Source organism: Pseudophryne corroboree, chromosome 1, assembly GCF_028390025.1.
Source record: "Pseudophryne corroboree isolate aPseCor3 chromosome 1, aPseCor3.hap2, whole genome shotgun sequence".
Classification (NCBI taxonomy): domain Eukaryota; kingdom Metazoa; phylum Chordata; class Amphibia; order Anura; family Myobatrachidae; genus Pseudophryne; species Pseudophryne corroboree.
Genome location: NC_086444.1, coordinates 448,857,474 through 448,929,562, shown reverse-complemented (window position 1 = coordinate 448,929,562; position 72,089 = coordinate 448,857,474). Strand labels below are relative to the sequence as shown.

Genomic DNA, 72,089 nt, shown 5'->3' with positions numbered 1-72,089 from the left:
ACTGTTGAAAACTCGACTATCTACCCTACCCCACAAGCTCGCTGCCTAGGTGTCATCCTTGACTCTGATCTGTCCTTTGTTCCCCACATTCAATCTGTCTCAAGATCATGTTACATGCATCTAAAAAACATATCCAAAATATGACCATACCTTACACAAGACACTGCTAAAACTCTAATCCACGCTCTCATTATCTCCCGCATTGATTATTGCAATAGTCTCCTAACTGGTCTTCCCAAAACGAGACTCTCACCACTACAATCCATTCTGAATGCAGCGACGAGGCTTATCTTCCTCGCTAGACGTTCATCGTCTGCAGATCCACTCTGTCAGTCCCTCCATTGGTTACCTGTACTCTACCGCATTCAATATAAAATACTTTTACTCACACACAAGGCCATTAACCAAACTACACCAACGTACATCACTTCGCTTATCACAAAATATCTCCCAACCCGACCTCTTCGCTCTTCACAAGACCTGCGTCTCTCATCCACACTCATTACTCGCTCCCACTCACGACTGCAGGACTTTCATCGGGCTGCACCCACTCTGTGGAATGCCCTACCACGCACAATAAGACTCTCCTCTAGTCTCCAAACCTTCAAGCGTTCCCTCAAAACTCACCTCTTTAGGCAAGCTTATCAAATTCCTGAACCGCCCACATAACTTTCATAAACCTTCCTATCAAATTACATCCACTCTGTACAGTCCACACATATCCTCACATGTCTTTTCATTCTATGCAATAGATGGCACCTTTCCTTATGTACACATGCCTATTTCCCTATAGATTGTAAGCTTGCGAGCAGGGCCTTCCTACCTCTATGACTGTTTGTTATCACCCAGTTTGTTATTGTTATTTCAAATTGTAAAGCGCAACGGAATTTGCTGCGCTATATAAGAAACTGTTAATAAATAAATAAATATTATGGATTGACAAAGGCAACAGATGGCTTGACACCTGTTGTCCGGATTTGTGGAGAAATAATTCCACATCGAAGAGGTGGCCTTTTTGGTATTTTTCCCAGGCATGACAATGGGATTTTTCATCACATGGACAACAACTGTCTCCACTGGTGCCTTTTCACTGCACCCCTGAATTTTTACAGCATACAAGACAGGACCAGCACCCCTGTATTTTCACAGCATACAGAAGGGCAGTGCCCCTGCCCCCTGTACAACAGTGACAGTGACAGCCAGGACAGCACTCCTAACATCACAAGGACACCACAGTAACAGGAACAGCACCCCTAGAGAGCACACACTGACCACACCCGACGCCACCACCCACAGAGAGAGACAGAGGTCTCACTCTCCAAATCCGGAGTGAAAATGGTGGCGATGCGTGGCTGTTTATATGGAATCCAAAACCTGCGAGAATCTGACAGCGGGAAGACGGTTTACCTCGTTCTGGTTTCTGAGTCTGCCGGGAAAATGAAGTTCGGGGGGTTCGGATCTCTGAGATACGAACCCGCTCATCTAATATATATATATATATATATATATACACACACACATACACCCATTGTGTCACATCCAGCTGTGTGTTTTGTAGTATAATAGTGAAGTGTCAATTACAAATATTACTAGTCTCATACTGATACTATTGGTATTGTATGATACATTGTGGCTACCTACATCTGTATTGTATTTTTTGGTGCTGGGTTGTCACATGATATGTTGTCTCCCCACGTTGCTAGGCAATGGGATGCTGGCCGGCTGGGACACGCAGAGGTGATGTCATCGGGAGTCATCTGGTTCCTGGGGCTCAGCAGCGGGAAGAGATATACGCACAGAGGGTGAGTTATAAAAGTCTGTAATGTTGATGTGTTTTAATGTTTGATCCTGAAGACGATTTTTAATAAATTGAAACATTGATCTGCTTTTTGCTGCAATTATAAAGTCCTGTGAGTGCTGCCCGCCTTCTCCTCTCTCTGGGCCTAATTCAGACCTGATCGCTAGCCTGCATTTTCGTTCAGCTGCACCGCAATGTGCAAAAGCGTCAGTCTGCAGCGATGGGGATAGGCAGGCAGCGATGGGATGTGTGAGAAATGCGATCGCTAGCGTCTTTGTTTATACTAATGAAGGATGGAACATGATCGTTCTGACCTTCATTAACATTGCTGCAGTGTGTATGGGCAATCTGAGTTGACAGGCATTCGTTCCGGTGTCAGAACGAATGGCCGTCGACCAAATGTGTACCCAGCTTTATATAAACAGTGAGAGTGCAACCTCAGGGAGCCTCGCAGAGTCTGTGACTCCTCCTCCGGCAGTCCTTTCAGTGTGTGGTTCACAATGGACAGGTGACCCGTACCCCAGACGGGTGTGTATGTGTGCGTGTGTGCGTGTGTGTGTGTGTGTGGGGGGGGGGGGGTTCTAACAGAGGAAACAGTAACTTACAAAAAAAGAAAGAAAAAAAACACCTAAAACTAACACAACCAGCCTGCCTACTGCTGCAGCAGCTCAGCCCCTGGCCCCTAGCAGTCCCTCCCCGCTCGCTGGCCAGTACTTTCTGCACAGAGAGAAGATTGGTGGGTGTCGCAGACGCGCAATCTGCAGCACATATGCTTAAAACGCTAATGGTAGAAACCATCAATGGTATGATATAACATACTTTCACACCATCAATGAATCATCTTACATAGGGATGGCCATCGACCATTGAGATGGTCTTTGGTAGAATATTATCATTATTACTACCAGTTATTTATATAGTGCACACATAGGGGGTTATTCAGAGTTGTCTACAAACCAAAAAAGTTAGCAATTGAGCAAAACCTTGGGGGTCATTCTGAGTTGTTCGCTCGTTGCTGATTTTCGCTATGCTGCGATTTGTTGCTAACTGCGCATGCGCATGGTACGCAGAGCGCATGCGCTTAGCAATTTAACACAAAACGTAGCTGTTTTGCTGTGGCTTCTGCGGCGCTTTTCATTCGCACTGGTGTTCGGTAAATGATTGACAGGAAAGGGGCGTTTCTGGGTGGCAACTGAGCGTTTTCCCAGCATTTGCAAAAAACGCAGGCGTGTCAGGGAAGAATGCGGGAGTGTCTGGAGAAACGGGGGAGTGGCTGGCCGAACGCAGGGCCTGTTTGTGACGTCAAACCAGGAACTAAACGGACTGAGCTGATCGCAATTCGTGAGTAGGTCTGGAGCTACTCAGAAACTGCAAGAAAATATTTAGTAGCAGTTCTGCTAATCTTTCGTTCGCAATTCTGCTAAACTAATACACTCCCAGAGGGCGGCGGCCTAGCGTGTGCAATGCTGCTAAAAGCAGCTAGCGAACAACTCGCAATGAGGGCCCATGTTATACTGCAGGTGGGGCAGATGTAACATGTACACAAAGAGTTAGATTTGGGTGGGGTGTGTTCAACCTGAATTGCAGTGTAAATTGCAGTGTAAAAATGAAGCAGCCAGTATTTACCCTGCACAGAAACAGAATAACCCACCCAAATCTCTCTGCACGTTACATCTGCCCCACCTGCAGTGCAACATAGTTTTGCACAATTGCTAACCTTCTTGGTATGCTAAAATCTCTGAATACCACCCATATTCTGCAGTGCTTTACAGATAATGGGCCTAATTCAGACCTGATCGCTGGACTGCTAATTTTGTTGTCCTGCGATCAGATAGTCGCTGCCCAAGGGGGAGTGTAAATTTGCCCCGTTCAAGTGTGCGATCGCATGTATATGCCATGCGAAAATGTCCCTCAGCCAGTGGACAGCTGCAAATCCGTTCGCACCTCACTCACCATTGTATGGTTTTTCCAGTCTGTGCAGTCTGTGTGCAGCCCAGGACTTCCTCCTAGAGTATGAAAAAACAGTCTGATCGGGTCCGGAGCTGACGTCACATACCCTCCCAGAAAACGCTTTCGCACGCCTGCATTTTACCTGACACTCCCAGAAAGCTTGCGAATGGTTGTGCGATTGAAATTTTTGCACCAACTTGTTGCTGTTTGGCAACGCGCATGCACATTGTGGTGCATACGCATGCGCAGTCAATCGGTAATCGCCCGCTGCGCGAAAACTCACAGCAGCGATCAGGTCTGAATCGGGCCCAATATTTGGCCATTCACATCAGTTCTTGCCCCAGTGGAGTTAACAATCTGTGGGGCAGATGTATTAAGGCTGGACAAGTGATAAAGTTGTGATAAAAAAGCGTTACTGTAAGGTGATAACGCACCAGCCAATCAGCTCCTGTCATTTTTCAAACCCATAATGATTGGCTGGCGCTTTATCACCTTCCACTTATCACTGCTTTATCACTTCTCCAGGCTTATTACATCTGCCCCTAAATTACCTACCACATTTACACACACACATATTTACGCTAGCGTTAATTCTATCAGGAGCCACTTAACCTACCAGTATATACAGTATTTTGAGTATGGAAGGAATTGAACCCATGACCTCAGTGCTGTGAGGCAGTAATACTAACCATTACACCATCCATACCGAATAGTTTTTCCATCGATGGGGGAGAACCAAATGGTTCCCCGCCATTGATGATACACAAGCAGCAATTTTTTTTCCCTCAGGGTGCCAGGACATGGAGCTCAGCTCTGCCCCCTGACACCCACTTGAAGCTCTGCCCCTGTGCTCTCATTGGCCCACAGCCTAATGCATTTTAAAGCATGGGTGACCATTGGTGAAGCAATCGATGGTTCCATTGCAGATGAAGTGCAGCCCATACTGGGGGTCATTCCGAGTTGATCGCTCGCTAGCAACTTTTTGCAGTGCTGCGATCAGGTTAAAACTCTGCTAAACTGTGCATGCGTATGCACCGCAATGCGCAGGCACGTCGTACGGGTAAAAAGAGGATCGGTGCTGGGCGATTGATTTAACGAACAATCCATTCGCACAGACGAACGCAAGGTGATTGACAGAAAGGGGGCTTTTATGGGTGTCCACTGACAGTTTTCTGGGAGTGTTTGGGAAAACACATGCGTGTCCAAGCGTTTGCAGGGCGGGTGTCTGACGTCAATTCCGGGACCAAAAAGACTGGAGTGATCGCAGCAACTGAGTAAGTCCAGAGCTACTCAGAAACTGCACAAACTGTTTTTGTACCGCTCGGCTGCACACGCGTTCGCACACTTCCAAAGCGAAAATACACTCAGGGCCGGATTAACAATGGGGCGGATGGAGCTGCAGCTCCAGGCCTCCCATTGAAAATAGGCCCACAGCCTGCTGCAGTTAAGAGGGCCATAATCGCCGGCATTACAATGAGTCACTCTGACTCATTGTATGCTGCCACAGTGCCGCCAGACAGTGTCCCGGCCCCCAGTCTGTAAATCCCGGCTGGAGCAGAAGGCGGGGTCGCTCTCCTCTCGAGCGTCTCCTTCCTACAGATTATTGATTTTGAACTTCCTGCCTGGCCACTGTGGAGGAGGAGCCGCGATCTCTTCTACTCTCAGCTCCTCCCCCCTAGACTTTGGTGCTGCAGCTGCTGATGAGGCCGCACCACACACAGCGGTTGCCGGCACAACCCCCCATCGGCCGCCTTCCACACCACACACCACCCCCCGCCCGCCTCCATCACTACACACCGCGCTGGCCGCCGCCCCCCCCCCCCCTCCCCCAGTGGCTTGCACCACACACCGCACTGGCCGGCACAATCCTCCATCGGCTTCCTTCCGCACCGCGCTGGCCGCCACCCCCGACCCGCCCGCCTCCGTAACTACACACCGCGCTGGCTGCCGCCCGCCTCCGTCACCGCACACCGCGCTGGACATTTTTTTTGTTTTGTTTTTAAAAGGAGAAGATTGACACTTCCTGGTGGACTGGCCTGAGATGGGGCCGCGGAAAGGATGGGGACTGGTCACAAGAGCAGCGCCAGTGCTCAGCCACTTGCTGGAGCTCCTCGCTTTTACACCCTGCCTAATGAGGTACTGTAATAAGACAGCTCCACATCATGTACATTGTGCATGTGTGTAAATATTATATGTGTTATATATTACACAACTGTTATTCTCTATAACTCGTGTTATTTTGTATAAGTATCTACTTTATCCTGTTTTCTTTCTCTTTCCACCAATCTCCCCCTGTGTTCCTCTTGTCACCCCCCGTTATTCCCCCTGTGTTCCTCTTGTCACCCCCCGTTATTCCCCCAGTGTTCCTCTTGTCACCCCCCGTTATTCCCCTAGTGTTCCTCTGGTCTCCCCCCATTATTCCCCCTGTGTTTCTCTTGTCACCCCACGTTATTCCCCCTGTGTTCCTCTTGTCACCCCCCGTTATTCCCCCTGTGTTCCTCTAGTCACCCCCCGTTATTCCCCCAGTGTTCCTCTGGTTTCCCCCCATTATTCCTCCTGTGTTCTTCTTGTCTCCCCCAGTTATTCCCCCTGTGTTTCTCTTGTCTCACCCCGTTATTCCCCCTGTGTTTATCTTGTCTCCCCCCGTTATTCCCCCTGTGTTTCTCTTGTCTCCCCCCGTTATTCCCCCAGTGTTCCTCTGGTTTCCCCCCATTATTCCTCCTGTGTTCTTGTCTCCCCCAGTTATTCCCCCTGTGTTTCTCTTGTCTCCCCCAGTTATTCCCCCTGTGTTTCTCTTGTCTCCCTCCGTTATTCCCCCTGTGTTTCTCTTGTCTCCCTCCGTTATTCCCCCTGTGTTTCTCTTGTCTCCCCCCGTTATTCCCCCTGTGTTTCTCTTGTCTCCCCCCGTTATTCCCCCTGTGTTTCTCTTGTCTCCCCCCGTTATTCTCCCTGTGTTCCTCTTGTCTCCCCCCGTTATTCCCCCTGTGTTCCTCTTGTCTCCCCCCGTTATTCCCCATGTGTTTCTCTTGTCTCCCCCCATTTTTCCCCCTGTGTTCCTCTTGTCATCCCCCGTTATTCCCCTTGTGTTTCTCTGGTCTCCTCCTGTTATTCCCCCTGTATTCCTCTTGTCTCCCCCCGTTATTCCCCCTGTGTTCCTCTTGTCACCCCCCGTTATTCCCCCAGTGTTTCTCTTGTCTCCCCCCGTTATTCCCCCCTGTGTTTCTCTTGTCACCCCCCGTTATTCCCCCAGTGTTCCTCTGGTCTCCCGCCATTATTCCTCCTGTGTTCTTCTTGTCTCCCCCAGTTATTCCTCCTGTGTTTCTCTTGTCTCCCCCAGTTATTCCCCCTGTGTTTCTCTTGTCTCCCTCCGTTATTCCCCCTGTGTTTCTCTTGTCTCCCTCCGTTATTCCCCCTGTGTTTCTCTTGTCTCCCCCCGTTATTCCCCCTGTGTTTCTCTTGTCTCCCCCCATTATTCCCCCTGTGTTTCTCTTGTCTCCCCCCGTTATTCTCCCTGTGTTCCTCTTGTCTCCCCCCGTTATTCCCCCTGTGTTCCTCTTGTCTCCCCCCGTTATTCCCCATGTGTTTCTCTTGTCTCCCCCCATTTTTCCCCCTGTGTTCCTCTTGTCATCCCCCGTTATTCCCCTTGTGTTTCTCTGGTCTCCTCCTGTTATTCCCCCTGTATTCCTCTTGTCTCCCCCCGTTATTCCCCCTGTGTTCCTCTTGTCACCCCCCGTTATTCCCCCAGTGTTTCTCTTGTCTCCCCCCGTTATTCCCCCCGTTATTCCCCCAGTGTTCCTCTGGTCTCCCGCCATTATTCCTCCTGTGTTCTTCTTGTCTCCCCCAGTTATTCCTCCTGTGTTTCTCTTGTCTCCCCCCGTTATTCCCCCCTGTGTTTCTCTTGTCACCCCCCGTTATTCCCCCAGTGTTCCTCTGGTCTCCCCCCATTATTCCTCCTGTGTTCTTCTTGTCTCCCCCAGTTATTCCCCCTGTGTTCCTCTTGTCTCCCCCCGTTATTCCCCCTGTGTTCCTCTTGTCTCCCCCCGTTATTCCCCATGTGTTTCTCTTGTCTCCCCCCGTTTTTCCCCCTGTGTTCCTCTTGTCATCCCCCGTTATTCCCCTTGTGTTTCTCTGGTCTCCTCCTGTTATTCCCCCTGTATTCCTCTTGTCTCCCCCCGTTATTCCCCCTGTGTTCCTCTTGTCACCCCCCGTTATTCCCCCAGTGTTTCTCTTGTCTCCCCCCGTTATTCCCCCCTGTGTTTCTCTTGTCACCCCCCGTTATTCCCCCAGTGTTCCTCTGGTCTCCCCCCATTATTCCTCCTGTGTTCTTCTTGTCTCCCCCAGTTATTCCCCCTGTGTTTCTCTTGTCTCCCCCCGTTATTCCCCCCTGTGTTTCTCTTGTCTCCCCCCGTTATTCCCCCTGTGTTTCTCTTGTCTCCCCCCGTTTTTCCCCCTGTGTTCCTCTTGTGATCCCCCGTTATTCCCCCTGTGTTTCTCTGGTCTCCTCCTGTTATTCCACCTGTATTCCTCTTGTCTCCCCCCGTTATTCCCCCTGTGTTCCTCTTGTCACCCCCCGTTATTCCCCCAGTGTTTCTCTTGTCTCCCCCCGTTATTCCCCCTGTGTTTCTCTTGTCACCCCCCGTTATTCCCCCACTGTTCCTCTGGTCTCCCCCCATTATTCCTCTTGTGTTCTTCTTGTCTCCCCCAGTTATTACCCCTGTGTTTCTCTCGTCTCCCCCCGTTATTCCCCCTGTGTTTCTCTTGTCTCCCCCCGTTATTCCCCCTGTGTCTCTCTTGTCTCCCCCCGTTTTTCCCCCTGTGTTCCTCTTGTCATCCCCAGTTATTCCCTGTGTTCCTCTTGTCTCCCCCCATTATTTCCCCTGTGTTCCTCTTGTTTTCCCCCGTTATTCCCCCTGTGATTCTCAAATTCCTCCCATCTCCTCCTGTTCTTTCCTGTTCCTGCTGGCTCTCCCTATTAATCTGAGCTAAACAACCACAGCTTTTTTTCATGTGACAATTACCAGCCCATGCTGTTTAGGAGCCTCCCATTTTCCCTTGTTCTCCTTGTCTTACTCCCATCTCCTCTGTTCTTCCTGCTGTTCCTACCATCTCCCCATCTTCTTTCAATGTCTTCCTCCTGTCTACTTTCAATCTACCCTGGTTCTTCCCCTGGTGTTCATATTTCCTCCCCTGTCCTGCACCCCGTGGGGTAAATTTACTAAGATGGGAGTTCTATTTAAGATGGGATGTTGCCCATAGCAACCAGTCAGCTTCTACTTTTCATTTATCTAACACCTTCTAGAAGATAATAAGTGGAGTCTGATTGGTTGCTATGGGCAACATCCCATCTTAAATAGAACTCCCATCTTAGTAAATTTACCCCCGTGTGTCTCCCTCCCTCCATGTACCTGCCATCGATGTGAGGTCAAATGTGTGGCCAGAGCTGTCCTTTTTGTATGTGGCGGTTACCAGCCAGTGTTGTAGAGGAGCCTCTGTGCAGGCCTAGGGCAAGATGTACTAAGCATCCGCGATGTGGTACAGTACATCCCACCTCTTATCAGGTACATACCGGCATTGATAATGTTGGTATGTACCTAGAAAATCACAAAGCACAGCTCTTTCAATAAGAGCTTTCCTTTTCGCATGCAGAGAGTCAAGCTGCGGCCGTCAGGGGTGCTGGGAAGGATCCAATTGGATCAGAGGGAATTACAAAGAGAAATGCGGACAAAACTCAGAAAATGTGATTTTCTAAGTTTTGGCTGCATTTTCATCTGTAGTACATCCCACCCTTAAAGGCTCATTCCGAATTGATCGCTCACTAGCTACTTTCAGCAGCCGTGCAAACGCATAGTCGCCGCCCACAGGGGAGTGTATTTTCGCTTTGCAGAAGTGCGAACGCTTGTGCAGCCAAGCGCCTGCAAAAACATTTTGTGCAAAACAAGACCAGCCCTGTAGTCACTCTTCGTGTGCGTTGATTCTAACGTTGGAGGGTTGGCTTTTGACGTCACACACCCGCCCAGCGTTCGCCCAGCCACGCCTGCGTTTTCTCTGGCAAGCCTGCGTTTTTCCAAACACTCCCAGAAAACGGTCAGTTGACACCCAGAAATGCCCCCTTCCTGTCAATCTTCCTGCGTTGTGCCGTGCGACTGAAAGCGTCGCTAGAACCTGTGCAAAACCACAAAGGACTTTGTACCTGTACGTCGCACGTGCGCTTTACGGTGCATACGCATGCGCAGAAATGCAGAGTTTCAGCCTGATCGCTGCGCTGCGAACAACGACAGCTAGCGATCAACTCGGAATGACCCCCTTAGTGAGAGAATTGGTGAGTAGAAGTATGTTTGTGGGTGATTGGGAGCAGCCAGAGAAATATGTCCTAATTAATGTTGTCGCTGCATGCACACCTTACTGTAACAGCAGTGAAGGTTGCTGCAAATTATATAGAATATCTTTTTTTTTTTTATGTGGGGTGGGTGTGCAGGGGGCCCCAAAACATATTGATGCACATGGGCCCACCACTCACTAGTTCTGTCACTGGTGTGTCCGTCCCTTTATGTGCTATTGGAATCGCATATGTCTGCTGATGTAGTAATGGGATGGAGTCTTTTCCTATACCATGCATCCACAAATAAAGTTCTGTGTACAGCGCTGGCGCTATACATATAATGGTAATAATAATCTGTGCTCTGTGCATAGATATCAGTTATTAATGTATAACCCTGTTCCATATTTGTCACATAAAACCTCTTCTAACAGTACTATGCTGCATTCCAGGGGCTACCTGGTGCATCATGTAAAAGGGGCTACCTGGTGCATCATGTAAAAGGGGCTACCTGGCGCAACATGTATAAGGGGCTACCTGGCACAATGTGTATAAGGGGCTCTGCCTGGCACAATGTGTATAAGGGGCTCTGCCTGGCACAATGTGTATAAGGGGCTCTGGCTGGCGCAATATATATAAGGGGCTCTTCCTGGCATGTATATGGGGTACTACTGTGTGGTGTAATGTGAATTGGTACTATTATGTGGCCAAGCCCCTTCCTGTAAAGCCACACCACAATTTTTTTACACGTGCGCGGAGTGTCCCTGTTTTCAATGGGGAGAGGGGGTATCAACAAAGGAAATGTTCACCGTGGGCACCACAAGGTCTAGAACCAGCCCTCACTACAGCATATACAGACTATGTAAATTCCTGCTAGCTAAAAATACACTCAAATTTATTCCTACGAGCAGCAAAAAAAGGAATAAAAATCATAAACCGATGTGGCTTAACAAAAAGATAAAGGAACTTATGGGCAAGAAAAGGCGAGCACTTAAAAAATACAAATCTGACGGGGAAGCAGAGTCATTTCAGCAGTATAAGGAATGTAACAAAATATGCAAAAAGGAAATAAGAGCGGCTAAAGTAGAAACTGAAAAACTAGTAGCAAAGGAAAGCAAAGTGAATCCCCAAAAAATCTTTAAATACATTAATAGCAAGAGATTAAAGAAGGAGAGTATAGGCCCTTTAAAAGACAAGTTGGGAGTCTTAAGCAAAAATGATAATGACATAGCGGACACACTAAATGATTTTTTTCCAACAGTATTTACTAGAGAGGACCCAATTCATGGACTAACACATAATCTCAATAATGAGAATATCCCACTGATAGGTACTTATTTAAGCGAGGAAGTAGTCTGTGACCGATTAAAACATTTAAAGATTAATAAGTCACCAGGTCCCGATGGTATACTATTCACCCAAGGGTTCTAATGGAGCTTCACTCTGAACTTGCAAAACCGCTATTTTTGATCTTTAAGGATTCAGTAATATCAGGTATGGTTCCCAAAGACATTGCGTATAGCAGAAGTAGTGCCTATATTCAAAAAGGGAAGTAAAGCTGAACCAGGTAATTATAAACCAGTTAGTCTAACATCTATAGTGGGGAAAGTATTGGAAGGTATTCTAAGGGATAGTATTCAGAAGTTCCTTGAAGCCAATAAAGTCATTAAAAGGAATCAACATGGATTTTTGAAGGAAAGATCCTGTCAAACCAACTTACTTGGTTTTTATGAAACAGTAAGTGCAAACCTCGATCAGGGTAAAGAGGTGGATGTAATCTTTTTAGACTTTGCCAAAGCTTTCGACACAGTACCACACATGTGACTTATCTACAAGCTACAAGAAATAGGGCTAGGAAGCACAATATGCACTTTGGTCAAAAATTGGTTAGATAATAGGGAGCAGCACGTTGTGGTTAATGGATCTCTTTTAAATTGGACTGAAGTGTTAAGTGGTGTGCCACAAGGCTCGGTATTAGGACCGCTATTGTTCAATATTTTCATTAACGACCTAACAGAAGGTCTAGAGAGCATGGTGTCAATTTTTGCAGATGATACCAAATTGTGTAAAGTTATAAATGCGGAGGGGGATGCTGAGTCACGTCAGAACGACTTAGTTAAATTAGAAGCTTGGGCAGCCAAATGGAGAATGCGCTTCAATACAGACAAGTGTACGGTAATGCACTATGGTAACAAGAACAAAAATAACACCTATCTACTAAATGGGGTAAAATTAGGGGATTCTGTACTGGAAAAGGACTTAGGTGTCCTCATAGATAGCAAACTAAGCAGTAGTACCCAAAGTAGGACTGCAGCAAAGAAGGCTAATAAGATATTAGCATGCATAAAACGGGGAATTGATGCTAGGGACGAGAGTATTATACTCCCGTTATATAAATCACTTGTGAGGCCACACCTTGAATACTGTGTACAATTCTGGGCACCTTACTACATAAAGGATATCCTGGAGCTAGAAAAGGTTCAAAGGCGGGCGACCAAACTAATTAAGGGTATGGAGACGCTGGAATACGAGGAAAGGCTTGCAAGACTAGGCATGTTTACACTGGAAAAGAGGAGATTAAGAGGGGACATGATCAACATTTACAAATATATAAGGGGACAATATACTGATCTTGCGCAGGACCTGTTTTTGGTTAGACCAACACAGAGAGCTCGTGGAAACTCGCTCAGGTTAGAGGAGATTCCGCACAATACGGCGTAAAGGCTTTTTTACTGCAAGGACGATACGTGTTTGGAATTGTCTGCCTGAGGGCGTTGTAATGGCCGACTCAGTCAACACCTTTAAGAATGGGTTAGATAAATTCCTAATGGATAAGGATATCCAGGGTTACGGGGCATAGTCACGCACTATGGTTATTATAAAAAAGAGGGGTTAATCGGAACGGCAGTCAGCAACTTCAGTCAAAATTTTATACAAAATAATCGTGCATAGGAGACCACAAATAGGTTGAACCCGATGGACAATTGTCTTTTTTCAACCTTAGATACTATGTTACTATGTAATGCCGCAGGGGTGGGTTTAGTGATGTTGATGGTGTTATCTATAGACATAAACTAGGTTATTAGACCCAGTTTATGCTGGGTCACTTCAGTCTATGCCCCCCCACTTTACCCCATGCTGCTCTCTACTCTGTCTGCCTCCTCCCCATCTCTATGTGACCCAGTATTGTACTGCAGCTGTCTACATGAGATCAGTAGGTGAATACAGCAGCCAGGATCCCGACCGTCACCGACAGCGGGATCCCAGCCTCCGGTATGTCAGCTTGTGGGCTCGCTGTGCTTGCCACGCTGCAGACACGGTGGCTCACCACAGGATTTATTCTCCCTTTATGGGTGTCGTGTCTGCAATTCGCAACAAATTGGATACTTTATCGGTGGGGAACGGCCCCCAATAATGAAAAGGGCCCCTGAGGGCGTGTCCACCAGACCTCTCAAAACACTCTTTCAATACCCTTTATTTTATATGAAATACTCTTTTCCAATATATAAAAATGTAGTACAAAGAACAAAGAAACAAATGCATCTCCCACAGAGAATAAGACACTTGGGAAAAGCGGAGACATGAGGGGACAAGCATGATAAGAAATCAGCGAGTTAGTAGTTACGGCGTCATGCAGAGTGACAGCTAGCAGAGCCAGCAGCAGGGGGCGCCAGGGAGACGGAAGAGCCCCGTGTTGGGGAAGGAGGAAGTGCAGCGGAGAATAACAAGGAACAGGAAGGGGAGAGAGAGGGGCAGCAGCGGTGAACGCAAGAATATCCCCACAAAGTTACAGAGTAGCAGCCCAGAGTGCCCGGCATGACACGCCACTGATGTGACTCTCCCCGCAGCAGCATGTCTCTCCGGCTCACACTCCTCCTGTTCGGTAAGAGTTCTAGGCAACCCTTCCCCACTTGGCACAACCTGTGTGTGGATGGTGTTACACAGGGTTCCCCAGCAACTGTGGCCCCAGTACTCCTGTCTGTCCGTGGTGTGTGCTTGTGGCGAGCAACCTGTGGCTTTCTCATGTCTTGTAGAACCACAACCCCTAGCATGTCTGGCTGCTCTTGCGGTTACACAACAACTGTTGAGCCACAGGTTGCCTTTTCTGGTTCTACAGGATACACCTCTGTGCCTGTGCTGATCACTCATAGGATTTGCATAATACTCAGGCATAAACCCATTAAGTTGCTACTGGCTAATGATGCATAAGAAATGCACCTCTCATATCCATCAAATGTTTTCCATAAGGACAGTGTTAAAGGGATAATGAATAGTTGTGAGCGGCCTGTAATTTTAAGCAATCTGAGATGTTTAATTATGGTCAGTGGAGCTTTTGCTTTTAATATTGACTAATTAGCTAATACTGCTTTCCTTGTTTTGGGGTTTAGATACACTGTTCTGTGTTTGTTGATATTTTTGTGTGTTATCATGTTAAATATAGCTATGTTATAATAATAATTCATGTCAGTTCGTTGGGCTTTAGCAAGACTGGGAGTGTGCTCAAGCAGTGGGCAGAATTTAGGGACACAATATTAAGTGCAGTACAGATATATTTTTTCTTGAAGACTGAGGTGCGTGGCCTCAGTCACCCAGTGCAAACTGTGCTGGGGGCATGGTACTTTAGATCCTCTCCAAAAGGAAAGGGCCCCGTTACTCCGTCCTCATCCCCACAGAGCCAAAAGTCCCAATGAGCGGAACAGAGGATCTTCAGGTTCCTCCTTGCCAGAGGGGCCCTTTGAATCTCCAACACCTGGAGACGAAAGGCCCCTTGGGGGGCAGGAGTCTTCAGTGTTACCTCCACCTCACGGCTCTGGGTTGCCCCTCCCCAGGGTTCGCCTAATACCCCTTTCACACAGCCATAAATTTCCCGGGTTAAAACACATGAACGCGCATCAACCCGGGAAATTTCTTGGTGTGAAAGGGTACAGGGACAAAAACCCGGGATTTCTGTCCCTGCATTTCAACCCTGCAATCGACCAGGGTTGGTCCCGGGATCGTCCCTGGACAGTGTGAATGGTGAAAGGACATGTCCCACCTTCCCGGGTTGCCTCTGCTGATGCTGATTGGCTATTCAGGGCACTTCCTGGTCTTGTGGTTTTTCTGAGACGCCCATTTTCAGAAAATGCAGGGCCATCCAGGGTTCAGTATGAAAGGTGCAGACCCGGGATGTCTCGGCAAAAAATGCTGGTGTGAAAGGTGCCAACCCGGGAATGTCCCTGCATGAGCCCGTGGCAGAATTCCCGGGTTTTGTCCCTGCATTTCTGGTGTGAAAGGGGTATAAGCTTCCTCTTAGGGAATGGAATCTTTTGTTCTCCCCAAAAGGAGACAGCCTCAGGAGACTAGGGAAGAAGATTGCCCATAAGGGTCTCGCTCATAAAAACGTGGCATAGTCACAAAAAGGTGAGGTGAACGTGCAGTTAAATATAGAATAAATAAGCCCCAGCCAGAAGGCCAGGAGAAAGTGCCTTGCTAGTGCAAGGTGAAATCCTGCCTCCATCACCAGTGCGTTTTCAGGTACCCCTGGCACAGTTGGTACCAGGGGTACATAGCACCTCAGGCTTCAGGCTGCTGGTCCTTTAGCCAGAGGATCAAGTGGATGACCTATCTCATACTGGGAGCTTCCTCAAACCCCCAGTGTACATGGACATCTACACTAGATCTTAGCCAAAAGGATTCTGACTTATATCATGGAAAGGAAAATCAAGGGAAGTTTAACATAAATTATTATTCGGTGGCCAAGAAAATGATTTACGAAGTAACAGATACAAGCACAAACTTCCAAAAGGACAAATCTCAAAAGTCAGAAGAAGATGCTGGGTTTTCTGTCTTTGAATCGTGTGCGCATCCACAAAGTGATATGCATCTCAGCCATTCTCTGTGCATGCTAATGGGGCACTCATGCAAGAGATCCATTTTGTGGGTTCACTGGGGTGTGTCGAATATTTCCAGCTAGGTGGCATCAAGAAGTATCCGAGTGGGGCCTTCGCCGTAATGAAATGTGGGAATCCTGCTCTTATTTTGATTAAAACTCAAGATTAACATTTCTGCTGCAGGGTACACTGGGCTCCACAAGGATAGACATTGGGGTGTAGAGTAGGATCTTGATCCGAAGCACCAACAGGCTCAAAAGCTTTGACTTTCTTCCCAAGATGCATAGCACCGCCTCCTATATCACCCCGCCTCCGTGCACAGGAGCTCAGTTTGTAGTTGGTGCTTGCAGTGCAAGCATGTAACAGGAAGAGCTGCTCACAGCAGCTCCAGAAAAAGCTTTTTCTGAGGAAAAAAGAAGACTACAAGGGCTGCAGCAGAGGAACAGATTGTGCTGGATGTCAGTAGACATTGCCTGCTGCAGCTCCATCTCTCCCCCAGCGGCGCTGTGCACTCCCGTGCCCTGGTTGCCGGGTACCTACAGCAGGAGGCTTCGGTTTTCTTCCAAGTTAGTCACACACGGATGGGGCTCTCCGGGATCGCGTGGCCGCACTTCGGGAGGAGGTAAGTGGGTCCCGCACTTTATCGTGATCCGGCGCGGCCGGTGGGAGGTGAGCCGCGCGCGCTGGCAGTGGACACTGTGGCAGTACAGGCGATCCCACTAGATCACCAGGGCATGGGACAGGTCAGGTTTTCTCTATAAACTGTTTTATTAGAGCCCAGTACCCGGTGGTTTTGCCAGCAGGGGGATAGAGCTTGGACCTGAAGCCCCTCCCCCAGCCCCAGGGTGCCATTTTCTGCAAATGTTCCCGCCCTGGAGCTGCATATCTGTCTCTCCCTCACTCCCTGGCAGTGTCTGCGGCGCCATTATCCCTCAGCTCACTGTTCCAGGGAATGCTTGGGCAAATCCTTCTATGTAAAGCCGCCTGGTTGTCAGTGCTGTGACTTTACAAGACACTTAAGTATTCTACCTGCCTTTTTTAGTCAGTGTTAGTTAAGAAAGTGCACTTAGGGGGTAATTCTGAGTTGATCGCAGCAAGAACTTTTTTTTAGCAGTTGGGCAAAACCATGTGCACTGCAGGGGAGGCAGATATAACATGTGCAGAGAGAGTTAGATTTGGGTGGGTTATTTTGTTTCTGTGCAGGGTAAATACTGGCTGCTTTATTTTTACACTGCAATTTAGATTGCAGATTGAACACACCACACCCAAATCTAACTCTCTGCACATGTTATATCTGCCTCCCCTGCAGTGCACATGGTTTTGCCCAACTGCTAAAAAAAGTTCTTGCTGCGATCAACTCAGAATTACCTCCTTAGTCAGGGTTTCCTAGTACAATTACCCTGTGATATACATCCAGTTCTTACCTTGTACTGTTATATCTATTGTTATACTGTAGCTGTGTAAGCTAGTCCAGTGCAGAATTATTGTTAGTAATAACCTCTGCATTGTACAGGCTGTGACTATTTGTGTGTGCATTGATAGCTGAGTAGTGTCCATCTCGTGTCTTTCACTCAACCTGCTATCCCTATATTCTATAACCTGAGGGGGCTTGGTGCGTCAGGTTTTATCTAATATAGGATTTTCACAAAGATATACTGTATTACGTATTTTTCTCTGTGATTTAGTCACCATATCTTTCCTTTATCTCTGCTGGTGCTGACTACACTGCGCAGGGGTTTGGGCTAGAGGTATTGTGCTGCTGACAAATTGTACTGTGTTACCTGATACTGCTTCTGAGGGTAACGGTTCTGGGGCTGAACACACTGCCGGTGTTGCTGAAGCCGCAGATACCTATGAGGAGAATCTAGCAGCTTTGGGATCTGGTTCTGGGGGCTCCTTGCCCCCCCCCCCGTGGGACGGTGGCAACGGGGGCAAATAATGACCCTCCGTGGGCCGCTTTTTCCACGCTTCTGCATATGCTAGTTCATAAACTAACACCCCCTATGGGACCCCCAATGCTGGGGCAACCGTTGTGGTCCCTGCAGCTAACCCGCCGTGGGCGGACGATTTATCTGCTCAAATAATGAAGTTGAACCAGTCCCTGACTACTAAAAAGTCTGACCGTCGCTCGCCTACGTCCAAGGGGTCCTCTAAGCGAGCGCTTGTCTCCTCACAATCCACTACTGTCACTGACACCTCGTCGGATGAAGACGGTACTTACACTGACCCCACAGGTTCTGACTCGGATACGGCGGATGGGGAGGGTGGTTCACATGTGGATGTTCCTGATCTTTTGGAGGCTATTAAGTTAATTTTCTCTATCGTCCTAGTGGATGCTGGGGTTCCTGAAAGGACCATGGGGAATAGCGGCTCCGCAGGAGACAGGGCACAAAAAGTAAAGCTTTAGGATCAGGTGGTGTGCACCGGCTCCTCCCCCTATGACCCTCCTCCAAGCCAGTTAGATTTTGTGCCCGGCCGAGAAGGGTGCAATTCTAGGTGGCTCTCATAAAGAGCTGCTTAGAGAGTTTAGCTTAGGTTTTTTATTTTACAGTGATTCCTGCTGGCAACAGGATCACTGCAACGAGGGACAGAGGGGAGAAGAAGTGAACTCACCTGCGTGCAGGATGGATTGGCTTCTTGGCTACTGGACATGAAGCTCCAGAGGGACGATCACAGGTACAGCCTGGATGGTCACCGGAGCCACGCCGCCGGCCCCCTCACAGATGCTGAAGCAAGAAGAGGTCCAGAATCGGCGGCTGAAGACTCCTGCAGTCTTCTTAAGGTAGCGCACAGCACTGCAGCTGTGCGCCATTTTCCTCTCAGCACACTTCACACGGCAGTCACTGAGGGTGCAGGGCGCTGGGGGGGGGGGCGCCCTGGGAGGCAAATGAAAACCTTTAAAAAGGCTAAAAATACCTCACATATAGCCCCAGAGGCTATATGGAGATATTTACCCCTGCCTAAATGTACTAAATAGCGGGAGACGAGCCCGCCGGAAAAGGGGCGGGGCCTATCTCCTCAGCACACGGCGCCATTTTCTGTCACAGCTCCGCTGGTCAGGAAGGCTCCCAGGTCTCTCCCCTGCACTGCACTACAGAAACAGGGTATAACAGAGAGGGGGGGCAAAATAAATGGCTATATATATATATATATATTAATATAAAAGCAGCTATAAGGGAGCACTTAATCATAAGGCTATCCCTGTCATATATAGCGCTTTTTGGTGTGTGCTGGCAGACTCTCCCTCTGTCTCCCCAAAGGGCTAGTGGGTCCTGTCTTCGTATAGAGCATTCCCTGTGTGTCTGCTGTGTGTCGGTACGTGTGTGTCGACATGTATGAGGACGATATTGGCGTGGAGGCGGAGCAATTGCCTGTAATGGTGATGTCACTCTCTAGGGAGTCGACACCGGAATGGATGGCTTATTTAGGAAATTACGTGATAATGTCAACACGCTGCAAAGTCGGTTGACGACATGAGACGGCCGACAAACAATTAGTACGGTCCAGACGTCTCAAAAACACCGTCAAGGGTTTTAAAACGCCCGTTTACTTTAGTCGGTCGACACAGACACAGACAGGGACACTGAATCCAGTGTCGACGGTGAATAAACAAACGTATTCCTTATTAGGGCCACACGTTAAAGGCAATGAAGGAGGTGTTACGTATTTCTGATACTACAAGTACCACAAAAGAGGGTATTATGTGGGATGTGAAAAAACTACCATAGTTTTTCCTGAATCAGATAAATTAAATAAAGTGTGTGATGATGCGTGGGTTCCCCCCGATAGAAAATTATGGGCGGTATACCCTTTCCCGCCAGAAGTTAGGGCGCGTTGGGAAACACCCCTTAAGGTGGATAAGGCGCTCACACGCTTATCAAAACAAGTGGCGGTACCGTCTATAGATAGGGCCGTCCTCAAGGACCAGCTGACAAGGCTGGAAAATATAATAAAAAGTATTTACACACATACTGGTGTTATACTGCGGCCAGCGATCGCCTCAGCCTGGATGTGCAGAGCTAGGGTGGCTTGGTCGGATTCCCTGACTAAAAATATTGATACCCTTGACAGGGACAGTATTTTATTGACTATAGAGCATTTCTATATATGCGAGATGCACAGAGGGATATTTGCACTCTGGCATCATGAATAAACGCGATGTCCATAACTGCCAGAAGATGTTATGGACACGACAGTGGTCAGGTGATGCAGATTCCAAACGGCACAGTATGGCCGTATAAAGGAAGAGGACTTGTTTGGGGTCGGTCCATCGGACCTGGTGGTCACGGCAACTGCTGGAAAATCCACCGTTTTTTACCCTAAGTCACATCTCTGCAGAAAAAGACACCGTCTTTTCAGCCTCAGTCCTCTCGTCCCTATAAGATCATATCTGCCCAGGGATAGAGGAAAGGGAAGAAGACTGCAGCAGGCAGCCCATTCCCAGGAACAGAAGCGTTCCACCGCGTCTGACAAGTTCTCAGCATGGCGCTGAGACCGTACAGGACCCCTGGATCCTACAAGTAGTATCCCGGGGGTACAGATGGGAATGTCGAGACGTTTCCCCTTCGCAGGCTCCTGAAGTCTGCTTTACCAAGTCTCCCTCCGACAAGGAGGTAGTATGGGAAAAAAATTCACAAGCTGTATTCCCAGCAGGTGATAATTAAATTACCCCTCCTACTACAGAAAAGGGGTATTATTCCACACTATATTGTGGTACTGAAGCCAGAAGGCTAGATGAGACTTATTCTAAAAAATTTTTTTTTGAACACTTACAAAGGTTCAAATTAAGATGAAGTCACTCAGAGCAGTGATAACGAACCAGGAAGAAGGGGACTATATAGTGTCCCGGGACATCAGGGATGCTTACCTCTATGTCCCAAAATTGCCCTTCTCACTAAGGGTACCTCAGGTTCGTGGTGCAGAACTGTCACTATCAGTTTCAGACGCTGCCGTTTGGATTGTCCACGGCACCCCGGGGTCTTTACCAAGGTAGTGGCCGAATTGATGATTCTTCTTCGAAGAAAAGGCGTCTTAATTATCCCTTACTTGGACGATCTCCTGATAGGGGCATAGTCCAGGGAACAGTTGGAGGTCGGAGTAGCACTATCTCGGATACTGCTACAATCAGCACGGGTGGATTCTAAATATTCCAAAATCGCAGCTGATCCCGACGACACGTCTGCTGTGCCTAGGGATGATTCTGGACACAGTCCAGAAAAAGGTGTTTCTCCCGGAAGAGAAAGCCAGGGAGTTATCCGAGCAAGTCAGGAACCTCCTAAAAACAGTGCATCATTGCACAAGGGTCCTGGTAAAAATGGTGGCTTCCTACGAAGCAATTCCATTCGGCAGATTTCACGTAAGAACTTTTCAGTGAGATCTGCTGGACAAATGGTCCGGATCGCATCTTCAGATGCATCAGCGGATAACCCAATATCCAAGGACAAGGGTGTCTCTCCTGTGGTGGTTATAGAGTGCTCATCTTCTAGAGGGCCGCAGATTCGGCATTCAGGATTGGATGCTGGTAACCACGGAGCCCAGCCTGAGAGGCTGGGGAGCAGTCGCACAAGGGAAAAATTTCCAGGGAGTGTGATCAAGTATGGAGACTTTTCTCCACATAAATATACTGGAGCTAAGGGTAAATTTATAATGCTCTAAGCTTAGCAAGACCTCTGCTTCAAGGTCAGCCGGTATTGATCCAGTGGGAAAAACCTCACGGCAGTCGCCCACGTAAACAGACAGGGCGACACAAGAAGCAGGAGGGCAATGGCAGAAACTGCAAGGACTTTTCGCTGGGCGGAAAATCATGTGATAACACTGTCAGCAGTTTTTCATCCCGGGAATGGAAACTGGGAAGCAGACTTCCTCAGCACGACCTCCACCCGGGAGAGTGGAAACTTCATTGAGAAGTTTTTTCCACATGATTGTAAACCGTTGGGAAATACCAAAGGTGGACATGATGGCGTCCCGTCTGAACAAAAAACGGGACAGGTATTGCGCCAGGTCAAGAGACTCTCAGGCAATAGATGTGGACGTTCTGGTAACACCGTGGGTGTACCAGTCGGTGTATGTGTTCCCTCCTCTGCTTCTCATACCTAAGGTGCTGAGAATTATAAGACGTAGAGGAGTAAGAACTATACTCATGGCTCCGGATTGGCCAAGAAGGACTTGGTACCCGGAACTTCAAGAAATGCTTACAGAGGTCTTATGGCCTCTGCCGCTAAGAAGGGACTTGCTTCAGCAAGTACCATGTCTGTTCCAAGACTTACCGCAGCGGCGTTTGTCGGCATGGCGATGGAAAGCCGGATCCTAAGGGAAAAAAGGCATTCCGGAAGAGGTCATTCCTACCCTGGTCAAAGCCAGAAAGGAGGTGACCGCACAACATTATCACCACGTGTGGCGAAAATATGTTGCGTGGTGTGAGGCCAGGAAGGCCCCACAAAGAAATTTCAACTCGGTCGTTTCCTGCATTTCCTGCAAACAGGAGTGTCTATGGGCCTCAAATTGGGGTCCATTAAGGTTCAAATTCGGCCCTGTAAATTTTCTTCCAGAAAGAATTGGCTTCAGTTCCTGAAGTCCAGAAGTTTGTCAAGGGAGTATTGCATATACAAACCCCTTTTTTGTGCCTCCAGTGGCACTGTGGGATCTCAACGTAGTTCTGGGATTCCTCAAATCACATTGGTTTAAAACCAGTCAAATATGTGGATTTGAAGCATCTCACATAAAAAGTGACCATGCTCTTGGCCCTGGCCTGGACCAGGCGAGTGTCAAATTGGTGGTTTTTTCTCAAAAACGCCCATATCTGTTTGTCCATTCGGACAGGGCAGAGCTGCGGACTCGTCCCCAGTTCTCTCCCTAAGGTGGTGTCAGTGTTTCACCTGAACCAGCTTATTGTGGTGCCTTGCACCTACTAGGGACTTGGAGGACTCCAAGTTGCTAGAAGTTGTCAGGGCCCTGAAAATATGTTCCAGGACAGCTGGAGTCAGAAAATCTGACTCGCTGTTTATACTGTATGCACCCAACAAGTTGGGTGCGCCTGCTTCTAAGCAGTCGATTGCTCGTTGGATTTGTAACACAATTCAACTTGCACATTCTGAGGCAGGCCTGCCACAGTCTAAATCGGTTAAGGCCCATTCCACAAGGAAGGTGGGCTCATCTTGGGCGGCTGCCCGAGAGGTCTCGGCATTACAACTCTGCCGAGCAGCTACGTGGTCAGGGGAGAACACGTTTGTAAAATTCTACAAATTTGATATCCTGGCAAAAGAGGACCTGGAGTTCTCTCATTCGGTGCTGCAGAGTCATCCGCACTCTCCCGCCCGTTTGGGAGCTTTGGTATAATCCCCATGGTCCTTTCAGGAACCCCAGCATCCACTAGGACGATAGAGAAAATAAGAATTTACTTACCGATAATTCTATTTCTCGGAGTCCGTAGTGGATGCTGGGCGCCCATCCCAAGTGCGGATTATCTGCAATACTTGTACATAGTTACAAAAATCGGGTTATTATTGTTGTGAGCCATCTTTTCAGAGGCTCCGCTGTTATCATACTGTTAACTGGGTTTAGATCACAAGTTGTACGGTGTGATTGGTGTGGCTGGTATGAGTCTTACCCGGGATTCAAAATTCCTCCCTTATTGTGTACGCTCGTCCGGGCACAGTACCTAACTGGCTTGGAGGAGGGTCATAGGGGGAGGAGCCAGTGCACACCACCTGATCCTAAAGCTTTACTTTTTGTGCCCTGTCTCCTGCGGAGCCGCTATTCCCCATGGTCCTTTCAGGAACCCCAGCATCCACTACGGACTCCGAGAAATAGAATTATCGGTAAGTAAATTCTTATTTTACAGATTATGGATGATCCCGAGCCATCCGTTCCTCCTAAGAAACCAGATAGGTTCAAGCGTCAGAAGGTGATTAAACAAGTTTTACCTCACTCTGACCACGTAATTGATATACGTCAGGAACCCTGGGAAAACCCGGGTACGAAGTTTGTGCCTCAAAAGAAGATGCTGGCTCGCTATCCCCTCGCGCCGGAGCTGTCTAAGAATTGGGAAACGCCTCCTCCAGTGGACTCACATGTGGCTAGGATGGTGGTTTCCTCAGCTCTACCGGTCACCACCGTCACGTCTCTAAAAGAGCCTACGGATAAACGTGTGGAGGGTTGTCTGAAAGCGATTTACACCCTCACGGGTGCTGCACAAAGGCCCACTATTGCAGCTACTTGAGCTGCAGAGGCCATTGAAGCATGGGCCTTGGAGTTAGATGCTGAAATCTCCTCTGACCATGCTAGGCAATGCTTGTCTTATATTGTCACAGCTTTTCGTTATATTAAAGAGGCGGCTTCTGATGCCGGTATCCTGGCAGCCAAGGCCTCTACTACGTCAGTCCTGGCTCGCCGGATATTGTGGCTGAGATCCTGGTCTGTGGATCTGGACTCTAGAAAAACCCTGGAGGTACTCCCTTTTAAGGGAGATATTCTGTTTGGGGAGGATTTACATAAGATTGTGGCTGACTTGGCTACTGCCAAAACTGCCTGTCTGCCAAGTACTGCTCCTTCTGTGTCGAAGGCTAAAGGTACTTCCTTTCACCCCTTTCGTCCTTCAGGTAAAGCAAAAGGTCAGGCGTACAACAAGCAGGCCCGCTTTTCCAAACCTGGTAAGCCTGAGCCCAAAAGAGCCTCGGCGGCCCGTCAGCCAGCTTCTAAGACAGATAAGCCTGCCGCATGACGGGGCGGGCGTCCCTCTGGGGGATCCCAGGGTGGGGGGCCGGCTTCTAGGGTATACCCAGGAATGGTTGAAGACCACTTCAGATGCCTGGGTATGGGAAGTCGTCACTCGAGGTTATGCCATAGCCTTCAAAAACCGACCCCCTCATCGATTTTGCCAGACAGATGTCCCGTTGGACAAGACAAAGGCAAACACTCTACATTCGGTGGTACAGACCCTCCTGGATACAGGAGTCGTAGTACAGGTGCCTCTTGCGCAGAGGGGCCGGGGGTACTATTCTCTGCTGTTTCTAGTCCCGAAACCGAATGTGTCCTCCCGGCCCATTCTCAACCTCAAGGCATTGAACAGGTTTGTGAAGGTTTCCAAGTTCCGGATGGAAACCCTTCGCTCTATAGCTCTGGCCTTGGAACCTGGGGACTTCATGGTCTCCCTGGATATACAGGATGCTTACCTGCATATTCCTATAGCAGTGTCTCATCAGCAATACCTGAGATTTGCGATTGGCAACCTCCATTACCAGTTTCGGGCGTTACCTTTTGGTTTAACAACGGCTCCGCGAGTGTTTACAAAAGTCATGGCGGTGATGACGGTGGTACTCCGCCGTCAAGGGGTCAGGATACTGCCGTATTTGGACGACTTGTTAATCCTGGCAAATTCCCCAGAACTTCTCCTGCGTCATCTAGATGTGACGGTCCGGTTTCTGCAAGCCCACGGGTGGCTCATCAACTGGAAGAAGTCATCCCTGATCCCTGCTCAGAGCATGGTGCATCTGGGAGCACTATTGGACACTCACAACCAGCGGTTGTTCCTGTCTCAGGAGAAAGTCCTGAAACTTAGGACATGATTCGTTGCTTCCTATCTCGTCCGCAAGTGTCAATACATTCGGCGATGCAGGTACTGGGCCTCATGGTGTCAGCATTCGACATGGTGGAGTACGCTCCATTTCACTCTCGCCCTCTCCAGAGGCTGATTCTAGCCAAATGGGACGGCCTGCCTCACCGGATCAGGTCTCAAATGATCTAATTGACTCCGGAGGTCCGTGTGTCACTGCTCTGGTAGCTCCGGGACCAACAACTGTGCAGGGGCCGTCGTTCTGGATATCCGACTGGGTCCTGTTGACGACAGATGCCAGTCTAAGAGGTTGGGGCTGGGTGCTCGAGCAACACTCCCTTCAGGGGCGGTGGACCAAGGAGGAGTCCCTCCTCTCGATCAATATTCTGGATTTGCGGGCGGTCTTCAATGCCTTAACCTAGCCCAGCATTTAATTCAGAACCGTCCAGTTCAAGTACAGTCGGACAACGCCACCACAGTGGCTTACATAAATCATCAAGGCGGCACTCGAAGCCGCCTAGCAATGAAGGAAGTCTCACGGATTCTACAGTGGGCAGAACGCCATCTACCGGCCATATCGGCAATATTCATTCCGGGAGTCCTGAATTGGGAAGCAGACTTTCTCAGTCGTCAGGACGTGCATGCCGGCGAGTGGGGCCTCCATCCAGAAGTGTTTCAACTCCTAGTGTTAAGGTGGGGCCTTCCAGACGTAGATCTGATGGCGTCTCGACACAATCACAAGGTTCCGGTCTTCGGAGCAAGGACAAGGGATCCTCAAGCAGCATTCGTGGATGTGCTGGCGGTACCGTGGAGGTTTCGGCTGCCGTACGTGTTCCCTCCGGTGTCACTCCTGCCCAGGGTAATTCGGAAGTTCAAGCAAGAAAAAGGAATTCTGCTTCTCATAGCTCCAGCATGGCCCAGATGGCACTGGTTCTCAGACCTGCAAGGTCTATCGTCAGAGTGTCCAATTCTACTTCCACAATGCCCAGACCTCCTCGTTCAGGGCCCCTGTGTCTACCAGGACCTAGCCCGGCTGTTTTTGACGGCGTGGCTCTTGAAGCTTCTGTCTTAAGCGCTAGAGGGTTTTCTGAGGCGGTCATTCAAACTATGTTGTGGGCCCGGAAACCGGCTTCGGCTTGGATTTACTATAGGGTCTGGCATTCTTACTTTGTTTGGTGCGCATCTAACGATTATGACGCTTCCAAGTTTAGTATAGCCAAGTTGTTGGCTTTTCTTCAGCAGGGCCTGGACTTAGGCCTGCGTCTGGCCTCCCTCAAGGTTCAAATATCTGCCTTTTCGGTGTGGTTTCAGAGAAAAATTGCGACCTTACCTGATGTGCATACCTTTACTCAGGGCGTGTTGCGTATCCAACCTCCCTATGTCCCGCCTGTGGCTCCTTGGGACTTGGTGGTTTTGGAGGCGTTACAAGAGTCTTGGTTCAGCTGACCTTAAGTGGCTTTCCCTTAAGGTGGTGTTTCTGCTGGCTATTGCTTCGGCTAGAAGAGTGTCTGATTTGGGTGCCTTGTCCTGTAGTACCCCATATCTGATATTTCACCGTGACCGGGCGGTTCTTAGGACTCGTCCCGGCTATCTACCTAAGGTGGTTTCTTTGTGCCACCTTAATCAGGAGATTGTAGTTCCGGCACTTGTTTCTCCTGATCTGTCTCCCAAAGAGCGGTCTTTGGATGTGGTACGGGCTCTCCGTATCTATGTGAAGAGAACTGCTCCTATTAGGAAATCTGTTTCTCTTTTTGTTGTGTTTTGGGTTTCACAAACGGGGCTGGCCTGCTCACAAGCAAACTCTGGCCAGATGGATTAGAATGGTGATTGCACATGCTTATGTGGAGGCTGGTCTCTCTGCTCCTCATCACATTAGGGCCCATTCTACTCGGTCTGTTGGACCTTCTTGGGCGGCCCAACGTGGTGCGACCCTTGAACAATTGTGCAAGGTGGATACGTGGTCCTCTGTGAACCCATTCATATGGTTCTATGCCTTCGATACCGCCGCTTCCCAGGATGCTTCCTTTGGACGCTGGGTTCTTGTGCCCGCTACAGTGCGTCCCCTCCCATAAGGAACTGCTTTAGGACATCCCCAATGTCTATCCTTGTGGAGCCCAGTGTACCCCACAGCAGAAAACAAGTTTTATGGTAAGAACTTACCTTTTGTTAAAACTCTTTCTGCGAGGTACACTGGGCTCCACAAGGCGCCCACCCTGACGCACTTAGCTTCTTTGGGTTGGTATGGCATTAGCCACTGACACTTCTCCTGTCGGGAGAGTGTGGTGTTTGTGGCAACTGGCAGTTGTCGTCTTTTTTACTTGATACTGCATTGGGCTGGTTAACAAAACTGAGCTCCTGTGCACGGCGGCGTGGGTGATATAGGAGGCGGCGCTATGCATCTTGGGAAGAAGGTCAAAGCTTTTGAGCCTGTTGGTGCTTCGGATCAAGATCCTACTCTACACCCCAATGTCTATCCTTGTGGAGCCCAGTGTACCTCGCAGAAAGAGTTTTAACAAAGGTAAGTTCTTACCATAAAACTCGTTTTTATATCCTTCTCTTCTTCTTAGAGGCCAAGTTGTCTAAAAAAAGTCATAATCAAAGTCTGTAGGATCTGGTCCTTCTAGTTAAATCAGCATCAGATTATACCCCTTTCAGACAGAGAAAATAACCCGGTAATTTCCCGGCACGGGAAGGTTCGACCCAGGATTTTTTTTCTGTCTGAGAGGGTCAACACGGGACTGAATCCCCAGGACTTCTACCCAGGTTTTTACCTGGGGTTTTCCTGGATATTACACTTGTTGCTGGCTGTCTGAAAGGGTCCGACCCGGGATTTTAGTAACTGGTTGCGGTTAACGGTGCTTATTGGCTGAGCTGGCGGATCTCTGGCTGATTGGCTGAGCGGGTGTGGCACTGGCGTCTGAGATCACAATTGTGCTGCTGGGGGGAAGGAGAGAGACAGCATGGTGCACTGGAAGGAGGAAGAGATCAGGGAACTGCTTGCTGTTAGAGGGGAGGAGGAGATCCGGAAGCCGATTACAGGGACAGTGAAAGATGCCACAGTGTACACCAACATTGCTAAGATACTTACCTCAAGGGGCATTGGGCCTAATTCAGACCTGATCACTAGAAAGTAATTTTTGCACTGTTGCGATCAGATAGTCGCCACCTACAGGGGAGTGTATTTTAGCTGTGCAAGAGTGCGAACGCACGTGTAGCAGAGCTGTACAAACAGATTTTGTACAGTCTGCGCAGTCCAGGACTTACTGAGTCGCTGCGATCACATCAGCCTGTACAGGACTGGAATTGACGTCAGGAACCCTCCCTGCTAACGCATGGACACGCCTGTGTTTTTCCAGCCACTCCCTGGAAACGGTCAATTGACACCCACTAACGCCTTCTTCCTGTCAATCTCCTTGTGATCGCCCGTGCGAACGGATACGTCCCACAAACCCATCGCAGAGCGGCGATCCGCTTTGTACCCATGCGACGTACATGCGCATTACGGTGCATGTGCAGTTTGTGCCTGATCGCCCACTGTGCGAAAACGCACAGCAGCAATCAGGTCTGAGTTACCCCATTGTACGGACACAGCAGCAGGTAGTGAATAAAGCTCTCCGAAAATATTACAGCAAAGTTCACGATCACAACAGGAGGAAAAGGGGTGCTGCTAGAATGTGACAACTGCGCTGTATGTGACTAAAAGCTGCTCAGTTTAAAATTGGTACAATTAGGAGCATATAACGAGCGCTAATATTTATAAGTTGAAATATGTATTGCCATGGGTAATATATGTGTAAAAAGTGGCACCTGTAAAAAAGACTTCAGTTAGTTTGGCAGTATGTTTACAACTCCTTTTTGGAGTAAGTGGTTTGAGCTCAGTCCGTACCAGTTCACAGTTCGTATTGTGAAAATGCTAACTGTCCCGTACACGGGTTCTTTCTGAATGGGTTCGACCTGGGAATAATCCTGGTTAAATGTGTTGTGTGAAAGGAGGTTAGGAACTGTAACACGGGTTTTTCCCGGTTTCACAAATCGGGAATTTTTATATTTTCTCTGACGTCCTAGTGGATGCTGGGGACTCCGTAAGGACCATGGGGAATAGACGGCCCCGCAGGAGACTGGGCACAATTAAAGAAAGATTCAGGACTATCTGGTGTGCACTGGCTCCTCCCCCTATGACCCTCCTCCAGACCTCAGTTAGATTTCTGTGCCCGGCCGAGCTGGATGCACACTAGGAGGCTCTCCTGAGCTCCTAGAAAGAAAGTATATTTTAGGTTTTTTATTTTACAGTGAGACCTGCTGGCAACAGGCTCACTGCAACGAGGGACTAAGGGGAGAAGAAGCGAACCTACCTAACTGGTGGTAGCTTGGGCTTCTTAGGCTACTGGACACCATTAGCTCCAGAGGGATCGCACACAGGACCCGACCTCGTCGTCCGGTCCCGGAGCCGCGCCGCCGTCCCCCTTACAGAGCCAGAAGCAAGAAGTGTCCGGAAAATCGGCGGCTGAAGACTTCTGTCTTCTCCAAAGGTAGCCATTGCTCCTCATGCACACCACACACTCCGGTCACTGATGGGTGCAGGGCGCTGGGGGGGGGGGCGCCCTGAGCAGCAATATTAACACCTTGGCTGGCAAAACTGACACCATATATAGCCCTAGAGGTTATATAGGTGTAAATTACCCCTGCCAGATTTACACAAACAGCGGGAGAAAGCCCGCCGAAAAAGGGGCGGAGCCATCTTCCTCAGCACACTGGCGCCATTTTCCCTCACAGCTCCGCTGAAAGGATCGCTCCCTGGCTCTCCCCTGCAGTCCTGCACTACAGAAAGGGTAAAAAAGAGATGGGGGGCAATAAATTTAGGCGCAGTATATATAATACAAGCAGCTATAGGGGAAAACACTCTGTATAGTGATATCCCTGTGTTATATAGCGCTCTGGTGTGTGCTGGCATACTCTCCCTCTGTCTCCCCAAAGGGCTTTGTGGGGTCCTGTCCTCTGTCAGAGCATTCCCTGTGTGTGTGCTGTGTGTCGGTACTGCTGTGTCGACATGTATGAGGATAATGATGTGGAGGCAGAGCAAATGCCTGTGAATGTGATGTCACCCCCTGCGGGGTCGACACCTGTGTGGATGGACTTATGGAAGGAATTACGTGACAGTGTCAGCTCCTTACATAAAAGGTTTGACGACATAGGACAGCCGGCTACTCAGCTTGTGCCTGTCCAAGCGTCTCAAATGTCATCAGGGGCTTTAAAACGCCCGCTATCTCAGATGGCAGACACAGATGTTGACACGGATACCGACTCCAGTGTCGACGACGATGAGACTAGTGTACCTTCCAATAGGGCCACCCGTTACATGATTGAGGCAATGAAAAATGTATTACACATTTCTGATAGTACCCCAGGTACCACAAAAAAGGGTATTCTGTTCGGTGAGAAAAAAATACCAGTAGTTTTTCCTGCATCTGAGGAATTAAATGAGGTGTGTGAGGAAGCGTGGACTTTCCCCGATAAGAAATTGATAATTTCTAAACGGTTATTGGCAGCGTACCCTTTCCCGCCAGAGGATAGGTCACGTTGGGAAACACCCCCTAGGGTAGATAAAGCGCTTACACGTTTATCAAAAAAGGTGGCACTACCGTCTCCGGATACGGCCGCCCTAAAGGAACCTGCTGAGAGGAAGCAGGAGGCTACCCTAAAAGCTATATATACACACACGGGCATTATATTGCGACCAGCGATTGCATCGGCATGGATGTGCAGTGCTGCTGCTGCGTGGTCAGATTCCCTGTCGGATAATATTGATACTCTGGATAGGGACAATATTTTGCTGACAATAGAGCATATAAAAGACGCTGTCTTATACATGCGTGATGCACAGAGGGATATTTGCCGGCTGGCATCAAAAATAAGCGCAATGTCCATTGCCGCCAGAAGGGGGTTATGGACTCGGCAGTGGTCAGGTGATGCCGATTCAAAAAGGCACATGGAAGTTTTGCCTTATAAGGGGGTGGAACTGTTTGGGGATGGTCTTTCAGATCTCGTTTCCACAGCTACGGCTGGGAAATCGACATTTTTGCCACAGGCTACCCCACAGCAAAAGAAAGCACCGTATTATCAAGTACAGTCCTTTCGGCCCCATAAAAACAAGAGGGCTAGAGGCGCATCCTTTCTGCCGAGAGGCAAAGGTAGAGGGAAAAAACTGCAGCATACAGCCAGTTCCCAAGAGCAGAAGTCCTCCCCCGCGTCCGGTAAGTCCACAGCATGACGCTGGGGCTTCACAGGCGGACCCGGGTACGGTGGGGGCCCGTCTCAGAAATTTCAGCGCACAGTGGGCTCTCTCACAGGTGGATCCCTGGATCCTTCAAGTATTATCTCAGGGGTACAGGCTGGAATTCGAGGCGTCTCCCCCCCGCCGTTTCCTAAAATCTGCCTTACCAGCAACTCCTTCTGCCAGGGAGGCAGTGTTGGTGGCTATCCAAAAACTGTATTCACAGCAAGTGATTGTCAAGGTACCCCTCCTTCAACAAGGAAAGGGTTACTATTCCACAATGTTTGTGGTACCGAAACCGGACGGTTCGGTGAGACCCATCTTAAATTTAAAATCCTTGAACACATATATCAAAAGATTCAAGTTCAAGATGGAATCGCTCAGGGCGGTTATTGCGAGCCTGGACGAGGGGGATTACATGGTCTCCCTGGACATCAAGGATGCCTACCTGCATGTCCCCATTTACCCTCCTCACCAGGAGTACCTCAGGTTTGTGGTACAGGACTGTCACTATCAGTTCCAGACGCTGCCGTTTGGGTTATCCACGGCACCGAGGGTCTTTACCAAGGTAATGGCCGAAATGATGATACTCCTTCGGAAGAAGGGGGTTTTAATTATCCCGTACTTGGACGATCTCCTGATAAAGGCGAGGTCCAAGGAACAGTTGTTAGTGGGGGTAGCACTTTCTCGGGAAGTGCTGCAGCAGCACGGCTGGATTCTCAATATCCCAAAGTCACAGCTGGTCCCGACGACACGTCTTCTGTTCCTGGGAATGATTCTGGACACAGCCCAGAAAAAAGTGTTTCTTCCAGTGGAAAAAGCAGAGGAGTTGTCATCTCTAGTCAGAAACCTCCTAAAACCAGGACAGGTGTCGGTACATCAATGCACGAGAGTCCTGGGAAAAAGGGTAGCTTCATACGAAGCAATTCCATTCGGAAGGTTCCACGCAAGGATTTTCCAGTGGGACCTGTTGGACCAATGGTCCGGGTCGCATCTCCAGATGCAGCAGCGGATAACCCTGTCGGCAAGGACCAGGGTGTCACTACTGTGGTGGCTGCAGAGGGCTCATCTACTAGAGGGCCGCAGATTCGGAATACAGGACTGGGTCCTGGTGACCACGGATGCCAGCCTTCGGGGCTGGGGAGCAGTCACACAGGGAAGAAATTTCCAAGGGCTGTGGTCAAATCAGGAGATTTCACTACACATAAATATCCTGGAGCTAAGAGCCATTTACAATGCCCTATGCCAATCACGGCGGTCGCCCATGTAAACAGACAGGGCGGCACAAGAAGCAGGAGGGCAATGGCAGAAGCCACAAGGATTCTCTTATGGGCGGAAAATCACGTGCTACCACTGTCAGCAGTGTTCATTCCGGGAGTGGACAACTGGGAAGCAGACTTCCTCAGCAGACACGACCTTCACCCGGGAGAGTGGGGGCTTCATCCAGAAGTCTTCCGATTGATTGTAAACCGTTGGGAAAGACCACAGGTGGATATGATGGCGTCCCGCCTCAACTATCTAAAAAGATATTGCGCCAGGTCAAGGGACCCTCAGGCGATGGCTGTGGACGCTCTAGTGACACCGTGGGTGTACCAGTCGGTTTACGTGTTTTCCCCCTCTGCCTCTTATTCCCACGGTGCTGAGAATAATACGAAGGGGAAGAGTGAGAACTATACTCGTGGTTCCGGATTGGCCAAGAAGAACTTGGTACCCGGAACTTCAAGAGATGCTCTCAGAGGACCCATGGCCTCTACCGCTAAGGCGGGACCTGCTGCAGCAGGGGCCCTGCCTGTTCCAAGACTTACCGCGGCTGCGTTTGACGGCATGGCGGTTGAACGCCGGATCCTGAAGGAAAAAGGTATTCCGGAGGAAGTCATTCCTACCCTGATCAAGGCCAGGAAGGATGTGACTGCAACCCACTATCACCGCATTTGGCGGAAATATGTGGCTTGGTGTGAGGCCAGGAAGGCCCCAACGGAGGAATTTCAACTGGGTCGTTTCCTGCAAGCAGGGGTGACGATGGGCCTCAAATTGGGGTCCATTAAGGTCCAGATTTCGGCTCTGTCGATTTTCTTTCAAAAGGAACTGGCTTCGTTGCCTGAAGTTCAGACTTTTGTCAGGGGAGTTCTGCATATTCAGCCTCCTTACGTGCCTCCTGTGGCACCTTGGGATCTCAATGTGGTTTTGGGATTCCTGAGGTCACATTGGTTCGAGCCACTTAAAACCGTGGATTTGAAATATCTAACGTGGAAAGTGGTCATGTTGTTGGCCCTGGCTTCGGCCAGGCGTGTATCAGAATTGGCGGCTTTGTCGTGTAAAAGCCCTTATCTGATTTTCCATATGGATAGGGCAGAGTTGAGGACTCGTCCTCAGTTTCTCCCGAAGGTGGTATCGGCGTTTCACTTGAACCAACCTATTGTGGTGCCTGCGGCTACTAGGGACTTGGAGGATTCCAAGTTGCTGGACGTAGTCAGGGCCCTGAAAATTTATGTTTCCAGGACGGCTGGAGTCAGGAAAACTGATTCGCTGTTTATCCTGTATGCACCCAATAAGCTGGGTGCTCCTGCTTCTAAGCAGACCATTGCTCGCTGGATTTGTAACACTATTCAGCTTGCGCATTCTGCGGTAGGACTACCGCAGCCAAAATCAGTAAAAGCCCACTCCACAAGGAAGGTGGGCTCATCTTGGGCGGCTGCCCGAGGGGTCTCTGCACTACAACTTTGCCGAGCGGCTACTTGGCCAGGGTCTAACACTTTTGCTAAATTTTACAAATTTGATACCCTGGCTGAGGAGGACCTTGAGTTTGCTCATTCGGTGCTGCAGAGTCATCCGCACTCTCCCGCCCGTTTGGGAGCTTTGGTATAATCCCCATGGTCCTTACGGAGTCCCCAGCATCCACTAGGACGTCAGAGAAAATAAGAATTTACTCACCGGTAATTCTATTTCTCGTAGTCCGTAGTGGATGCTGGGCGCCCATCCCAAGTGCGGATTGACTGCAATACTTGTAAATAGTTATTGTTCCACAAATCGGGTTGTTATTGCGAGCCATCTGTTCAGAGGCTCCGTTGTTATCATACTGTTAACCGGGGTTCATATCACGAGTTGTACGGTGTGATTGGTGTGGCTGGTATGAGTCTTACCCGAGATTCAAAATCCTTCCTTATTGTGTCAGCTCTTCCGGGCACAGTATCTTAACTGAGGTCTGGAGGAGGGTCATAGGGGGAGGAGCCAGTGCACACCAGATAGTCCTGAATCTTTCTTTAATTGTGCCCAGTCTCCTGCGAAGCCGTCTATTCCCCATGGTCCTTACGGAGTCCCCAGCATCCACTACGGACTACGAGAAATAGAATTACCGGTGAGTAAATTCTTATTTTTCTGTCTGAAAGTGGTATTATAGGCCCTACACACTGGCCGATATCACTCAAAGATACCGTTCATATCTTTGAGTGTGGAGGCACCGGCAATGAACGATGCGCGGCCCCGCGCTCGTTTCGTTCATCTCTGGTGCCCCGTCAACTGTGCATGCAGGCCAATATGGACGAGATCGTCCATATTTGCCTGCACTTCTATAGAGCCGGGAGAAACTTCACTCCCCGCCGGGTCGCCCGTTGGCCGTATCCGCCGTCGGGCAGCTCGGCGGCGGATCAGTTAATGTGTAGGGCCCTTTAGTGTGCTCTGCTTCATGTGATTCCTTAAACCAGTTTTAATTCGTTTTAGCATGGAACATCCCTTGAATTGGCCTAGATACTTCATTTAATTCCTCAAGCAAATCTCTTTCAGCAGCCATACAAGAGCTCAAACTTGCCTTTGTGGACTTCAGCATTAATGCCAAAGGGCTGAAGCATTGATGCAAAGTGTTTTAGTTCTCTTTGAAATTTGATGTCCTATTGTTCGATCTCCAAATACAAGGAGTACGATTTCTTTACATGGTTTTCAGAAGTAATTTTACACTGTTGGTTGCCACCCTGCTTGATAAAATTTCAGAAATACCTCCTGATGTACACTTATAAGGAAGAGGGGGTAGATGTCCTATCTACAATGCTTTGCCAGACGTTTTTGGAAGTGTGTACTGGGTCTCTACAATTTGATAAATAGATACAAAAATATTTTCTACAACTCTCGATAAGGATGGTCATTTGTAGTTACTGATGATTAGGCACCTTTATCACAAGAAGCTACTGCAAGAATATAACTGTAATCCGTCTCATCCCAGAAGTCCAGGGCACTCTTAAGAAAATATGTCTCAGCCTTCTGTCCTGGATGCCTATAACAATTCATGCTCCCAAACAAATTGGAGGCAAGTAATATACATCTTCTTTCACTGCACTCTTGTCCCCACTCTGAACGCTACTGCTGTGTAAAACAATTTGATAGCAGCTAGTGATTGCCAGTAGCCGGGATCTCGGGTAGCAGTTCTAGTGAGCACCTTCCTCCGGGTTCAAGGTGGGTGAGGCTTAATCCATGCTTGACAGGACTTGGAATAGGGTGAGCAAGAACTGTCATCCCAGCAAGTGCAAGAAAGATGGATTTGTGGGAATGCATGTACAGTGTTAGTATGTGGGAGGTTTTCAGGGTTTTTGACACTACAAGCCAGATCCCCTAACTGGGCAAGTATAACAGCATATGTTTGGTATATACATTATGGAGGTTAAAAAACAAACAAAAAAACTGTCTACCTTTCTGATGTTATAAATTCACCTTTACACTTATTACTTTTCTTCCATTTCCCCCTTCACTGTAACTAATCCTTTTTCTTGATTCTGTTCCAGGACATCTAGTATTCATAAAAGGAGATTACGCATTTGGTGAGTTTGCGAGTTACAAGTCCAGTAAAATAGCAGTGACACAAAAATCAGTAGCCATTGTATTTTAGATGAGAACAATTTCATTTGAATGTCTCCCTGACAATGTTAGATGGTTTAGATAGAGTACACCACCCATGTGTTGCATTTGGCACGTGGATAATTGCATGCGTCCCGCCCACCTTCTCTAATAAGCAGGTCTGCCGCACAGTCACTAGGTGGGGGCCGTCCTGTAAGGGATGTGTCTGTGGCAAGCAGCAAATGAGATCGGCTGCCAGCATGCCTGTCTGAGCAGGTGCGACTCTCAGTCTCTGACTTGTTAATTCCACAAGACTGAGACTCTTTTTATGCGTTTCTGCGCGGTCACTGGGCAGGATTTAGGCGTCAGGTCCACCCCGATGGATGGACTGTGCCAAAAAGTTAATTTATATATAATAGCTGCTAAAAATGAGTGACTAAATTTAGAAATCTTATAAAAAATTTAAAAAAAATGTTACAATATTTTCATGTAATAGTAGTGTTGGGAGCTTGCCATAATCCACTTGTATTTTTTAAATATCATTGTAAATATGATTTTGATTAAAACTGATAAGTTCATGGAGGTTTAATATATTATTTCATGGAGGTTTAATATATTATATACATTTTTTTGGCTGTTCAATATTCACAATTATATTTATTGCCAGTATACAAGTGGATAATTGCTTCTTGTAGGACGACCTGGGCGCACCACTCGCAACAAGTGTTGTTCATATCCATGCCCCAAAGCTTGCTCCGCCCCTACAATGGAGAGATTTTGCTACTGCTACAAATGTTCTGAAGCAGTGTCTGAAATGCCTCCATTGCAGTAGTGGAATAGCTTTGGGGCCTAAAGATGAGCAGTTAATGCAGGCCTCCACACCCAAACTATGGAAAGGTTTGTTTTTAATAAAAATAAAGAACCGTGAGGAAAATCAAAGAAAATGGCCATCATCCATAAATGACAACAGCTGCTCCCCCCTCTATATAGCGTGTTTTCCTGCATCCTATCTTCACCAGCAGACCTTTTAGGAGGATATGTTCTATACGATACAGATTTTAATGGTAAGGCAAGTTAATATTTACTGCTGCCCGATCACTAGATTATTATCTCCCCATGCGGCCCCCTGGCTAAAAAAAGGTTGTGGTAAAGTCCAATCTGTTCTACTCCCAAGCTTATGGTCCTATCTGCGTACCACCTCAAAGCCACGCTACTACACTTACTGTGACTTCTCTTAATCTGCAATACTTTCAAGAAGCTTTTAAGTTAGTAGGTGGTTAATCAGCTTTATCTTCAGAAGGAGTTAATTAAACATCTGCCGTGTAAATGTATAATCTCACTAATGTAGCATGTAAGAGCCAGTATAGGAGCCAGATAGCTGGGGCTGCCTGTGAGTGTGGGGTCCCCATTTATATTGGCATCCAGCCCCATGCTGGAGTCTCTGTACAGGATGGAAATGGTTTTTAAATTGTGATTCACAAAACTTTTTTATCTATAGTTTTAATGCATAGAGAAAAATATAAAAACTATTACATACCACAAATGGTTTGCTAGGAACCTCGATGCAGACTGATGGAGTAAATTGATGAGCTGTATTATTAAGCACTAAACCAGTTCCAAGTGGTTCCTATACTAACCGTAATGTCATTGGCAACCAATGAGAGGAGAGGACTCCCTACCACTGAGCCAGATAGCACTGGTAACTGTTTTGTGTACATGTATGTACAATGGCGGTGATTCAGAGATACTAAAATATGCTAATGCTGCAGGAGGCGTCTGAGGATAAAGACGCCTACTGCCAGCATCGCAGATCCGAGTGCTGTGTCCGAATATGCAGTATGGGATCACCATTGAGGCAATCTGCCACAATGTTTGCAGTATCGGCGCTCTGAGTAGGCTTAGGGCAACTGAGAATGGCTGTCTCCTCTGTGCTGTCAAGTCCAGTAATCTGCGTTGAAAGACAGTCACTGGCTTCAGCTCTCCCAGAAAATGGGGATAACATGCCCCCGCTTTCGGGAACTCTGTTAAGTGCTGCTCCCTCCCTTTCCCCAAGTTACGGCTGCAGCTTAGGGGACTCTGCCTGCTACAATATAAGTATCAATCGCCACAAGAGTTGAACAGGTCCTGTACATGTGCAGTACACCAACCGTCAGAGTTGTACATAATCCCAGTGGTTTGCGTACAACTCTGAATCAGGTCCCAATGAAGGCTTTCATTCGGGATTCTATGAGGAGGAATGGTATATCTAAAGTTGAGAAAAGGTATTAGATGGAAGATTATGTGCTGTGTTTAGAACCAAATACTTGTACCTTTAATGTTTTTAATGAATACTCGGAGGTATATGCAATTCCGGTCGAATTGCGGCTTTTTTTCGCCCGTTTTTAAATTCGACACAATTCGACCGCCGAATTCCGGCCGTCGGGTGCCGGAATTCGACATATTCATTAAAAAACCGATTCGACAGTCCCGCTGTCAAAAAACGGACCAATTGACAGATAAGTGCGTCCTGGATTCGACTTTTCGGAAGGCACAAAAATGGTTAAAAAAACCCTAAAAAAATTGCATGGGGTCCCCCCTCCTAAGCATAACCAGCCTCGGGCTCTTTGAGCCGGTCCTGGTTGTAAAAATACGGGGGGGAAATGGACAGGGGATTCCCCGTATTTTTAGAACCAGCACCGGGCTCTGCGTCCGGTCCTGGTGCAAAAAATACGGGGGACAAAAAGCGTAGGGGTCCCCCGTATTTTTTACACCAGCACCGGGCTCCACTAGCTGGAGAGATAATGCCACAGCCGGGGAACACTTTTATACCGGTCCCTGCGGCCGTGGCATTAAATCCCCAACTAGTCACCACGGGCCGGGGTACCCTGGAGGAGTGGGGACCCCTTAAATCAAGGTGTGTCCTCCCCCCCCCCCCCCCCCCCCCCCCCCCCCATCCAAGGGCTGCGGATGGGGGGCTGATAGCCTTGTGTAAAAGAAAATAATATTGTTTTTTGCAGAAGAACTACAAGTCCCAGCAAGCTTCCCCCGCAAGCTGGTACTTGGAGAACCACAAGTACCAGCATGCGGGGGCAAAACGGGCCCGCTGGTACCTGTAGTTCTTCTGCAAAAAACAAAAACAAATAAAAACAGGACACGCACACTGTGAAAGTACAACTTTATTACATACATGCTGATACACACATACTTGCCTATGTTCACACGCCGACTCTGTCCACGTCTCCAAGTAGAATCCGGGGTACCTGAAAAGAAAATTATACTCCCCTAAATCCAGTGTGTCCTGTTCTTTTTTTGTAATCCACGTACTTGGCAAAAAAACAAACCGCATACCCGATCCACGAACTGAAAGGGGTCCCATGTTTACACATGGGACCCCTTTCCCCGAATGCTGAGACCCCCCGTGACTGCTGTCACAGAGGGTCCCTTCAGCCAATCAGGGAGCGCCACATCGTGGCACTCTCCTGATTGCCTATGCGCGTCTGAGCTGGCAGACAGCGCATCGCAAAGCCGCTCCATTATATTCAATGGTGGGAACTTTGCGGTCAGCGGTGAGGTTACTCGCGGTTTGTTTTTTTTGCAAAGTACGTGGATTACAAAAAAAGAACAGGACACACTGGATTTAGGTGAGTATAATTTTATTTTCAGGTACCCCGGATTCTACTTTGAGAAGTGGACAGAGGTCGGCGTGTGAACATAGGTAAGTATGTGTGTGTCGGCATGTATGTAATAAAGTTTTACTTTCACGGTGTGCGTGTCCTGTTTTTATTTGGGTATTTTTTTTTGCAGTAGAACTACAGGTACCAGTGGGCCCGTTTCCCCCCCGCATGCTGGTACTTGTGGTTCTCCAAGTACCAGCTTGCGGGGGAGGCTTGCTGGGACTTGTAGTTCTTCTGCAAAAAACAATATTATTTTCTTTTACACAAGGCTATCAGCCCCCCATCCGCAGCCCTTGGATGGGGGGGACAGCCTCGGGCTTCACCCCTGGCCCTTGGGTGGCTGGAGGGGGGGGACCCCGGCCAGGGGTGACTAGTTGGGGATTTAATGCCACGGACCCCGGCCAGGGGTGACTAGTTGGGGATTTAATGCCACGGCCGCAGGGACCGGTATGGCCGGGGGGGGACCCCGGCCAGGGGTGACTAGTTGGGGATTTAATGCCACGGCCGCAGGGACCGGTATGAAAGTGTCCCCTGGCCGGGGGGGGACCCCGGCCAGGGGTGACTAGTTGGGGATTTAATGCCACGGCCGCAGGGACCGGTATGAAAGTGTCCCCCGGTTGTGGCATTATCTCTCCAGCTAGTGGAGCCCGGTGCTGGTATAAAAAATACGGGGGACCCCTACGCTTTTTGTCCCCCGTATTGTTTGCACCAGGACCGGACGCAGAGCCCGGTGCTGGTTCTAAAAATACGGGGGCCCCCTGTCCATTTTCCCCCCGTATTTTTACAACCAGGACCGGCTCAAAGAGCCCGAGGCTGGTTATGCTTAGGAGGGGGGGACCCCACACATTTTTTTTCCTGGATTTTAACCCATTCCCACTGAAAACCATGCTCTCTCTCTTTTAGTCAGTTAAAAAAAAATATATTTTAAAAAATATATAAATAAGTTGTGTCTCCTAATAGACAACCCAAGTACCTAATCCCTTCTAATATAAATAGATATGCTATTAGCAATAAAAAAACACAAAAAAACCCATGTTTTTAAAAAAATTTATTAGATTCCGCCAGCAAAGTGAGGCGGAATGAAATTGACGAAATTACTGTTGAAAAGCACGGTTGTCGAATCGACATTATTCAATTGAATATACTTTTGTCGGAAAGCCGCATTAATACCATTGCAGACATGTCGAATTTGTGAACTGTCGAATTTCAAAAAGTCGAATCTGAAAAGTCAGTTTTTTTTGTTGAAAAGTACTGTATTGCATTGTTAAAAATTTTTTGGTGTCGAAAATGCCCCGTTTTTCGACATTTGCGGCAATTAGACCGCAATTGCATATATATCTGTGTCATTTTTTACTGGGTATTTAAAGTAGAATTTGTTATGAAAAATCAGTACTTTCTAATTTTTATAACCTGTATTGTTGTTTTCTTAATTTATACTGATGCATAAAATGTTTGCACACTGTAAATGTTGGATAATGATGTCAGTAGTACTAATTACCTCTCTGGTGTCTTCTCTCCCAGACTCCGCTCCCTGTCTTCCAGGTTTCTTTCAGTGCAACTCTGGCTGCATTCCCCTCTTCTCACTCTGTGATGGTTCCTCGGACTGTGCAGATCAATCTGATGAACTGGCATGCCCGTCAGCCTGCAACTTCACACTCAAAGATTTCTACGGTGTCTTTTCTCCTCCTGGATTTCCAGGAGCTCTACCCTCCCCACTGCCGCCTTATTGCCAATGGCTAATTGACTCTGAAGATAGCCGAGGTCTTGTTCTGCAGTTTTCTACACTTCAGCTGTCTGCACTAGATACGCTTGTAGTGTATGAGCATAGTATTGGGGATTTTCCACGTCTTCTCCGTGCCTTGGACCAACAGAGTAATGGGAAATCGGTCACTGTGGAGTCTGTTGGAGGAAGAGTCATTGTTGTTTATTACTACTACAAAAATATCCCACATAGTCCTAATATTAAGTCCTCTGTAAACTATGACTCAGACTTTAATTCAAGGCCTCAAGATCGTGACTCTGGCCCCCATTTGTCTGATCTACTAGGATCACCACCTTCCCGTTCTCACCTTCCTTATGCATGGTTTCCATCTTTTCGCCCCCGAGGGTTCAATGCAACTTACCGTGTACGGGGCTATTGTCTTCCCTGGGACCAACCTTGCGGTTCCAGTCCAGGTATATTATGGGATGATGGAGTAGAGGTTGGTGGTGGCTGTTTCTCAGACTCACAGCGTTGTGATGGAGTCTGGGATTGTGCCAATGGCAGAGATGAAATTAATTGTACTGGCTGTGCCGAAGGTCATTATCCATGTGCCATGAGCCGTGCCTGTTACCCTATTTCTGAAAGGTGTAATTACCAAACTTCATGCCAAGATGAGACGGATGAAAAAGGCTGCCGCGGGTGTCAACCTGGTGGCTTCCACTGTGACTTGGAGCGCTGTGTGTACGAAGCATGGGTGTGTGATGGCCAAGCTGACTGTCAGGATGGCAGTGATGAGAAGAACTGCGGGTACACCCTTCCACGTAAAGTGATTGCGGCAGCTGTTATTGGAAGCTTGATCTGTGCCACATTACTTGTGGTAGCATTAGGCTGTACATGCCGACTCTATACTTCACGAGCACGAGAGTATAGGTGAGGAATAAATTAGATTTAAAGAACTGTTATGAGGCATTCGATCAGCATATTATGTGTCACATGGTCAGGGATATCTGAGACATTGTTACTACTACAGTATCTGTGCCACATCGTAGTGGCTCTCACTGTGACCAGGAGGGTGGGAACTTTCTGGTCCCTAATCCTGTAGCCGTAAGCAGACCTGGCATTTACCAGTGCCTGCAGTCTGGTGGCGAGGCTTGGATGGAAAGGTGTATGTGTTACAGGTAAGAAACTGTTTTGCAGTGGGTGGGGAGGGTTAAGGGGGAGTGACTTGCTATTTAAAGAGAAGGTGGTGGTATGCTGTGGAGTAGGTATTGCTACAAAGATGACTATATATGTAACTATAGAGATGATGTGGGCTTGGATTTTTTACAAAAGTGGGTAAAGAGTGCTGCGGCAGAAAGTGTTAGAGGAGAAGTGTATGGCTAGCTTCCTATGTGATATGGCTACAGCCACTAAATGGGATGGTCATGTAAAAGCTGATGACGATGCATACATGTCACTAAGGGGCCTTTTGAACAATATTGAGAAGTATGGCATAACTGTAAAGATATTCATCTTATTCTCTATTAAATGCTTATTTTACATATTTAAGCACGCTACATTTATTGCGGCCCGTTCAAATGAAGACTGTATCCTGGTGCACCTCTGTTTTATAGGAAGGATGAATGCTATTGAAATTAAGGGGTTATTTACAAAGAGTTGTTTTGTAAAACCTGCCACTTCTGAGCTTGTTTATGCCCGATTTTTAGATGGGCAATGCTTTCACTAGCAAGACACCGCCAGTAAAAGCTTTGCCTTTTGAAAAATCAAAGCAAGCATAAACACGCCAAGAAGTGTTGAGTTTTACGGGATGGACACCCATAGAGTGGGAATAGAACCGAGCCCGCAGTGTGGTGAGCGCAGCAAGCCAGCAATTGGCTTTGTTGCGCTCACCATCACCCCCTGCCGACATTCTACTCCCCGGGATCCTGGCGTCAGTCACCCATACCCAACCCGGTTTTACAACCTGACTTCTAGTGACTAAACCCTTAGGAGCTCACTACATTTTCTTTTCTTTCTCTATAGCATTTTTGCCCCTCTGTCCAGAGTTGATGCAGAGCTGATTCAGCAGCAGGCCCCACCATCTTATGGGCAATTGATCGCTCAAGGAGCTATACCAGCTGTGGATGACTTCCCCACCGAAAGCCCCAATGATGTGAGTGTATTTTAGTAGGTGCTGTCACTCTATTGTACTTTATTGAATGTATATCTAGAAATTGCATATATTATCTTATAGAATATATTTAAAGTTCTTTTTTTACCCTCTCGGTTTGGAACAACACACTATTGGGGGGCTCAGTATGTTCAGTTGTAATAATTAAGGTGTTCTCTTTACACCAGTAGTGGTTCTGTGGCTTCACCAGCAATACATGTATCTCTGCACATTTTTACAATACACTAGGGGGCTTATGACCATATATCGCTCAGGAAATGCAGGTATAAAATGCGCCTGAAAATACATTTTTTTTCCTTCACTTACACACCAAGGATATCGTATATGTCACTTGCTCTCTAATTTAGAACAGTAATATATGCTCCAGGTTGACTAGGGTTGAGTACAAAAAGGAGAGAGAATGGGGTTGTACTGGTTAGGTGCACAGTGTAATGTAATAAAATATAACTTTTATTTGTTAATAAAAAGACCCATATTGGGTCAACATGCGAAATATAGAGGTAAAAAGAATAGAGATTCAAGAATGTGCTCTGAGATAGAAAAGTGATAAAGATTAAAAATTCATCTGCTCCGATGATTGCATTGGCTGTTATATATATATTAATGTATTAATGTGTGTACATCCAAAAAATGTCCTTATGGACAAATAAACACTAATGTATCTCTTATGTTTCAAAACGGCTGTGGCTATCTGATATTCTTCTGTCGATTAATAAATGTTGTGCACTGCCAGTTTGTGCACTCTTCACCAGTCACAATGAAATGAAATATCCAGCTATTGGATCATAATTGGAATAAATTGCAGTTATGCAGCTTGTCTAGCTATCAATTGCCCCTTACATGGGTGGACTGCAGTTCTGAAAGTTGGCCTAATATAGTGTATTGATGCGACTGTACTTAAACGACATAGAGGCAGCCGCGCTGTGATAATATCACGCTTCCCCCTTCTGTAAGAGGTAAGTATCCAATATTCCTATATTGACCCTGTGGTGGTCATATATCCTAACACAATACAAATCAATTTTGTTGTGAGATGAAATGAGTTTGGCACGACTTTATTTATAGTATGAGTATAGCTGTGCTCCAGTGATTGTACCAGCATTTGTCCTATTAACCGTGATTCCCGTCTCGGTAGTACTATACTTCTCAGTCCCTACTTAATTCAAAATACAAGCTACTGTTCAAGAGAGTGCTGAGGTTTACAAATAACCTGATTATTAGCACTACATCAGCATGTAATTACTCAGCATTTATACGATCGATAGATATTCCCGTACTGGCCGTGCCGTACTCCGTTATCATCAGTTGGAGTATGTAATTCACATGCTGCTGCTAGTGAAGATGTTATTGGTTAATATGTCATAGATTAATAAATTGACCTTCAAAGCATCCAAGGTATGGGATGCTGTGAGTGATAACGCTGTGTATTAGTACAAATGGGACAGTACCTATGCCGTACCTGCTGAAATTGATTAAAGCTCCAATTATCTGATATCCCTATATGGACTATGTGATGATCTTCTGTTTTAAGTCAATACTGGACAACTTTGTTGCAAAATAAAATGAGTTTAGGCACACTTTATTATGAGTAAAACTGTGTTGCCACAATTGCACCAGCGTTTGTCCTATCAGCGGTGATTCAGGATACCCGTTAATGCTGAGGGGAGTGCTATAGTTTGTAAATAAACTAGGTAATAGTGCTGCAGCAGCATATAATTGTTAAAACTGATCAGTGGATATTCCCGTATTAGCCGTGCAGTACTAATTGCCACCAGTTAGAACATGTAATTAACATACTGCTGCTAATGAGGGTATTAATAGTTCGAGTAACAGTAGACAGGACACAATGCTCCTCTAAAAGAGAGTGCTACAGTTTGCAAATAAATTGAATATTAATACTGCATCAGCATGTAGTTACTCGGCACTAGTCTGATCAGCGGGCATTCCCGTGTTAGCCGTGTAGTGCTGATTGCCAACAGTTAGAACATGTAATTAACATCCTACTACTAATGAGGCCAGTACGGGAATATCTATCGATCGTATAAATGCTGAGTAATTACATGCTGATGTAGTGCTAATAATCAGGTTATTTGTAAACCTCAGCACTCTCTTGAACAGTAGCTTGTATTTTGAATTAAGTAGGGACTGAGAAGTATAGTACTACCGAGACGGGAATAACGGTTAATAGGACAAACGCTGGTACAATCACTGGAGCACAGCTATACTCATACTATAAATAAAGTCGTGCCAAACTCATTTCATCTCACAACAAAATCGATTTGTATTGTGTTAGGATATATGACCACCACAGGGTCAATATAGGAATATTGGATACTTACCTCTTACAGAAGGGGGAAGCGTGATATTATCACAGCGCGGCTGCCTCTATGTCGTTTAAGTACAGTCGCATCAATACACTATATCAGGCCAACTTTCAGAACTGCAGTCCACCCATGTAAGGGGCAATTGATAGCTAGACAAGCTGCATAACTGCAATTTATTCCAATTATGATCCAATAGCTGGATATTTCATTTCATTGTGACTGGTGAAGAGTGCACAAACTGGCAGTGCACAACATTTATTAATCGACAGAAGAATATCAGATAGCCACAGCCGTTTTGAAACATAAGAGATACATTAGTGTTTATTTGTCCATAAGGACATTTTTTGGATGTACACACATTAATACATTAATATATATATAACAGCCAATGCAATCATCGAGCAGATGAATTTTTAATCTTTATCACTTTTCTATCTCAGAGCACATTCTTGAATCTCTATTCTTTTTACCTCTATATTTCGCATGTTGACCCAATATGGGTCTTTTTATTAACAAATAAAAGTTATATTTTATTACATTACACTGTGCACCTAACCAGTACAACCCCATTCTCTCTCCTTTTTGTACTACATGTCAGTTTGGTTGTCCTAGGTAGCATCCCCAGGAGACATAAATGAGGAATCCCTCATGATACACATTGGGGTATCAAAGTGAGGTTCTTTCCCTCACTGTAGTTAAGTTACCGGATATTTGAGAGTGCAGATTCTTTCTTCAGTTCTTGTTGTCGGATGACTAGGGTTGAGTACCTCCTAGAATCCAGTTCCTTCCTTCTAAGTGTAAGGAGGTGTGAGTGCTAAATAGTGCGAAATATACATAGATGCATAAGAAGTTTTTTGGACCCTAACCACCAAAAGCAGGTATCTGTAACTTGTGGTTTTCAGACAGCTACAGAATAAGAGAATCTTATACCCTATGGCAGTGGTTCCCAAATTAGGTGCTGTGGGCCACTTTCAGGGGTGCCACAGGTTGGTGTTTCAGAACCAAATTAAGTTATTTATTTATGGTCGAGGTGATGGGCAAAACTAGTGCTGGTGGGTGCCAATACTAAAATATGTGGACAAACAAAAGTACAACCACCACATAGCTGAACAAATATGACAAATATGCATAGGTTACTTAATTTTTATAATTTTTGCAAAATTTCTCTGAGCTATGTCTTGGCCATCAAGACTTTGAATATAACATAAGGAGCAGGGAAAAGGGTTGTCAATCAATGCGACGGAGACGGGTGACTGACCCCTGCAGTGACATGGTGATGCCGCTCGTAATTGATTTTTTTTTTATAATGCTGTGTGTCTAACTTTATCGTTGATTGTAATTATTTTTTTTCTTTTAAATAGCTGTGTAGAACTCTGAACTGTGCTTTTCTTTGAGCGTGTTGGAGACGCTTAGCAAATCTTTTTCTGTGTTCACATTTCTAATTAATGTAGGGATCATTTTATACAGCACACAAGGGGAGCTTTCAGTTGTAAGGCATGTTGTTACTGGATGACTGCCGTTCCGGTTTCATACACGGCCTTGCAGTATTAGTGTATTAAAAAATAACAAATGTATTTACTGTGCACTGGCTCGCTTACATTGTTCAGTATTCTGTAGTGATAGATCCATCCGCTGCTATTCAGCACTGTACTGTAGTTTTCATTAGTTGAACAATCGCCACCCAGTAGTGAAGCTGTGTATTGCATGCTGTGGATCCTCTGTGCCTTATCACGATTTCCTTTGCCTACCTGCGCTATTTTTTGGAGTGAGTAGGACGCCTGTATGACGTAGCGGCAGCAACGATGAGTGTGGCTACATCTGTAGAATTTAAAGTTTTTCAAAAGACGTGCACCAGTGTCTTACAAGAGGCAAACGTATTAAGGCTATTAATAGACTCTGGGTTGGCCATAACATTTATTCGCTTTTTATACATCCCAAACTCTGCCATTACATTCCAGATTTTAAGGATACACATTCTTGAATCCAGACGATCAATCAAATTGACTGAGTTACCAATTAAGGGCCTAATTCATATTTATATGCAAATGCAATTGTGATTTTCTAAGCTATGGAGCTGCTAATGTTATTAAGTGAAGCTGCCGTCCTGAAATGAAAAGACACACCCATCAGAGCCATCGCAAACTCATTCACAACTGCATACACATTTGCAGCCTATATGAGAAACATCGGGTTTAAGGGTAAGTCTATGGCTACGCAGACTGGCCACAGCAGTAACGGCGCAGGCGCCATATTTTTGCATGTATGACCTCGCACCTGACAGCAGATGCACGCCATGAAAGTGGTCATGTCACGCCTGCGTTTTTCCAGCTTCTCCCTGGTAACACCTCCAAACAGTCACTTCCTGTCAATCACTTTTCCCTGAAAGCCTCATTGCGAGCAGGATCACAGTGGCACCTTGGCACATGCACATTGCAGTCGCAGCATATGAGCAGTCTGCTGATAATTGCCCCATTGCGTGAACATCGGTAATTATGTATAAACATAAAGTAGACCCTAAGTCACTTGTGCTCAAGCATCGGTATCTTTAAAACCTGGACTATAATGGCAGAGTTTGTGAAACTCTATCATTTTGCTTAAAAACAAAAAAACCCTACTATATTATTACATTTGATTTATACAGCAAATCACTACTAGCTAAAAATACTCTCAAATTTATTCCTACGAGCAGCAAAAAATTATTAAAAATCATAAACCGATGTGGCTTAATAAAAAAATAAAGGAACTTATGGGCAAGAAAAGGCAAGCATTTAAAAAATACAAATCTGATGGGAATGCGGAATCATTTCAGCACTATAAGGACTGTAACAAAATATGCAAAAAAGAAATAAGAGCGGCTAAAGTAGAAACTGAAAAACTAGTAGCAAAGGATAGCAAAGCAAATCCCAAAAAAATTATTTGAATAGATTAATAGCAAGAGATTAAAGAAGGAGAGTATAGGCCCTTTAAAAGACAAGTTGGGAGTCCAAAAATGATAATGACATAGCGGACACACTAAATGAGTTTTTTTTCAACAGTATTTACTAGAGAGGACCCAATTCAGGGACTAACACACAATCTCAATAATGAGAATATCCCACTGATAGGTACTTAAGTGAGGAGGTAGTCTGTGACTGATTAAAACATTTTAAAGATTAATAAGTCACCGGGGCCCGATGGAATTCACCCAAGGGTTCTAATGGAGCTTCACTCTGAACTTGCAAAACCACTATTTTTGATCTTTAAGGATTCAGTTATATCAGGTATGGTTCCCAAAGACTGGCGTATAGCAGAAGTAGTGCCTATATTCAAAAAGGGAAGTAAAGCTGAACCGGGTAATTATAGACCAGTTAGTCTTACATCTAAAGTGGGGAAAGTACTGGAAGGTATTCTAAGGGATAGTATTCAGAAGTTCCTTGAAGCCAATAAAGTCATTAAAAGGAATCAACATGGATTTGTGAAAGACAGATCCTGTCAAACCAACTTACTCGGTTTTTATGAAACAGTAAGTACAAACCTCGATCAGGGTAAAGAGGTGGATGTAATCTTTTTAGACTTTGCCAAAGCTTTTGACACAGTACCACACATGCGACTTAACTACAAGCTACAAGAAATAGGGCTAGGAAGCATAATTATGCACTTTGGTCAAAAATTGGTTAGATAATAGGGAGCAGCACGTTGTGGTTAATGGATCTCTTTCAAATTGGACTGAAGTGTTAAGTGGTGTGCCACAAGGCTTGGTATTAGGACCGCTATTGTTCAACATTTTCATTAACGACCTAACAGAAGGTCTAGAGAGCATGGTGTTAATTTTTGCAGATGATACCAAATTGTGTAAAGCTATAAATATGGAGGAGGATGCTGAGTCTCTTCAGAATGACTTAGTTAAATTAGAAGCATGGGCAGCCAAATGGAGAATGCGCTTCAACACAGACAAGTGTAAGGTAATGCACTGTGGTAGCAAGAACCAAAATAACACCTACATACTGAGTGGGGTAAAATTAGGGGATACTGTACTGGAAAAAGACTTAGGTGTTCTTATAGATAGCAAACTAAGCAGCAGTACCCAAAGTAGGATTGCAGCAAAGAAGGCTAATAAGATATTAGCATGCATAAAACAGGGAATTGATGCAAGGGACGAGGGTTTTGTGCTCCAGTTATATAAATCACTAGTGAGGCCACACCTTGAATACTGTGTACAATTCTGGGCACCGTACTACATAAAGGACATCCTGGAGCTAGAAAAGGTTCAGAGGCGGGTGACTAAACTAATTAAGGGCATGGAGACGCTGGAATACGAGGAAAGGCTTGAAAGGCTAGGTATGTTTACATTGGAAAAGAGGAGACTAAGAGGGGACATGATCAACATCTACAAATATATAAGGGGACAATACACAGAGATGGCGCGGGACCTGTTTTTGGCTAGATCAACACAGAGGACTCGTGGACACTCGCTCAGGTTAGAGGAGAGGAGATTCCGCACAATACGGTGTAAAAGCTTTTTCACGGTAAGGACAATACGTGTTTGGAATTCCCTGCCTGAGGGAATTGTAATGGCAGACTCTGTCAACACCTCTAAGAATGGGTTAGATAAATTCCTAATGGATAAGGATATCCAGGGTTATGGTGCATAGTCACGCCCTATAGGTACTATAAAAAGGGATAAAATGCAATGACATCAGTCAAAATTTGAGACAAAATAATCCGGCATAGGAGACCACAAATAGGTTGAACTCGATGGACAATTGTCTTTTTTTCAACCTTGGATACTATGCTACTACGTTACATGTACAGTAATATATATGGGCAGATATCTCTGCTGTCCATTGTCATATAATCCGCAATGAATGAAGATGGCAGCATGTCACAATTTAAGCGACTTTGAATTAGGATTCTAGAAGTTGCCAGAGAGATTAATTCCGTCTTTGAAAGCAGCCCAAAATTTCAAGGTTGTACCACAACTACAAAGCATTTATTTATTTTTCTCTAACGTCCTAGAGGATGCTGGGGACTCCGTAAGGACATGGGATAGACGGGCTCCGCAGGAGACATGGGCACTTTAAGAAAGACTTTGGATCTGGGTGTGCACTGGCTCCTCCCTCTATGCCCCTCCTCCAGACCTCAGTTTGATACTGTGCCCAGTGGAGACTGGGTGCTTTCAGGGAGCTCTCCTGAGTTTCCTGTCAAAGTTTTTTAGTTAGGTTTTTTATTTTCAGGGAGCCTGCTGGCAACAGACCCCTGCATCGAGGGATTGAGGAGAGAGAAACAGACCTACTTCTCTGAGTTTCAAGGCTCTGCTTCTTAGGCTACTGGACACCATTAGCTCCAGAGGGATTGGTACGCAGGTCTCACCCTCGCCGTCCGTCCCAGAGCCGCGCCACCGTCCTCCTCGCAGAGCCGGAAAGATAGAAGCCGGGTGAGTATAAGAAGAAAAGAAGACTTCAGAGGCGGCAGAAGACATCTTGATCTTCATAGAGGTAAAGCACAGCAGTGAAGCTGTGCGCCATTGCTCCCATTCACCTCACACACATCTGTCACTGTAAGGGTGCAGGGCGCAGGGGGGGCGCCCTGGGCAGCAATATAAACCTCTCCTGTGGCAAAAGTACATATATACATGTACAGCTGGGCACTGTGCATGTATATAAAGAGCCCCCGCCATGTTTTTAAGAATTTTGAGCGGGACAGAAGCCCGCCGCCGAGGGGGCGGGACATCTCCCTCGGCACTCACCAGCGGCATTTTCTCCACAGCACAGCGCTGAGAGGAAGCTCCCCGGACTCTCCCCTGCTTACTCACGGTGACGGAGGGTTTTCAAGAGGGGGGGGGCACATAATTGGCGCATATACACACATAAAGGCGCTACTGGGTAAACATTCTGTGTTTTTCCTGGGTCATATAGCGCTGGGGTGTGTGCTGGCATACTCTCTCTCTGTCTCTCCAAAGGGCCTGGTGGGGAACCTGTCTTCAGAAAAGAGCTTCCCTGTGTGTGTGTGGTGTGTGGGTACGCGTGTGTCGACATGTCTGAGGTTGAAGTCTCACCTAAGGAGGAGGGGGAGTGTATGAATGTAAGGTCTCCGTCGGCAGCGCCGACACCTGACTGGATGGATATGTGGAATTTCTTAAGTGCTAATGTAAATTTATTGCACAAAAGATTAGACAAAGCTGAGGCTAGGGAACAGTCAGGGAGTCAACCCATGTCTGTCCCAATGTCGCCTGGACCTTCGGGGTCTCAGAAGCGCACACTATCCCAAATAGTTGACACAGATACCGTCACGGAGTCCGACTCCAGTGTTGACTACGATGATGCAAAATTACAGCCAAAAGTGGCTAAATGTATTCGATATATGATTATTGCAATAAAATATGTTTTGCATATCACAGAGGAACCCCCTGTCCCTGACACGAGGGTACACACGTATAAAGGAAAGAAGCCTGAGGTCACCTTTCCCTCCTCACATGAGCTGAACGAATTATGCGAAAGAGCTTGGGAAACTCCAGACAAAAAACTGCCAAAGGACAGAATATGGTGGGAATCCTCCCCTAGGGTAGACAAAGCATTGACACGCTTATCAAAAAAGATAGCGCTGCCATCCCAAGATACGGCTACCCTCAAGGATCCTGCTGACCGCAAGCAGGAGGTTACCTTGAAGTCCATTTACACACATTCTGGTACGATACTCAGACCGGCAATTGCGTCGGCCTGGGTTTGTAATGCTGTAGCAGCATGGACAGATTCCTTATCAGCGGAAATTGAGACCCTAGATAACGATACCATTTTAATGACCCTAGGGCATATAAAAGATGCTGTGTTATATATGAGGGATTCTCAAAGAGACATTAGTTTACTAGGTTCCAGAATAAACGCTATGTCTATTTCTGCTAGGCGAGTCTTATGGACCCGACAGTGGACAGGTGATGCCGACTCAAAGAGGCATATGGAGTTTTTACCTTACAAGGGTGAGGAATTATTTGGAGAAGGCCTCTCGGACCTCGTCTCCGCAGCTACGGCAGGTAAATCGAATTTTTTGCCTTATGTTCCCTCACAACCTAAGAAAGCGCCTCATTATCAAATGCAGTCTTTTCGTTCAAATAAAAGCAAAAGAGTACGTGGATTGTCCTTTCTTGCCAGAGGTAAGGGCAGAGGGAAAAAGCTGCACAACACGGCTAGTTCCCAGGAACAGAAGTCCTCCCCGGCCTCTGCAAAATCCACCGCATGACGCTGGGGCTCCCCTGAGGGAGTCCGCTCCAGTGGGGGCACGTCTTCGACTTTTCAGCCACATCTGGGTTCACTCACAGGTGGATCCCTGGGCAATAGAAATTGTTTCTCAGGGATACAAGCTGGAATTCGAAGAGTGCCCCCTCGCCGGTTTTTCAAATCGGCGCTACCGACTTCTCCCCTAGAAAGGGAGATAGTGTTACATGCGATTCACAAATTGTGTCTTCAACAAGTGGTGGTCGAGGTTCCCCTGCTTCAAAGAGGGAAGGGATACTACTCAACTCTGTTTGTGGTCCCGAAACCGGACGGTTCGGTCAGACCCATTTTGAATTTAAAATCCCTGAACCTTTACTTAAAACGGTTCAAGTTCAAAATGGAATCGCTCAGAGCGGTCATCGCCAGCCTGGAAGGGGGAGATTTTATGGTATCTCTGGACATAAAGGATGCATACCTGCATGTTCCCATATATCCTCCTCATCAGGCGTACCTGAGATTTGCGGTACAGGATTGTCATTACCAATTTCAGACGTTGCCGTTTGGGCTTTCCATGGCCCCGAGGATTTTCACCAAGGTAATGGCGGAAATTATGGTGCTCCTGCGCAAGCAGGGTGTCACAATTATCCCATACTTGGACGATCCCCTTATAAAAGCGAGATCACGGGAGAAGTTGCTGAACAGCGTATCACTTTCACTGAAGGTGTTACAGCAACACGGCTGGAGTCTCAATATTCCAGAGTCGCAGCTGAATCCTACGTCTCGGTTGACCTTCTTGGGCATGATACTGGACACAGACCAGAAAAAGGTTTTTCTTCCGACAGAAAAAGCTCGAGAACTCATGACTCTGGTCAGGAACTTATTGAAGCCAAAACAGGTGTCAGTGCATCACTGCACTCTAGTCCTGGGAAAGATGGTGGCATCATACGAAGCCATTCCCTTCGGCAGGTTCCATGCGAGAACTTTCCAGTGGGACCTACTGGACAAGTGGTCCGGGTCACATCTACAAATTCATCAGCGGATCACCCTGTCCCCCAGAGCCAGGGTATCTCTCCTGTGGTGGCTGCAGAGTGCTCACCTCCTAGAGGGCCGCAGGTTCGGCATTCAGGACAGGATCCTGGTGACCACGGACGCGAGCCTCCGAGGTTGGGGAGCAGTCACACAGGGAAGAAATTTCCAAGGTCTGTGGTCAAGTCTAGAGACTTGTCTCCACATCAACATCCTGGAACTGAGGGCCATATACAACGCCCTACGTCAAGCGGAGGCATTACTTCGCGACCAACCAGTTCTGATCCAGTCAGACAACGTCACCGCAGTAGCTCATGTAAACCGCCAAGGCGGCACAAGGAGCAGAGTGGCGATGGCGGAAGCCACCAGAATTCTTTGCTGGGCGGAAAATCATGTAAGCGCACTGTCAGCAGTGTTCATTCCGGGAGTGGACAACTGGGAAGCAGACTTCCTCAGCAGACACGACCTACATCCAGGAGAGTGGGGACTTCATCAGGAAGTCTTCGCGCAGATTGCAAGTCAGTGGGGACTGCCCCAAATAGACATGATGGCGTCCCGTCTCAACAAAAAGCTACAAAGGTATTGCTCCAGGTCAAGAGACCCTTCAGGCGGTAGCTGTGGATGCCCTAGTGACACCGTGGGTGTTCCGGTCGGTCTATGTATTTCCTCCTCTTCCTCTCATACCCAAGGTGTTAAGAATAATAAGGAAAAGAGGAGTGAGAACAATCCACATTGTTCCAGATTGGCCACGAAGGACCTGGTATCCGGATCTGCAGGAGATGCTCACAGAAGATCCGTGACCTCTTCTTCTAAGACAGGACCTGTTGCAACAGGGGCCCTGTCTGTTCCAAGACTTACCGTGGCTGCGTTTGACGGCATGGCGGTTAAACGCCGGATCCTAGCGGAAAAAGGTATTCCGGATGAGGTCATTCCTACACTAATAAAGGCTAGGAAGGACGTGACATCAAAACATTATCACCGAATATGGCGAAAATATGTTTCTTGGTGTGAGGCCAGGAATGCTCCTACAGAAGAATTCCATCTGGACCGTTTTCTTCACTTCCTACAAACTGGAGTGAATTTGGGCCTAAAATTAGGATCTATTAAAGTTCAGATTTCGGCCTTATCCATTTTCTTTCAAAAGGAATTGGCCTCTCTCCCAGAAGTAAAGACGTTTGTGAAGGGAGTACTGCATATTCAGCCTCCTTTTGTACCTCCGGTGGCGCCTTGGGACCTTAACATGGTGTTAAGTTTCCTTAAGTCACATTGGTTTGAACCACTTAAAACGGTGGAGTTGAAATATCTCACTTGGAAGGTGGTTATGTTGTTAGCCTTGGCTTCGGCTAGGCGAGTTTCGGAATTAGCGGCTTTATCACATAAAAGCCCCTATCTGGTTTTCCATATGGATAGGGCGGAATTGCGGACTCGTCCTCCATTCCTACCTAAAGTGGTCTCATCTTTTCATATGAACCAACCTATTGTCGTGCCTGTGGCTACGCGTGACTTGGAGGATTACGAGTCCCTTGATGTGGTCAGGGCTTTGAAAATTTACGTGGCCAGAACGGCTAGAGTCAGGAAGACAGAAGCACTGTTTGTCCTGTATGCAGCCAACAAGGTTGGCGCTCCCGCTTCAAAGCAGACTATTGCTCGCTGGATCTGTAACACGATTCAGCAGGCGCATTCTACGGCAGGATTGCCGTTACCAAAATCGGTTAAGGCCAATTCCACTAGGAAGGTGGGTTCTTCTTGGGCGGCTGCCCAGGGGTCTTGGCACTACAGCTGTGCCGAGCTGCTACTTGGTCGGGGTCAAACACCTTTGCAAAGTTCTATAAGTGTGATACCCTGGCTGAGGAGGACCTCCTGTTTGCTCAATTGGTGCTGCAGAGTCATCCGCACTCTCCCGCCCGTTTGGGAGCTTTGGTATAATCCCCATGGTCCTTACGGAGTCCACAGCATCCACTAGGACGTTAAAGAAAATAAGATTTTAAACCTACTGGTAAATCTTTTTCTCGTAGTCCGTAGAGGATGCTGGGTGCCCGTCCCAAGTGCGTACTACTTCTGCAAGACTTGTATATAGTTATTGCTTACATAAGGGTTATGTTATAGTTTCATCGGTTTTGGACCGATGCTATGTTGTTTTTTCATACTGTTAACTAGATAGTATATCACAAGTTATATGGTGTGATTGGTGTGGCTGGTATGAATCTTGCCCTTGGATTAACTAAAATCCTTTCCTCGTACTGCCAGTCTCCTCTGGGCACAGTTTCTCTAACTGAGGTCTGGAGGAGGGGCATAGAGGGAGGAGCAAGTGCACACCCAGACCTAAAGTCTTTCTTAAAGTGCCCATGACTCCTGCGGAGCCCGTCTATCCCATGGTCCTTACGGAGTCCCCAGCATCCTCCTACGGACTACGAGAAAAAGATTTACCGGTAGGTTTAAAATCTTATTATTTATTTATTACCAGTTATTTATATAGCGCACACACATTCCGCAGCACTTTTACAGAGAATATTTGCCCATTCACATCAGTCCCTGCCCCAGTGGAGCTTACAATCTATATTCCCTATCACATGTACACACAGACACATTCACGCTAGGGTTAATTTGTGTTGGGAGCCAATTATACTGCCAGTATATTTTTGGTATTGTGGGAGGAAACCCACACAAGTACAGGGAGAATATACAAACTCTGCACAGTTAGGGCCATGGTGGGAATCGAACCCATGACCTCAGTGCTGTGAGGCAGTAATGCTAACCATTACACCATCCGTACTGCCACATTAGTGAAGACATCCAGCTTCTGGTACAACTGTGGCCAACAAAAAACTCTGGATGATTGTGCACTGCACCATCTGGCACACATTGTAACATCCTACTGGCGAGTAATATTGCTGCAGATAACAGTAACATTTTATGCTGGGGCTACACGTAACATCAGTGTTCGAACAGTGCAACGTTCCCATTTTTGTATGGGGTACAGGAGCAGACAGCCCACTCTGTTCCATTGCTGGCCCCACGGTTCAAGGCTCTTTGCATCGCCATGGCTCGTGAACACCACCAGATGACTGGAAATGTAGCATGGTTCAACAAGTTGAGGTTGCAACTGTTTTGGCAGATAGTCAATTACATGTGTAGATGAAACCCCACAAGGCAATGGAACCCACATGCCAACAAGAGACTGTACAGGGCAGCAGTGGCTCTGTTATGGTGTAAAATGTTTTCAGTTGTAACGCATTACCCCCGATACATCAGCAGACATCACTAAATGGGGAACATTATGTAACAGTCCTTGTTGATCATCGTAGCCGTTCTTGCCATGCATTCACTCATTCACTCAGATGGAAGTGGGGGCACAAGTCTGTAGCCATCAGTGTGTGGCTGGAGGAGCATTCCTCAGAGCTTGGCCCCCTCATTCGCTGGATTGAACCTAATAGAACATGTCTGGAATGCAGTTCAAATGTTCCACCATTGGTAAATATAAAGAAACTGTTGATCACTATTTATGAGATATGGCGTACATTATCTACACAGAGCTCATGGAGTTCATGCCTTGTTGCTTTGCTGCTGTAGTCCGATCGAAAGGACATACGCGTTACTAGATAGGTGTCTCTGTTTTTCTGGCACATGTACAATACTAAATTTTATATAATAAGTGAATAACAAATTGACAGAGTATAAACTGAACATAGAGTAGCAGATCTATTGACAATACTCTAACCATCAGAGTTGGTCAACTGTAAAGTTGGTCAGTTCCCAGGAGCGTGGGCTTGAGAAACAGGTGCAGAGTTAGGAAGGAAAACACAAGTAGAGAGGGTTCATGAGCCACAAATAGGCGACACTATGTGGAGTAGAGATGGCAGCTGAGATGTTTGAATGCAAAAGTGAGTTTTGAGGATACGTTTGATGCCTTGGAGGCTAGCGATTAATCTAATAGGACAAGGCAGTGTGTGTTCCATAAGTAGGAAACGGCATGGACAAATCCCACCGGCTGAAGTGTAAAGAGGTAATCAGTGTGGTAGTGAGACTTCGGTCATTGGCAAACAGAGTGGTGTGTTTGTAGAAATGAGGTTGGATGTAGGGGGAGAGGAGTGGCTGAAGTCTTTATAGTTCAGGATAATGAGCCTAGAGTATATAGAGGTATACAGAGGGTTGGCTGAGGTAGAGCTGCGAGAGTGGAAAATAAGTTGTGCAGCAGTGTGTAGGATAAATTGAAGGGTGAGGGGGAGACGTAGGAAGTCCAGAGATGAGGTTACAGTTGTTGATAATGAGGTAGCAAATTAGTCTTTTGGTTGCTACCAAGGTGAGAAAGGAGCAATACTGAAGATGTGGAGGTGGAAGCGGCTGTAATGGTAGAGATGCTCGCTATGAGGAGTGAAGGGGAGCAGGATTCCCAGGCAGAAGACTTGAAGGACAGAGACATGCCTATTGCCTTCAGTATAGAGAGAAGAGGGGACTCTAGAAAGAGAGGTGGGGGAGGATAGTCAGTAATTTCAGTATTAAGGGGGTCATTCAGATCTGATCACTGGGCAGCGATTTTTGCAGTCCTGCGATCAGATAGTTACCGCCTACAGGGGGAGTGTTTTTTCGCTGTGCAAGTGTGCGAGCGCCTGTGTAGCAGAGCTGCACAAACTGATTTTGTGCAGTCTCTGCGCAGCCCAGTACTTGCACAGGAAGAGTGATCGAATCCTGATGATTGGGGCCGAAGTTGACATCAGAGATCCTCCCTGAAAACTGTTAGTTGCCACTCACAAACGGCCTCTTCCTGCAATCTCCTTGTGAACGCGTGTGCGAATAGATCCTTCGCACAATCCCGTCACAGCGCCGATGCCCGTTGCAACCATGCAACGCCCGGTACGGTGCATGCGCAGTTCGGATCTGATCGTCCGCTGTGCGAAAACGCACAGCAGCGATCAGATCTGAATGATCCCCTAAACCTATAGGGCCAAATGTGATGGGGATCAATCTTTTAAAGGCAAAACCATGTTGCTTGTGCGATTTAAAAACAAAAAAGGGTTGCTATAAATCGTATGTGAAAAAATTCCCACTTTTCCAAACACTGACCTGATTGCTTTTGGTCCATTGAGCTTAGAAAGCGCTGGGACATCTGGGATGAGATAGAAAACTGGAGACATGAGACAGGAGAGAGGGGGAGTGGAAGAATAGTACTGTAGTCCAAGAACAGATCGTTGAGACTACTGTAGGTTAGGTATGAGGGGGAAAAAGTGGAGTCAGAAGTAGATACAAAGAATGAGAGACGTCGCAAGGATTATCATCTTTTTATTTTCAGATTCCTAGACAGGTGACAGTCAAAGCCGTACTAGGGTTACTAACCTTTATCTCTCACAGCCTCCATTGCATGTGATATATCATCAGATGTGTTAAATGTTATCCCATAGATATGGTTTTCAAGTCTCCGCAGGTTAGACAAATAGTGACAGATTGGGAGAAAGCATGAGCCCCAGTATGGTCTGGTAAGGAGCGTGATAGTGAGAATTCCGTAATGCTCACCAGGTGCTAATAAGTGATTATTATTATTTTTTTATTTTTTTTTATGGACACGGATGGTCATTCCGAGTTGATCGCTAGCTGCATTTGTTCGCAGCGCAGTGATCAGGCTAAAAAACGGCAGTTCTGCGCATGCGTATGCGACGCAATGCGCATGCGCGATGTACGGGCACAACGAACGATGCAGTTTTGCACAGGGTCTAGCGATGCATTTCAGTCGCAATGCTTGCCGCAGAGTGATTGACATGAAGTGGGCGTTTCTGGGTGGCAACTGACCGTTTTCAGGGAGTGTTCAGAAAAACAAAGGCGTGGCTGGGCGGGTGTGTGATGTCAAATCCGGAACCAAATAGTCTGAAGTGATCGCAAGCGCTGAGTAGGTTTTGAGCTACTCAAACTACACACAAAAAATTTGCAGGCGCTCTACGATACAACCGTTCGCACTTCTGCTAAGCTAAAATACACTCCCAGTGGGCGGCACCATAGCGTTTGCACGGCTGCTAAAAACTGCTAGCGAGCGAACAACTCGGAATGACCCCCATTGTCATTCGTTTAAATCACTCTTCATTTAAGATACACATTACTCAGCAGGCATACCTGGTACTCACTCGCAACCTAACGCATGTAGCTATTTGCTCCTGCATTGGAAGATTGATAATTGTAAATATATGACACTAGTTGTAATAGTTTAAAATTATTGTGGCTAAGCAGATCTATGTAGTTTGTGTCTGCATGGGGTTGTGTGTGCGGGTGTAGCTAAAATGCATGGACAACCTGACCACATGCGGTTTGTGTCCTTGCATAGCAAAGCCTGGTGGTGGTTACTGCTTTTGTTGGGCTATTCCATGCTATTTTTTGTTTAAATGTATCTATTTTTAGTAAAGACATGTGCTGATGGTCAGGACCTGTCCTAAGAAGTGTATTAGGACATGCATCTCCACATTTTTGTCTTGTATAGCCATTTGTAGCATTCCTAATTTTGTTCTTGGTCAGGTGGTTTGTCGCCTGCAAAGTTGAGTCAGATCTGGATTTCAGTACTGCTAGAGTTTTGTGATCAGTGACAACTGTACATGTGGTAATATGAACCCGGCTTAGGTTATATTGGTCATTTGGGGCCTCACAGATGTCACTGGTTCCTAGTAAAGTTATAGGTTGCAATTTATGAATATTTGCTTTGCTCATAAAAACGTCAGCCTCCCCTATACAGGCCATTGGCACTAGTTAGAGTGAGACGCACACTGACACATCATGCGGTTTGTCAAACATCACAGTATGTATGGCCCATAAATTATGGCAATACCTAATGATAATCCAGTTGTATTTGAAAGAGTAATTATTATTTTGGTAAATGTGTTAAAATGACCATAGATGACTGCTTTCATGCTGTGTGTCCTTGGTCATCTTCTGATGGATTCCAGTCATACCAAAAGCAATCTGACCTCTCAGCCATAGCATCCCATCCACGTGTGGTTAGCTATGTGTGTGGCCAGATGATCACTGATCAGGCTGTGTGGTACATTGACCTGCGTGTGGCTGGCTAAAGATCATGAACGCTAACAAAAGTATATGCATTATCTTCCTTTCTTCACATGATGTAACATTGTAACGGAACAACTTAGGTTAGCTCTAGTGACATGACCGTATACACTACAGTATATTGTAATGTGCACGACTGACACATACATTTTATTATAAAGGACTATTAACATAGGGAGATGGAGACATTTGACCATAGCCTACAATGTGAATCAACATTACATGTGAATGATCATTAATCTCATTTCTTGTGACAGGGATGCAGGTTGTAATCACATTGTGAGATTTTATTATTTTGCGTTTTTGTCATTTTACTCCAGCTTGGAGATACTCTAATGTTTGTACACTTTTATATAGATTAGCCTCCTCTTCAGTGTATCCTATGCAGACTGCAAGCTTCCACTATTAATGAGAGGGAATGTTGAGTGGGTAGTGTGAAATCGGACAAGAAACTGGAGGATGCGGCACAGAGGATTGCTCACTTAATGGTTGCAGGAAAATTCATAAATCTCAACACCTACAGGACTGGTTTACAATAGAAACACAAAGAGGAGCATAAAAAGAAAGAAATGCGCGCACACAGTAATTCTCAGTGAGAGTCCCACACGGACACCACCAATCACTTAAATGACTGACTATTGTATTGTGATGAAATAAAGACCATGCTTACCAGAACACACCTCTCAAAATGAATAATCTTTGTGCTCCATCTAGGGGCTGTGGGAATGAAGCCCAGGCTTTTCCAGTTTTTTCTCTCTGGGGCAGCTGTGTTGGGCAAAAAAGGAAGACATTTTTTTCTTGATTATATATTTAAGTACATGCTTTTTCTTTGTAGTACAAAAACATATACTGTACTAAATGATTACTATAGCTTGTCTGCAATTTATAGGATGATGATAGTCTCCGAGAAATGTTAGTAGCAATAGCTGGAGAGCCACATGTTGGCCAGACCGGTCTTATAAAGGGTATCTAGTTATTCTCTCCCAGCAGGCTGTGCCCCTTTTAGGATGAAGGAGTGGACTGTTACAGAATTTGATTTGCCAGTTTTGAGTTATTAATGCTCCTCTACTAGACTAATACAAGGGACTGATGCTACTATTTTTAAACTCAGATTTTCCTACTAGAGGGAACTGAACTGGTTTATGCAGTGTATATGCTTTTCTCTAACGTCCTAGTGGATGCTGGGGACTCCGTAAGGACCATGGGGATAGACGGGCTCCGCAGGAGACATGGGCACTTTAAGAAAGAATTTAGATTCTGGTGTGCACTGGCTCCTCCCTCTATGCCCCTCCTCCAGACCTCAGTTTGATACTGTGCCCAGACGAGCTGGGTGCTTTTCAGTGAGCTCTCGAGTTTTTGCTGAGAGAAAGTATTTTGTTAGGTTTTTTATTTTCAGGGAGCTCTGCTGGCAACAGACTCCCTGCATCGTGGGACTGAGGGGAGAGAAGCAGCCCTACTCTCTGAAGCTATGTCCTGCTTCTTAGGCTACTGGACACCATTAGCTCCGGAGGGATCGGTACGCAGGATCTCACCCTCGCCGTCCGGTCCCGGAGCAGCGCCGCCGTCCCCCTCGCAGAGCCGGAAGACAGAAGCCGGGTGAGTATGAGAAGCAAAGAAGACTTCACAGGCGGCAGAAGACTGTGTTCTTCACTGAGGTAACGCACAGCACTGCAGCTGTGCGCCATTGCTCCACACACCTACACATACTCCGGTCACTGTAAGGGTGCAGGGCGCGGGGGGGGCGCCCTGGGCAGCATTTGGGACCTCTTTTGGCAAAGTTAAGCATATATACAGCTGGGCACTGTATATATGTATGAGCCCCCGCAAAAAAATTGCATATTTAAGCGGGACAGAAGCCCGCCGCCGAGGGGGCGGGGCTTCTTCCTCAGCACTCACCAGCACCATTTTTTTCTCCACAGCTCCGCTGAGAGGAAGCTCCCCAGGCTCTCCCCTGCAGATGCACGGTAGAAGAGGGTAAAAAGAGAGGGGGGGCACATAATTAGGCGCAAAAAGCAATATAAACAGCAGCTACTAGGTTAACATTAAGTTACTGTGTTATTCCTGGGTTTATAGCGCTGGGTGTGTGCTGGCATACTCTCTCCTCTGTCTCTCCAAAGGGCCTTGTGGGGGAACTGTCTTCAGAGAGGGCATTCCCTGTGTGTGTGGTGTCGGTACGCTTGTGTCGACATGTCTGATGAGGAAGGCTATGTGGAAGCAGAGCGGGAGCAAATGAATGTGGGGTCGCCGCCGACGGCGCCGACACCTGATTGGATGGATATGTGGTAGGTTTTAAATGATAATGTTAATTCCTTGCATAAAAAGTTAGAAAAAGCTGAAGCCTCGGGACAGTCAGGGTCCCAACCCGTGCCTGATCCTATGTCGCAGAGGCTGTCAGGGTCTCAGAAGCGCCCACTATCCCAAACTGTTGACACAGATACCGACATGGATTCTGACTCCAGTGTCGATTACGATGATGCAAAGTTACAGCCAAAATTGGCTAAATCCATCCGTTATATGATTATAGCAATTAAGGATGTGTTGCACATCACAGAGGAAACCCCAGTCCCTGACAAGAGGGTGCATATGTATGGGGAAAAGAAGCCGGAGGTAACTTTTCCCGCCTCACACGAGCTAAATGAGTTATGTGAAAAGGCTTGGGAATCTCCAGATAAAACACTGCAGATTTCCAAAAGGATTCTTATGGCGTATCCTTTCCCGCCAACGGACAGGTTACGCTGGGAATCCTCCCCTAGGGTGGACAAAGCTTTAACACGCTTATCCAAGAAGGTAGCCCTGCCATCACAGGATACGGCTACCCTTTTAAGATGCTGCGGATCGCAAACAGGAGGTTACCCTGAAGTCCATTTATACACATTCAGGTACCTTACTGAGGCCGGCAATCGCGTCGGCCTGGGTGTGTAGTGCTGTAGCAGCATGGATGGATAACTTATCTGAGGAAATTGATACCTTGGACAAGGATACTGTATTGTTGACCCTGGGGCATATTAAAGACGCTGTCCTATATATGAGAGATGCTCAAAGAGACATTAGTCTACTGGGTTCTAGAATAAATGTTATGTCGATTTCTGCCAGAAGGGTCCTGTGGACTCTGCAATGGACAGGTGATGCCGACTCAAAAAGGCATATGGAGGTTTTACCTTACAAGGGTGAGGAATTTGGGGAGGGTCTCTCGGACCTGGTCTCCACAGCTACTGCTGGAAAGTCAAATTTTTTGCCTTTTATTCCCTCACAGCCTAAGAGAGCACCGTATTATCAAATGCAGTCCTTTCGATCACAAAGAAACAAGAAAGTCCGAGGTGCGTCCTTTCTTGCCAGAGGCAGGGGCAGAGGTAAGAAGCTGCACAAAACAGCTAGTTCCCAGGAACAGAAGTCCTCCCCGGCCTCTACAAAACCACCGCATGACGCTGGGGCTCCACAGGCGGAGCTAGGCCCGGTGGGGGCACGTCTTCGAAATTTCAGCCACAAGTGGGTTCACTCCCAGGTGGATCCCTGGGCGATAGAAATTGTGTCTCAGGGATAAAAGCTGGAATTCGAAGAGATGCCTCCTCACTGATACCTCAAATCGGCCCTACCAGCTTCCCCCCACGAGAGGGAAATAGTGTTAACTGCAATTCACAAATTGTATCTTCAACAGGTGGTGGTCAAGGTTCCCCTCCTTCAACAGGGAAGGGGTTATTATTCGACCATGTTTGTAGTCCCGAAACCGGACGGTTCGGTCAGACCCATATTGAATTTAAAATCCCTGAACATATACCTGAAAAGGTTCAAGTTCAAGATGGAATCGCTGAGAGCGGTCATCGCAAGCCTGGAAGGGGGGGATTTTATGGTGTCTCTGGACATAAAGGATGCATACCTTCATGTCCCCATTTATCCACCTCATCAGGCGTACCTCAGATTTGTGGTACAGGATTGTCATTACCAATTTCAGACGTTGCCGTTTGGTCTCTCCACGGCACCGAGAATATTTACCAAGGGAATGGCGGAAATGATGGTACTCCTGCGGAAGCAAGGGGTCACCATTATCCCGTACTTGGACGATCTCCTCATAAAAGCGAGATCAAGAGAGCAGTTGCTGAACAGCGTCGCACTTTCTCTGGAAGTGTTACGGCAACACGGCTGGATTCTGAATATTCCAAAGTCGCAGTTGGTTCCTACGACTCGTCTGCCTTTCCTGGGCATGATTCTAGACACAGACCAGAAAAGGGTTTATCTCCCGATAGAGAGACCTCAGGAACTCATGACTCTGGTCAGGAACCTATTAAAACCAAAACAGGTGTCAGTACATCACTGCACCCGAGTCCTGGGAAAGATGGTGGCATCATACGAGGCCATTCCCTTCGGCAGGTTCCATGCGAGGACCTTTCAATGGGACTTACTGGACAAGTGGTCCGGATCACATCTTCAGATGCATCAGTTAATCACCCTATCCCCCAGGGCCAGGGTGTCACTCCTGTGGTGGCTGCAGAGCGCTCACCTTCTCGAGGGCCGCAGATTCGGCATTCAGGACTGGGTCCTGGTGACCACGGACGCAAGCCTCCAAGGTTGGGGAGCAGTCACACAGGGAAGAAATTTCCAAGGTCTGTGGTCAAGTCAAGAGACTTGCCTTCACATCAACATCCTGGAACTAAGGGCCATGTACAACGCCCTACATCAAGCGGAGACCCTGCTTCGCGACCAACCGGTTCTGATTCAGTCAGACAACACCACCGCAGTGGCTCATGTAAACCGACAAGGCGGCACAAGGAGCAGGGTGGCGATGGCGGAAGCCACCAGAATTCTTCGCTGGGCGGAGAATCACGTATGCGCACTGTAGGCAGTGTTCATCCCGGGAGTGGACAACTGGGAAGCAGACTTCCTCAGCAGACACTACCTCCACCCGGGAGAGTGGGGACTTCATCAGGAAGTCTTCGCACAGATTACAAGTCGGTGAGAACTGCCACAGGTGGACATGATGGCATCCCGCCTCAACAAAAAGCTACAGAGGTATTGCGCCAGGTCAAGAGACCCTCAGGCGATAGCTGTGGACGCCCTGGTGACACCGTGGGTGTTCCAGTCGGTCTGTGTATTTCCTCCTCTTCCTCTCATACCCAAGGTGCTGAGGATAATAAGAAAAAGAGGAGTGAGAACAATCCTCATTGTTCCAGATTGGCCACGAAGGACTTGGTATCCAGATCTGCAAGAAATGCTCACAGAGGACCCGTGGCCTCTTCCTCTAAGACAGGACTTGTTGCAACAGGGGCCCTGTCTGTTCCAAGACTTACCGCGGCTGCGTTTGACGGCATGGCGGTTGAATGCCGGATCCTAGCAGAGAAAGGCATTCCGGATGACGTCATTCCTACGCTGATAAAGGCTAGGAAGGACGTGACAGCTCAACATTATCACTGTATATGGCGAACATATGTTGCTTGGTGTGAGGCCAGGAATGCTCCTACGGAGGATTTCCAGCTGGTCCGTTTCCTTCACTTCCTACAGTCCGGAGTGAATTTGGGCCTAAAATTGGGTTCCATTAAGGTCCAGATTTCGGCCCTATCCATTTTCTTTCAAAAGGAGTTGGCTTCTCTACCTGAAGTTCAGACGTTTGTAAAGGGAGTGCTGCATATTTAGCCTCCTTTTGTGCCTCCAGTGGCACCTTGGGATCTTAACGTGGTGTTAAGTTTCCTGAAATCCCACTGGTTTGAACCACTTAAAACGGTGGAGTTGAAATATCTCACGTGGAAGGTGGTCATGCTATTAGCCTTGCCTTCGGCTAGGCGTGTGTCAGAGTTGGCGGCTTTGTCACATAAAAGCCCCTATCTGGTTTTTCATGTGGATAGAGCAGAATTGCGGACCCGTCCACAATTTCTGCCGAAAGTGGTTTCATCTTTTCATATAAACCAACCTATTGTGGTGCCTGTGGCTACTACTGACTTGGAGGATTCTGAGTTGCTTGATGTGGTCAGGGCTTTGAAGGTTTATGTAGCCAGAACGGCTAGGGTCAGGAAAACAGAGTCGTTGTTTATCCTGTATGCATCCAACAAGCTTGGTGCTCCTGCTTCAAAGCAAACTATTGCTCACTGGATCTGTAACACGATTCAGTAGGCTCATTCTGCGGCTGGATTGCCGCTGCCAAAATCAGTTAAGGCCCATTCCACTAGGAAGGTGGGCTCTTCTTGGGCGGCTGCCCGAGAGGTCTCGGCATTACAACTTTGCAGAGCGGCTACTTGGTCAGGTTCAAACACTTCTGCAAAGTTCTACAATTTTGATACCCTGGCTGAGTAGGACCTCTTTTTTGCTCATTCGGTGCTGCAGAGTCATCCGCACTCTCCCGCCCGTTTGGGAGCTTTGGTATAATCCCCATGGTCCTTACGGAGTCCCCAGCATCCACTAGGACGTTAGAGAAAATAAATTTTACTTACTGGTAAATCTATTTCTCGTAGTCCGTAGTGGATGCTGGGCGTCCGTCCCAAGTGCAGACTTCTTCTGCAATGCTTGTATATAGTTATTGCTTCAATAAGGGTTATGTTATGGTTGCATCAGGGTTTGACCTGATGCTCTGTTGTTTGTCATACTGTTAACTGGTTGTTTTCACATGTTATACGGTATGATTGGTGTGGCTGGTATGAATCTTGCCCTGGATTACCAAAATCCTTTCCTTGTACTGTCAGCTCTTCTGGGCACAGTTTCTCTAACGGAGGTCTGGAGGAGGGACATAGAGGGAGGAGCCAGTGCACACCAGAACCTAAATTATTTCTTAAAGTGCCCATGTCTCCTGCGGAGCCAGTCTGTCCCCATGGTCCTTATGGAGTCCCCAGCATCCACTACGGACTACGAGAAATAGATTTACCAGTAAGTAAAATCTTTTTATTTATTTTTTTTAATATATATTTATAGTCTTGGAATAACAGGGCTATTCCAAGAAATATATTGAAGGTACAGTATAAGGGAAGAAGCCAGAAAAGTTAGTGAGATTACCCTAATGAGTTTGAAATATTTCTCATGCCACTTACTGGAAACTTTTTACCAAATTTTATGGACTGTGTAATAATAAATAATTTTCCTTTATCGCAGGGCTCATTCATGGGGAATCTTCGTAGTCTACTGCAGTTCCTAAATCAGGCACCACCCCTTCCTCCAGGAGGCCAAAATGAGCTACCAAGACGACGCCCACCCCGTCCTGTTAGACGCCTTCTCCGCCGACTCCGAAGATGGGGACTCCTTCCTCCTCGTACACAAGGGACACAAACTGAGCCACCTCAGGATCAGAGACCCGGTTCTTCACCACTGGCATCAGAAGGCAGTGACCCCTCCTCAGCTTCACTGTTACAAGTGAAGACTCCTTTAGTACCTCCTGATTTTTCCGTTTCTCTGACTGAGCCTTCTGTTAATCCTCATTACATCTTCCCAGCTGAGGATAGGAGTGGACTGATGATGGGAATGGTACAAGTCGTCAGGGAAAGGATCTTTCAACCCCTGGGTGGAGAGGTTCTTTCAGAGGCAAGAAGAAGCGAGAGGTTTGGGGAGGGGGGTGAGGAACTAGAAAGGCCTGAAGAAGAGGATGAAATGTTGTTGTTGCCATTGACTGAGAGTTTTGATGGGGGATCTGAAGATGTGGGATTAATTGTATGTTAGCACTGCTTGTGCTGTATCCTCTTTACTTTTGCCTAATTACACACTCCTAATTTGCTATGCTGACTGGATATTCACCCAAGCTTTTAATTCCCCACCAATCAGTGAGACTTATTTTATGATTGCAACAAATAGCTGGAGAGAATAATTCGTGCAGACAATGGTGGCAAGGAAATCATGTGCCAATGAGGGGATTTGTTACAGATATGGAACCCAGTCTCAGGCAGTGGTAGATGCACACCTGTACCATGAATTCGTCTTCAGCTGCTCAACATACTTTAAGTCACAGTAATAGATACTGGAAAATGAAGCTGTAGTACATTTGTAAAGGGTTTGTAGATATTGTTGCAACCTTAGGGGACAAAATAAAACCACTCTGCCAGTTAGATTTATAATCCTTGGGAAATTATCCATTATGCTGAGATTTTTATAGTCGCTATTCGCTTGGAATTACCTTATTCCAGCCTGTATCAAAGAGATTTGATAGGTCAAAAACCAAAAAATGTGGAGTAGAATGACTTGCATGCCGGTCTTCTGCAAAGTACTTTCTTATGTGCTAGAGTTGAAGAATCACTATAGTGAGAGGTTGGAGACCTGATTGAGGCCATGACTCTACAACCTTCAATTCCGTTACCTTGCAGGATTGAAATAATGTTTTCCGATGAAGTTAATGAACCTCCAGTTAATGTGTACATGAATTATTTTAATTAAATTTGGATAATGAACCGTTTTAAGACGATATTTTATTGCAAAGCTTTGCAATAAGGTATTTCTGTTTATTTTGTTTCACTAGGATGTAATGTTAATATTGATCATGGTTCCACAGTGTACCCATTTGCTGTCACTTTGACTTCATTTCCATCTCTTTATGCTGTTCTGACAATCGGTAGAGTGAAATTCTTCACGTTATACTCACTTCCGTCACTCTGAAGATGAATCACCCTTAGCAAGCCTCCCCAAGTTGTATGTGTGGAAATAAGATTAATGTTTTATTTTTCTATTAAAAATAAATTGCTGAGGTATTCTGTTTTGTCAGTGCACCCAGTATACAGTGGTCCATGCCAGATTTGTGCTCCATTCTCCCTGCACAAGGTGTTCTATGTGGTAATTTATACTTTTGCAGCTATTCAGTTCTGCACTTCTTCACCTACAGACACTCGGAACCCCATAGGTTGGATGGATTTTATTTTGTTACAGAATGGGTTAATGACTGGTGTGAGTTTGTAAGCTGTGCTGACTAAATTATTTATTTTCTGTGACTTTGTAAAAATAAATCTTTGTGCTGAAGCATATTGTCAAGTCACCTGTACAGTCAATGTGTTACTTCCTACATACCATTTAGATTAAATTAGAGATGGCATATTTTTTATGAATTCTATCTCTAGATATGAGGGGGTACTCAAAAGAAACAGGAATCATGTTCTAGAGGGCGGGGTGCTTGTAGTACGGGCATCCATCACTAGATGAATGTGTGTGGAACCCTTTTGAGCCAGTATTCCCGCTGACATTGCGGGAGAAGTTTTTATTTGGAGGTTTTGAAAAATTTGCGTCATGATTTGAGGAAAAAGGTCCTGATTTGTGGCAAACAGGCAACTGGTTCTTCTTCCATCATGACAAAGCACCTGCCCACACAGCTCTGAGTGTTAAGCAATTTTCTCATACGTCCTAGAGGATGCTGGGGACTCCAAAAGGACTATGGGGTATAGACGGATCCGCAGGAGCTTGGGCACACTATAAAGACTTAAACTGGGTGTGAACTGGCTCCTCCCTCTATGCCCCTCCTCCAGACCTCAGTTAGACTTTGTGCCTAGGAGTGATGGGACACACACTAGGGGAGCTCTCCTGAGTTTCTCTGAAAAGACTTTGTTAGGTTTATTATTTTCAGGGAGACCTGCTGGCTACAGGCTCCCTGCAGCGTGGGAGTGAGGGGAGAGAAGCAGGACCTACTACTTTTTAGTTCAAAGGCTCTGCTTCTCGGCTACTGGACACCATTAGCTCCAGAGGGTTCGATCACTTGGTGCGCCTAGCTGCTTGTTCCCGGAGCCGCGCCGTCAACCCCCTCACAGAAGCCAGAAGACAGAAGCCGGGTGAGTATTGGAAGAAAAGAAGACTTCAGTGACGGCAGAAGACTTCAGTAACGGAGGTAACAGCAGCGGTAGTGCTGCGCTCCATGCTCGCACACACCAACGTCTCTGGCAGGGTGCCGGGCACTGGGGGGGAGCGCCCTGGGAGCATGTTGCTGAGGGGCTAATATGCTGGCGGGGGGACATATTTCGATGCCTGGGCACAGGGTATGTTCACCCCGCCAGTGTGCCGCAGGGGGGAGCGACAGCGGTAGCGTTGCGCTCCCTGCTCCCACACATACCATCGGCCTGCAGTGTGCAGGGCGCTGGGGGGGAGCGCCCTGGGCAGCATATAGAATATGTATAATATGTTGATCACTGGCGGGGGTGTCATACTCCGGTGCCCGCCCCACCAGTGTGCCGCGAACGGGAGGGAGCAGCAGCGGTAGCGCTGCGCTCCCGGCTCCCGCACTCCACCGGCGTGCAGGGCGCTGGGTAGGAGCGCCCTGGGCAGCATATAGCATGTATGTATGTAGGTAGATCACTGGCGGGGGGACATACTTCGGTGCCCGCCCCGCCAGTGCGCCGCGAACGGGAGGGTGCAGCAGCTGTAGCGCTGCGCTCTCTGCTCCCGCACACCATCGGCCTGCAGGGTGCAGGGCGCTGGGGGGGAGTGCCCTGGGCGGCATTTATTGAAGGAGCCCGGGCGGGGGAACATACCCGG

At 47.1% G+C, this 72,089-nt stretch overlaps 1 protein-coding gene across 2 annotated transcripts; it reads left to right on the top strand.

Moving 5' to 3' along the window:
• Positions 1 to 13,598: 13,598 nt before the first annotated feature.
• On the top strand, positions 13,599 to 70,605 carry LRP10 (LDL receptor related protein 10). Of its 2 annotated transcripts, none has more exons than XM_063913573.1 (5): positions 13,599 to 13,947; positions 36,525 to 36,560; positions 41,751 to 42,861; positions 43,954 to 44,083; positions 68,745 to 70,605. In XM_063913573.1, exons 1-5 carry the CDS (start codon positions 13,917 to 13,919, stop codon positions 69,303 to 69,305), a joined length of 1,869 nt encoding a protein of 622 aa, XP_063769643.1. In that variant the 5' UTR covers positions 13,599 to 13,916; the 3' UTR covers positions 69,306 to 70,605. The 2 variants fall into 2 exon arrangements, with proteins under 2 accessions (XP_063769643.1, XP_063769642.1); XM_063913572.1 differs by lacking the exon at positions 13,599 to 13,947 and adding an exon at positions 16,288 to 16,556.
• The last annotated feature ends 1,484 nt before the right edge of the window (positions 70,606 to 72,089 follow it).

Excerpts from the sequence above, each read along its gene's own strand:
- LRP10 (XM_063913572.1), top strand. The coding sequence starts at position 16,391 with ATGTCAGTAGACATTGCCTGCTGCAGCTCCATCTCTCCCCCAGCGGCG. Across the intron at positions 36,561-41,750 it reads AAAAGGAGATTACGCATTTG|ACTCCGCTCCCTGTCTTCCA; the intron begins GTGAGTTTGCGA and ends CTTCTCTCCCAG. Across the intron at positions 44,084-68,744 it reads CCACCGAAAGCCCCAATGAT|GGCTCATTCATGGGGAATCT; the intron begins GTGAGTGTATTT and ends CCTTTATCGCAG.